The sequence below is a fragment of the Microtus pennsylvanicus genome, chromosome X, assembly GCF_037038515.1.
Source record: "Microtus pennsylvanicus isolate mMicPen1 chromosome X, mMicPen1.hap1, whole genome shotgun sequence".
Classification (NCBI taxonomy): Eukaryota; Metazoa; Chordata; class Mammalia; order Rodentia; family Cricetidae; genus Microtus; species Microtus pennsylvanicus.
The window spans coordinates 75,640,873-75,712,961 of NC_134601.1; the positions used below are offsets into that span (position 1 = coordinate 75,640,873).

Genomic DNA, 72,089 nt, shown 5'->3' on the forward strand with positions numbered 1-72,089 from the left:
TAGGCATCCTGTGGTGCTGTTATTATTGTCTTACATTATTAGCATTACAACCACATACGATATTTACAGTTCTACAGTTATTTGTCTCCTTGTATTGTTAAGGCTTCCCATAAATATTTACAATTTTGATACGTATATGTAAAAAAACCACAAATAGCCATATTTAAATACTCTTGTTAGTGAACTTTTCCTCAGATTTTTTTTAAAATATTTTAGTGAAGTATTATACTAAAGAAATCGCCTGGATTTTAGCTTTCATTAAATAAATGTCTTGGACATTAAGCTAGACCTATCAAAATAAATGACAAAACCTCTGAGATCATTTTTTTATTTGTCTTTCAAAGTATTCAAGAGGACTTGAAATTACTAGGAGGTATTGTCATTTGAGGATTACTTGATATTTTATTCAATGAAAAAGTCCACATCTGAAACACACTCCTCCAACTAGATTATTCCACATACAATTGATGGCCACATATGGGATAAACTAGCTAGCTACAATCTAGTTTTATCCAGTCTAAAAAATAATTATCACAAGTTTATTAATTACGTTCATTGTGAATTCATAATTTAGATATCCCATTTAGTATTTTGAATTGTCAAGTTTGTATATGTCTGTTTTGATGTTAAGTGTCTTAGTTTGTTTCTTCAATGGACAGCATTGTAAAGTATCATTTTTTATAACTGGTGTTCACCTATCTTTGAGAGCTCAGTGAGTGGAGAAGATACCATACGTCTGGAGGTTCTATCACTATTACCCATGTAAACACCAAAAGCACTGCTCCTGGGAACTCCAGCATTGCCTCTAAGAACTTGAAGATTATCTAAGGGCATTCCAACATTAACAATGGGGATAGTATTGACATCATTCTTGGGGATTCTAACATTGCCTCTGGAGCATGCAGAAGTATCCTCAGGAATTCCAATGTTTTCTCCAATTGCAGAATTTTCAAATCTCGGCTTGATGGGAAGATGTTCTTCAGAATGTGATGAAATTTCTCTTTGCCAGACTCCCTCCACGTTGTATATTTCCTTGATATTTTCTAAAACACAAAGCCAGAAATTTGTAACTGATTAACAGATTGGCTTCAGTTTTGAGAAAAAGCTATAAATAAGAATCAAAGATGTATTTCCAAATTTGATTTCAGTGCAATTACCTCAAAATGACATGGTGATTTTACCACAGTAAGTTTTATTTAGCAATTACACTTTTGGATGTAAAAGATGGACAAAGAAAAAAAGTGAGTAAATGATTCTAAACCAGAAGTTTAGGCTTATTAGAAAGTAGAGGTGGAGAAAGAGGATGAAGAATGGGGGTATGATAGGGAAGAGCTACAGGCTAAAGGACTTTTAGGAACAAAGGTGTAGGTATTTAGTATGAAATTTTATTCCGTTGGTAGTATGAACGCTTAATGTAATTAGGAATTTAGTGTGAACAAGAAATTAGATAAAAGATAACCATAAAAACTGGAAGTACCCAGGAAGGTTGTGTGTGCGTGCATGTGTTTGTGTGTGTAAGCATGCAGGCACTTGTGTGTGCTGTGCAAGTGCACATAGTGGCCATACAACAACCTAGGATGTTATTTACCAGGAGTTGCTCACTTATTTATTTAGGCAGACTTTCTACCCAATAAACTCCAGTTATGGGATAAAAACCACACAGTACTATGTCTCTTTGTTTTTCAACCCGAGTTTTTAAAATAAAACCCAATTCTGTTGCTTACTACGTGCACTCTTTAATGACTCAGCAATGTAGTGTTGCTAATTTGTAGCACTCTTCAGAAGGGTTTTCAATTTGAGAATAAAGTTGAACCAACTTTACATTTCAAAAGATAATATGATCTGAGCTGACTTTAGGTTAGAGTATAATTTCTTCCTTTGATAAATAACTTGTTAGAGGTCTAAATATGTATAGAAAAAGAAATATTACAGAATGGGCCAAGTTGCGATTTCCAGGTAAACTTTGGGTTAGACTTCAGATTTTTCATCAAAATCATCTTCAGGAGTTTGGGGATGCTATTTTTAAAACAATACTTCTAGTTTGCAGACCTTTTATGAAGTTGTAGAATTGGGTTCTAAGAGAAGTTAGACATGAAAATTCCTAATACCATTCAGTAAACACAGGAGAAATTTTGTATATGCTTACATAGATGTAATGATAAAACTAAAATGTTATTTTATAGCCAGTAGCAAATTTCAATCTAGGATTTAATATGTTATAGATATAAATTATGTGAATATTACTTTTAACCAAATATAGATTAAAATATTAATGGTTTATATGCCAATTCATACTTTCTTGTAAGTAGCTCCTCATATACAAGAGGAGATAAAGAAGTTATCTGTTGGGTTTTTAACCAGTTCATTATTAATGCCCATTATCACATCATTCCTTTTTTTATTATCTACTACGTAGTTATTAGACAAGGAGTGTGTTAGTGGACACGTTTTTCTATTCTATGGGTTAAAATTGAATGAGTGAGGACGTTTCATTTTCTCACACCTTTTAAAAGGTGAATTTTTGTTTCTAACTTGAAGTCTTAAGAAGTCTGTATATTCTAGAACACACTCCTGATGATTATTAATTGGTATGTGATTGAATTAACCCAACTTAGCATCAGGATGTAATTACCAAATATGAATATAAGACTTACATTTGCGGAAGAGAAACCAATTCCATCATAAAATGTTTTATGATATAGAAAGGGATAATCTAGGTGGCAAGCTTGAAGATAAACTTACTGGTGAAAATGTACTTATATGAAAAATTATATGTAACTTAAAAAAGTAGTGACAACAAGAAAAATCTTACCTTCTGTTATTAAATTATGGTCAAGTGGGAAGAAGTGAGTTTCTTCTTCATTTAATTTGAATTCAGGTTCATTTAAATACTGGCCTCTGGCTTCACTGTATCCTGGTAAGCTTTGACTGCGCTGCCGCTGGAGCTTAGGACGTTCTGGCAACAAGGGGAAAGGGCCTTGCAAAGGTTGGAAATGTTGATCCTTAGTATGGATGGTTACTTGATTCTCTTCTTCTGATGTTAGTTTGTTGCTACCCGTATTTCGGTTTTCTTCCTTGGGAATAGTTTGGAGAATATGGAGCCCCTCATTGTTTAGTGGTGCCTCTAAGAGCTCTGCCCAGGAACGCCGATAGATGAATCTTTCTCTAAAAGGATACATGCTTCTTGCTACTTCCATATCATCACTTCCTGGGGACTCTGAATTTTCTGGAGATTCCATCCACAGATTTCTTGGGGTTCCTGGGCGACTGTATTCTGAGGATGGTGAACATTTATTTAGTAAAACCTCCAGGTGTACAAACCCAGTGAAGTGCAAAGTTGGAATTTCTGTATCATCTAGCTCCTCCTTTCCAGGCACACCTGCAACAAGTATTGCGGTGCCTTTCCCCCTTTCCTTGGGACTGGCAATTCCTGTAACGTCTAAGCGATGAAATTCTAGGAACCTTGGAAAAATTGGTACTAACTCTATGCGAAGAAGACCTGAAGTTTTTGGTCTTACAAGGGCAATGCTTTCTAACTCCTCAGTTAGTGGTGGGGTGGTAGCTTTTACCACCTGACTTGTAAGCCCCAAGTCCCTCTGATGGATACCTTCACGATTGGGTTGCTGGGAGGCCAAAGTTGAAATCTGTTCATTTTGTTTTCTGGCCCTTTCCTGAATTTCCTCTTTAATAGGACGGAAATAAATGAATTCATCAGAAACATTTTGAGGACGTCTGTATTGGAAGTTTGGATTCACAGAAACAATCTGAAAGAAAATTGAAGTTCATTATGTCAACACTTTGAATAATACTCTTGATTCTGATACATCGTATCTTTTATTGTAAGGACAGGATAACACTATCTTAGACACAGTAGACATAAGTTGATTGCTCCAAATTGAGAAATATGAAGGATTCCCCAAAAGTAGTCTATTTATTTCAGAAACATCTTATTTTAGTCTAGTGTTTCCCAAGTTTATTTCCTAATAACCAATCAAAGACTGTGTTATCCTCTGAGAACATACATTATCTGTGGCCAATCGTTTGGAAGACAATTTATAATTCTTATAACTTCATACTCACTTAAAGGTTCCTAGAAATATATTTAAAATATTTGTTTCTATTTTTGTATGTCTGTCTATGTGCTTGCCATGTATGCATGTGGGCATGTGCATGTACATTATGTATGTGTGTATAAATGTAAGTACACCCATTCCATAGCAGTTGTGTGGACAGAGTAAAACTTTGTATAATCAGTTCTCTCCATCCGTCTTGTTTCTGAGGCACGGTGTCTCTTGTTATTTTGGCTGCTTGGATATGTGCCATAGAAGTGCTAGGGTTACAGATATAAGGTACCACATCTGATATTTTTAAAAATTGAGTTCTGGGGATCAAATTCAGATAATTAGGGCTGTGTGGCAAGAGATTTTACTTGATGAACCAAGTAAATCAAATCTTGAAGGGCCTGCTCCTCTAGGTTGCTAGCTCTGAGAGACAACAAACAAGTTGTCTTTGAGAACTCTGTTAAAATGAAAACTAACCAAGCTACAGTTTATACTTCCAAAAACCTCAGTCTATAAGCCACTATCACTTGGCCAGTCATTTTAGGGACAGGCAGAGATGGCTCACCGGTTAAGAGCACTGCCTGCTTTTTCAAAGGTCCTGACTTCAATTCCCAGCAACCACATGGTGGCTCACAAACATCTGAAATGAGATCTGGTGCCCTCTTGAAGAAGAAACCTGATCATCCATCCTCATCAACTTAGACCATGAAACCCAATATGGACAAGTTCAACAGAACCACCAAATATGGGCTGCCCATAGACAGGACATAAATTTCAAATTCATTTACTGGATAACTAAGAATAGCTTCTATACCTGAGAATCAAGAGTTATTCAAGCTAACCTGTTTGCTTTGCTGCATTATCACTGATTTTGGTGGTTCCCATATTTCCATTATCTTATGTCATAGTATGTCACTTCTCTTGGGATGTGTGAATATAGTGGACTATAGTTTCAATGACTGTCATTTACTGATATGTCTCTTAACTTCACAAAGTATGATGATATGTGAAGAACAAACATACAGAACATTCATATTTGCATATGATAACCACTCTTAAACTGTGTACTTTTATCCTACACCCAACACCAACATGTGATTCTTGAAGATTTTCAAAACCTCCAAAAGAAATCCCAGGACATCAGTAAAAGTAAGAATAAAAGTTCTTCCAATAAGTACAATAAAAAAAGCTGGAAGAAAATATCAAAATTAACTTCCAAAACTTTAGAAAATAGTCAAAAGCTTGGAGTAATTTCTACTCATTTGTTTAACGTGGATGGCTAAGCTTGTTGCATCTTCATTTTCCTTGTTCTATCATCACTGTCTACCTCCAATTTTAGATATGCTTTACAAACCAACAATTGAGAATCATGGTGAAAACCCAGGCTCTAGCAATCACTGAAGGAGATGAAATATAATTCAATCACCTTCACTTACTCATTCTCATGGACTTATTATGAATCGACTTGCTTGTCACATTGTAGTCTAATAAAAAATAAGGAAAAGAAAAACAAACATGCAGACATATACGTGCACACACCCAAGAAAGCTACGGTAAAATTCATCACACTCATTAAGTATTGGTAATGTTTGGTTTGGTCTTTATATCTTTCTCTAACTTTCAACCATACAATATTTGTATAATTTAAATCAAAGAGTGGCACTAAAGTAACTGTATTATATTAAAAACTTCAGACTAATATTTATCAGTTACATGCTGTGTTATTAACTTGAGTATGAGTTTCATTGTTTTCTAATTCTGTGGCATTTATTATTCTATTTTAGTAATTGATAATTATTTAGTATTTGATCATTTTCTTATTTGTTTTGGGAGTGATAATGTGAAGAGATCTTTGTGATGTGATTAGAACAGGCTTTCTCCCAGAATACTTTCATATGATAGTTCCAAAACAATATAAGTGGTTCTATAAAATTGTTACATATTAAACTATATATTGGACAAAAAACTAAAACACAATTTTAGAAGAATTCCATGGTTTACATTTTCATCAATAGTATATAAGAATTTCTCTTTATGCACACGTATCCTCACCAACATTTGTGGCTATTTTTGTTTCTTTATGATAGCCACTCTAATTTGGGTGAGATACAATTTCAACGTTCTTTTAATGTGGATTTTTACTATAGCTCAGAATGTTGAATATTTTAAAATATGTATTAGCTATTTGTGTTTCTTATTTTGGGACCTGCCTATTCAGTTCATTGGCTGATTTACTGATTGGCAGCTCATATATTCTCTTTATATATTAGTTCCTTGTCTGAAAGTGAAGACTTTCTCCCATTTCTATACCATGTCTCTCTACTCTGTTGATAATTTCTTTCACTGCGTAGAAGCTTTTGAAATTTATATAATTGTTAACAGGGGTTTTTGTCCCACCCAGTCCCACAGCCATTCAGTCCGAAAGAAATACACAGAGGTCTACATTAGTTATAAACTGGTTGGCCTAGTAGCTCAGACTTTTTATTAACTCATAACTTATATTAGCCCATAATTCTTGTTTATGTTAGTCACGTGACTTGGTACCTTTTTCATCAAGGCAGTCTCATCTTACTTCTTCTGTGGCTGGGTGACAACTGCACACTGAATATTTCCTCTTCCCAGAATTCTCCAGTTCTCATTGCCCCTCCTATATTTCCTGCCTGGTTGCCCTGCCTATACTTCCTGCCTGGCACTGGCCAATCAGTGTTTTATTAAAATACAATTGACAGGGTACAGACCATTGTCCAACAGCATGTAATCCTATCAATTCTTGGGTCTACTTACTGTACTATTGGGATTTTAGTTAGACAGTTGTTGCCTGTAACTATCGCTCAAGTGTTTTCCTTATGTTTCATATGAGTAGTTCAGTGTTTATGATTTTAAATTAGAATTTTCATCTACTTTGAATTTATGTTTTTTTTTTCCAGGAAGATTTAATCTAATTCTTTTGTAGCTACGTGTGTAGTTTTGTTGGCACCATTCAATAAATAAGCCATAAGTCATTTTTAAGTAATGTTTTGATACCTCTGTCAATAATTAAATGTACATAGCTGTGTGTTTTACTTTGGTGTTCCCTATTATGTTGCATCAGTCTACATAATCTGTTTTTGTGACATTATCACACCGTCTTTGTTACTGTAGTTCTGTAGTGTATTTTGAGTATAAGAAATATTATAATTCTGACTGTGCTTTTTATATTTAGAATTGCTTTGTCTGTGTATGGTGCTTTATGTTTCCATATGAATTCTAAGATTATTTTGTTTTTTTAGTTTTGTAGAGAATATCACTGGAATTTTGATTGGGATTGCATTATATTATTATATCAATTATAATATTAACTATAATATTAATTCTTTCAAACAGGGATGTGAAAAGTTTTTCTACCATATATCTTTCTCAAAAACATTTCAGCATCTTAAAATTTTCTTGTAGAGGTCTTTTCCTTATTCATTAGTTCAATTTTCATTTAGTTTTAGTTTTATTTAATGCCATTATGAAAGGGATGTTTCTCCTAATTTAATTCTCAATGCTTGATAGTGGCATGTATAAAATCTACTGAGTTTTGTATGTTGATTGTGTGTCCTGTAACACTATTAATAGTGTTTACCAAATCTAAAATATTATTTTGTAGAGTCTTTGTGTTTTTCAATGGTATTGTGTTTTCTGTAAATGACATCTTCTTTCTTGATATTATCCCCTTGATATCTTTGTGTTGTTTTAATTTCTGTAGCTAAGACTTTAAGCTCTATACTGAGTCAAAATGGAATGAGTAGGCACTTTGAGAGCATTTCAACCAAAATCCAGATTTTCATGTTATAGTATGAACATATTATATTAGCTATAGATTTCTTATATACAGATTTTATGTTGAAATATGTTTCATAGATTTCTAGTTTATTCAGCACTTTTATCATGAAGTCACATTGAACTTTCTCAAATGTCTCTTTTCTATCAAGATCTTATAATTTCTAAATTTTAATCCATTAATATGCTGCGTTACATCTGTTGACTTGTTTATTTTGCATTCTTGGGTAAAATTAACTTGGTAAAGATGTATGATCTTCTTAATTCGATTTTGAAACAAATTTATAGTATTTTCGAGAATTTCCATCAGATTATTTTGTAACAACTCCTTCTCATCTCTAAATTAATTAATTATTCTTGGTTTTTTGAGAAAGGGTTTCTCTGTGTATCAGTCCTAACTGTTCTGGAACTAGCTCTTTTACACCAGGCTGTCCTCAAACTCACAGAGATCTGCCGCCCTTTGCCTCCCAAGTGCTGGGATTAAAGGCGTGCACCACCATTTCCCGACTCACGTCTAATTTTATTAATTTGAGCTTTTCTTCATGTCTTTGGGTTTGTTTGCTAATCTTGTTGATCTTTCCAAAGAGCCAACTCTGTTTATGTCTGTATTAATTTCTGCCATGATCTTCATTATTCCTTGCCATTCTTTGCAATTGCTTAACTTTATTTTTCTAGAGCTCTCTTGAGTTGCATCACTATGTCATTTATTTGAGATCTTGAGCTCTCTTTAATTCCTTTTAAATATGAGCACCTATTCTAAAAATTCTTCTTAGGACTGTCTCGGTAGTGCCTGGCGTCATATTAGGCTGGGCTCTCATTTTCATTTTATTCAATAGTTTTAAACTCCCCTTTAATTTCTTCTGCAGTGTATTGTTTTGTTCCCTAGTATTTTGTAATTTCTGAGGTTAATCTTGTTATTTATTTGAATTTTGATTCTGTTATGGTTTCATGAGAGGGAAGGGACTATTTTATTCTTTTTTTTCATTTGTTATGGCTTTTTTGCCGCCTATAAGTTATATATTATATATATACACACACGTATACATATATATATATATATATATATATATATATATATATATACACACACACACATATATGGTTTTAGAAAAGTTTCTATGCACTGCTGATAAAATGCATATTTTCTTATGTTGGTGTTTTCTCTAATGACTTAATTCTAAACCCATAGATCAGTATATCAGTCTTCATCAGAGAAGCTTCTCCTTGCATGCAATGGAAATTAATACAAAGATTCTAAACTGGTCAATGTCCAGAGAATAACAGAGTGGCATGCTCAAGCATAAGTGGGTTTTGACCCTCCTTCCAAGGCTCAGTAATCTTTGAGAAAGAAGGAAAAGAAATATTGTAAGAGCCAGAAGTGGTGGATAACATCAAATTAACTGTGTTTCCCAGATAGTAATGAACAGTTTATATATATTCACTAAAATTGTGACAGCATGCACAAAATCTGCCCAAACTCCAGACAGGCATAGAGGGTATAAGGTAAGCAAGAAATCCCACCATTAACTGAGGAACTTTTGACATTTGATAGTTTCTGGGAAAGAAAGAGACTCCCTGGGCAAAACTGGACTCAATGGGGAAAAGAACAACATCAACTTAATTTTAATTTTTCTCTTTTTTACTCTACAGCTCCCGTGTGTGTGTGTGTGTGTGTGTGTGTGTGTGTCTGTCTGTCTGTCTGTCTGTCTGTCTGTCTATCTATCTATCTATCTATCTATCTATCTATCTATCTATCTATCTATCCATGCTATGCCTTTGATTGTGTTTGTATGGGATTCCTGAGTGTGTGAACAAGTGGGTCTCTGCCCCATATCTGTTTTTTTGTGTTTTTTTCTTATTTTATTTTATTATTATCACTTAGATACCTGTTTGTTTTGTAATGAGAGACAGAAAGAGGGTAGATCTGGAAGGGAGGCGAAGTGAGGAGGAACTGAGAGTAGAGAGAGGGGAGAAACATAACCAGGATATATTGAATAAAAATCTATTTCCATAGATATCAATGAGGTCCTATCCAAACCAATCTCTTCCTCAAATAACTTCATTTTATCAATCAAAATGATAAAATAAACCTGGAATTTTATATGTATGTGTGTATGTATGTATGTATGTATGTTTGCTGAAAAGTGGGATTGCGATTTTTGGTGAAGATTTAAAAAACGAGAAATCTTAATGTTGTGTACAAGTAGATAGTAGTGAGGGGAAGGTAGTCATAGGGGAAATTGGGAGGTTTAATATGATCAAAATATATCATATGAAAGCCTTTATGTATTTAATAAAATACTGTTAAAATACTTAGACATGAGTCTAATATAATGTTCCTAACAAAAACTTTAAAATAATTAGAGCTGTTTTTAAACTATAAGAGCTTTTAAAAATGAGTATGAATATTCATAAGGAAATATTTACATTTTTAGTGAATATCTTATAGGGATTATTACAGAAAAGAGGGAATCCTAAATTTGTGTGTGAGCACAGACTCATCTACATAAAACTTTTAAAGCAGATTAAATCTGAAGCAATAACTGATACAAATAAGGAATTACATACAACAAAATAAAACCTTTTATGAAAAAAGAATGTAGATAACTATCAAACCCAGTCCATCTATGTGGTATTTATCTCAAAAGATTTTTTGCCGATTTTTGGTTTGGAAGATCAATCTAGGTGTGATAGCTGGATTTGGAAATCCCTCACTAGTATTATTTCAGAACCTATATGGTGTTTATGTCTATTGATATTTTAATGAAATGGGGCCTCTGAGGCTCAGTGCATAAACATTTATGGTAATTATAACTTTTGTGTTTGAAGTCTATATTATCAGATATAAAATAGTTATTACATTTGTTTGTTAGACTGATTTCCAACCACAGATTTTTAGTTTTCCTCTTTCTGTGAAATTTTTTCGAGAGAACAGTTAGTCTAAACTTATTTTTTAATCCATTTAGTTGGTGAATTAAGGACATTTGAATTCAAAATTATTGTTGAGAAGAGTTTGCTATTATAAATGCTTTTTTGACTGTTCTAGTTGGTTGGGTTATTAGTAGTTTTTTTCCATCCTTTTCTGGTAGCATTGGCTGTTTGCTAATTTGCTGTTCTGTACATGATCAATTTCTTCCTGGTAATCTTTCATTCATCTATTGCTCTCATGAGCTGTATTAATTTCTTTGTTTGTGGATCATGAATTATCTTAACTTATGCCAGTATTTAAATGTTCTTATTTATCCATCAATTTTAATAACTTTGATAGTTGACAATTATTTATGTTAAGGGCTTGAAATTCATCATTTCATGTTTCTGCCTCATGAGTTGCTTCTTTTCACTTGTAGCTTTAAGTTTTGTGTTTACATTGCACTTTTGACATCTTGATTATGATATTTTGTAGGGAGTTTCTTCTCTGATAACAACTATTTGGGGGTTTAAGATGCTTAATGAACTTAGATATTTGTTTGTGATATTCTCAGATATAGTTCATGGTCTAGGTTGTCTAAAACTGTTGACTTCATATCAGATGCTTCTAGCCTATGGATTCTTAGGATTAGTCTTTAGAACATATGTCAGAATTTTTGGAAGTTTTGGTCACAGTCAATTGTTTTCTCTCCATATGTGTATATATTTATTATTGTCTTGATCTTATCTTCCATCATTAAAATTCATTATTCTCCTCTAATCTTATCTCTTGATGGTGGTTTTGCTGTTGTGATGGTTATTTTGATTGTTAATTTGACTATATCTGGGATTAACTAAAATCCAAGTGGCTGGGTACAACAGTGAAGGGTTTTTCCTAACTAAATCATTTGAAGTGGGTAATCCAACTTTAAGGCAGATCTTTTAAAGTGGGAAGACCCACCTTCAATCTGTGCTATACCTTCTGCTGGCAGCCTATAGAAAAGTCATGAAGGAAGAAAGCACTTACTCTTTGCTTGCTTGCCCTCACTCTTGCTGGCAAGTTCATTCCTTTTCTGGCATTAGAGTCTAATTCTTCTTGATTCCCATAAATATTGAAGACACCCAGCCATGTAGACTGAGCAAATACTAGATTCTTGGACTTTTCATTGGGAGACAGCCATGTTGGACTAGTTGGATCACAGCCTGTAAACTACTCTAATAAATCCCCTTTATACATAAATGCACACACATACATATGTACATATATACATACATACATACACATTCATCCTATTAGTTATGTTCCTCTAGACAAGCTTGTCTAGTACAGCTATGTTTTTTTTTAACAATTTGATTCATTCATTCATTCTTGTGAATTTATATTTGGTTCTTTTTCAGCATTTCAGTTTCTTCACTGAATCCTTCCCTCCCATATCTTATCTTTCTTCTCCAAGTAACTGATTCTTTTGTCTATCTACTGTTAACTTTCTTGTATGTCTTGAATTGATTTCATAAATTTTCCTGTCTAGATTTTGAATTAAGTTCATTATATGTTAATTTGAGTGCCCTGTTTGGTTCTTGTTTCGGTTATTATCAGTTGTACAATTGATAAAATCTAGAATCATCTGAAAAGTTAATCTCTGGGCATGGCTGTGGGTGACTATCTTCACTGGGTTAATTGAAGTGGGAAGACTATCAACTGTTGATGGCCCCATTTCCTAGGACAGGATTTTGGACTGTATAAAAGTGATGATGTGATCTGAGCATATGTATTCATCACTTTCTATTCCTTGATTATATAAACAATGACCAGTTATGTCAAGTTCCTGCTGATATGACTTCCCTTGCACAGTGGACAGTGACCTTTAACTGTGAGCCCAAACAAACCTTTCCTCTAATAAGATGCCTCTGTCAGGGTACTTTTATCACAACAACACCAAGACAGACTATAGGCACCAGGAATGGGGCCATTGCTAACATAGCTGTGGTCTGTAACCCTTTTTAACTAGTTTGTTAGAACAATGTAGAAGGGAACAAAACTTTGGGTTTGAAAAGCCCTTGGAATGATATTAAAAAAGCTTAATGTAAAGGGAGACAAGAATGCAGAGAGAAGTATGACTATTGGAGACCCTGCTCACAAGGGTTTAGAAGAGAATAAAGATTCTTCCAAAATTAGCATAAGACTCATTCACATGATAATTTAAGCAAGTATCTGGTTACTGTCTACTCTCATCCTAAGAAGTTCAGTGAAGATCAGTTTTAATATAATGAATAGATTTGTTTAGCAGAAGAAATTTTAAGCCATGAGACCTTCTGGCTGGCGCAGAAAGCAACTTTTACTGCTAAAGAGATAAGCACCATCAAATAGAAACCTTCTATGATAAACTGAGATGACAGAAAAGGTCCTGAAGACAAAATCCCAACCATCAGAGATTCAATATTATGAATATATAAATTCATTTAAACTGAAGGGGTTCCTTGCTCTTTAAGGGCAACTGCATAAGGAATGGTTTCCCAGGATCACCACATAGAACCTGTGAGCCAAGGGGGCTAGCTTACATGTCACATGGGCAGCAGAACATTGCAACAACATCTACACAGTTTTGATTTTTGCAGGAATTGGGAGACAAAAGATTGAAGGGAACTTGGAATCCTGCTCCACAGTTTCAGAGCACAAATAATGCTAGGCAATGTGTGACCGTGTTGAAATTCCTCCAAGCATTCTCTAAGAAGCCATTGTATGATGCTATGAAGGTGGATCCTAAGTTGCAATAGATACCCCAGAATACTGTAGTTTAAGGACCATGAGATGGATGTCTGCTGAGGAAATCTGGGGGATGGAATGAAACCATCCTAAAAGAGAGGCTTCTTTTGTGCAGGGAGCAGATCTAGATGGGTGGGATTACTTAATCTCTTTTTAATCAAGCCAATTTCATCATAAGCTCCAGATGCTTGCTGTGGCACGATGGGATTTGATGTTTGTCACAATGGGTTTTCTTGTTGTTTGTTTACTTTGTGTAATTGTATATTGGAGGATTGTAATATTCATTTTTATTTTATAGAAGCTTATAAGATTGCTTTGTATTTTAGATGAGATGAGATGTCAATTTTTGACTTTTAAGCCAAACTGAATTGTATTCTGTATTGTGAGATGAATACGGGGTGAACCCAAGAAGAACATGGAGATAAGGGGTATAAGGTTATGATTTAAAACTTATTCTAGATTCCTTTTATTTTATGTGCATGCATGTGTACATTTGCATGCCCATGCAGGCCAGAAGGGAGTATCAAAATCCCTGGAAATGGATTTACAAATAGTTGTGAACCACTAAGTTGCTGGGAACTGAAATGGCTCCTCTGCAAGAGTAACAAGTGTTGTTAACCACCGAGAAATCTCTGCAGTACAGTGAAGGAAGATTATATTCTTTTTTTTGGAACAAAAATAAGCCATTTTTTATTTGATGAAAGGAACTACAAAAACCGTACAGTTACTGGTTGCAATGTACTGGGCATGGCTAGACCTCATCTATTTTCTATATATTGTCCCCTCAGTGTTTTATTTATTTATAGTTTTATTGCTAATGAAACATATTTCTATGTATTTTATATACATTTTGTGTTCTGTCATTCTATTCTATTTAAAAAAACCCTACTTAGTTTCATATTCTTTCCTGTTATACCAGAAAACTGATCTCATCTAGGATGAATCTGTGTGTAGATTGCTGACTTCGTTGTTCTTAGTGTATAAAGTGCTAAAGATACATTAATTACTACAGTAGTGCTTGTTGTTCTTATTGTTCTTTTTTATTCAAGAGAGGGTTTCTCTATAGCTTTGGCGCCTGTCCTGGAACTAGCTCTTGTAGACCAGGCTGGCCTCAAACTCACAGAGAACCACCTGCCTCTGCCTCACAGAGTGCTGGGATTAAAGGCGTGTCCCATAACCACCCAGATGTTATTATTTTGTCTCCTCATAGTAATTATTTTATCCTAAGTTGATTTTACTCTGCTCAATTAATTGTGATTTTATCATTGCTTTTTTTCATAAGATTCATTCAAAAATTGAGATGGGCATGATGGCAGATATCTTTAGTCCCAGCACTCAGGGCAGAGGCAAGCAGATCTCTGAGTTCGAGTCCAGCCTGGACTACAGAGTGAGTTCCAGGACAGTCAGAACTACGCAGAGAAACCCTGCCTCAAAAAATTATAATCTGGCAGTTTCATACATTTTTCTAATGACTGTCTATCATTTTCACCCAATACTCCTGTCTCTTGTCCCCTTCCTTCTCCCTCTAAAGCCTTTCCTCTTCCAAGTCCCTACTCTTGTGCCTTCTTTGTGTGACACACTCATTTTAGAGTGTCTTGCCACTAAGAGTGGGGGATTATTTCCTGAAGCAAGAACACCTTACCAGAGGCTACACCACTGAGGAAAACAGCACCCTTCCCAGGGCATCCATTAAATGCCATTTGAGGTTTAGTTTAAGATAATTTCTGTTCTGACTGTTTGTTTGTTTCATGCTTCTGCTCATTGCAATTTACTTATTCCATCTGGTTGTCAAGTCCAGAATTGAGTTTACAATGTACTTGAGTATTTGCTCCTAGTTGTGACCAATGGGCTTATGAAGCACGAAGGCTTTCGATTGCAAGGGTGGTTTGTCTCAGTTACTCCCAAGTCCTCTTGCCTCTGACTTGTTCTCATCTTCCTGAGGGCCCCAGGCAGGTAGTCATCTGGTATATGATAATGAGTATTAAACACAGATGCTGGAGGTCTTTCCAGATCAAGTCTCCAAGTCTCTGTCCCAGGTTAAGACAGTGGGGTGCAAAGCAGAAAGCTGGAGGCTCCTGGTGGACTGCTCACTGGAGATTAGGATTAAATAACTTTGGAACCCAAATCAGAAAAAGCATTAATGGTTTGTAATATTTTTGCTACATACTGTAGAAGATTATAAATTTGTAAAGTTTTTTTAGAAGGAAGAGAATAAGTGAACAATATGTATGCAGCCTATATAGTTAGAGTTAGAAGTATGTGAAAGCACTGTTCATCCAAATAGATAAGGCTAAGAGCTATTAAGACACGATGCTATTGTGTAAGTTAGGAACATAGCACTAGAGACAGAACAATGAAAAATCACCACTGTAGTTCACACAAGGCAGGCATTTTGTGTCACAGAAAACTAGATGTGTGCAGCTCAGGGTTTCTAAAGTGGTAGGTTTGGGTGTCAGACTGCCTGGAGATAGAACTGTGTGTGATATCTAATATCAGTTTTCAACTTGATGAAATTTATAATCAGCTATCAGGCAGATCTCTGGACTGACCTGTGCGTGAGATGATCTTTACTAGGTTAATTGAAGTGGGAAGGCCCAGTCACTGTGAGTGGCACAAATTCCTGGGTAAGGAGCCTGGGCAGTATAAAAGGAGAGAGTGAGATGGCATAAACATTTATTACTCTCTTCTTGACTGTGAATGCAATTTGTCCAGATGCCTCCAGCCCCTGCTTCTTCGATTTCCCAAATTTGGTGAGTTTTACCTTCAAACTGTGAGCCAGAATAACCATTTTCTCCTTTATATTGCTTTTGCCTGGGTATTTTTTTTAATCACAGCAACAGGAAAAACCATCAAGACAGTTATTGGTCCTTTTGTAAAAAAATGATTTAAATATTGATCCTAGCATTCAGTTATCATATCAGTTAGGTAGGGGTATTGAGAATGCTCGACTTCAGATTCCTTTCCAATACTTCTGCTGTTACCTCCTCAGTCTGGTGTAGCTTGGGGTGTATTGTTCATATCTTTGTGCTGTGCCATTTTCCACATTTTGCCATGGCTTTCCCAAAATTTCATGTATTCTTTGCTAGGTAAGGCCATATTATAGCTGGAGGGAAAGAACATTGCAGATTTCTCAATTGTAGGGTCCCTTACTCCTCATGGTGGACTGGGTTTAGCCGCTGTAGAGCTCTTGCCACTTCCACATAGTATCATGGCCAGTCTGATTCTCAGGGTAATGACAGGGAAGGAAGATTATGGGTGTTAGAAATATTTCAATTTCAGATCCCTCTACCCGTTTTCTGGAAGGTGTCATACATTTGTTGTTCCTCTGGAGTTGAGCCTATTTGGGATGCTAGCAGTATGATGCTGCTTTGCATGGGCCATATTTTTATAACTCAATTACTCCTTTCTTTTTTCTTTCTGTTTTATTTCCTCCCATTTTCCTTCTTTCCTTTATCTCTCCTTCATTTCTTTTTCTCTTTCTGTTTCTTATTGTTGTGAAGAGATACCATGACCATGGCAACTTTTGTAAGAAAAAAATTTAATTGTGGCTGGTTTACAATTTCAGAGCTTTAGTTCAGTGTCATCTTTGTGGGGCAGGGCAGTGTGTGAGCAGACATGGTGCTGAAGAAGGAACTGAGAGTTCTACATCTTGATCTTCAGACACCAGACGTATAGACTTCTGGGAATGATTTACGCATACATGAAAGCTCAAAGCCCGCCTCCATAGTGACACGCTTTCTCCAACAAGATCACACCTACTCCAACAAGTCTACACCTCCTAATAGTGCCATTCTCTATGGGCTAAGTATCCAAACATGAGTCTTTGTGTGTGGGGGCATACCTATTGAAACCACCACACTTTCCTTCCCTTTTTCTTCTCTTTTCCTCTTCTTTTTTCAATCTCTTTCTTTCTTTCCTTGTCCCTTCCCTCCTATCCTTCTGTCTTGTTCCCTCCCTCCCTTTCCCTTCTCCTTCTCTCTCCCTCTTGTTTCAATGTTATCTTCACTAACCTAGAACTCACCATATAGCATAGGCTGGACTTGTGGCAATCCTCCTGCCTCCAACTTCCAAATGCTGAGATTATGGACATGAGCTACTTTATCTAGTTTACTACAGTTATCTTCTAAAGTCTGTGTTATATAGCATCTAAAAATGTGAAGAAAGGGTTCCAGAGACGGTTCAGTGGATAATGGTGCATCCTGCCAACCCTGCTGTCTTAATTTCAGTTCTGGGACTCACAGAGTAGAAATGTTCTCTGACGTTTACACAAGCACTGTGGGGTACACACACACACACACACACACACACACACACACCCTAAATGAAAAACATAGTCATCAAGGAAATAAAAAGAAAGCTACCTGAAGCTATAGACTATTGAGATTCTTTTGTAAACTAATTAAAATAACATTTTTAATAAGAATTTTATTATCTGAAAATTTATTTATTATGCTCAACTTAGTTTGACACCACCCTTACAACAGTCAAAATAAAAACCAGTATGTTCAATGTCCACCCATCAAACCACTGTTAATTACATTAACTAGGACATCAAAGTGAAAGGGGAAACTATCCTAATTTTGTTACTATTCCTCTATGGATTTTTCTATTATTTAGAGGAATTAATATCCCATATTAAGAATTTTATATATAATCTTTGAATTATGACATGAATATACTTTTTTACACTGTTGACTATACTTTTAAGTAATAGAAAGTCTGAGTTTTCCAAATTTAACTGCCATTAATCAATATTGAAACAGCAATATTACTTACTGTAGTTTCTTCTTGGCAGTAGTTACACCAGATCACAGGGAAGTTTCTCTTCAAGGACATAAGACACTTTTCATAAATCATAGCACTCACACGTCTGTATTCTGTAAAAAAATATAGGGTTATGAATATGAAGACTCTATTAACACCAAACTTGGTGATTGGCAAATTTTGTGATATCATTACCTATACATTAGAGTTTGAATAGATGTAATAATACACATCTTAAAATAAACATTTTTTATTTTCTTGTCTTCTATAAATAGCCTATTTAGTGTAGACCTCAGACCACTGTCTTTAACTCATTTTGATATTTTGGTTATATAGCTATTGATTTTGCTGCATCTAGGATTTGTACTATATGCCAATATTGTTTTCTGGGGCTATTTTAAAAAACTGAGCTCAAGTATGCAAATAGTAATGAGTAGTGAGCATAGTATGAAGATCTTGTCCTGTCCCACTCTTCATTATTGAGTACGTGTTGCTTCTGTGTATTGGCAGAATAGTCCCCCCAAAATTAACTACCTTGAATAGCTCTTTAAGCAATTTTATTTTTTATTTACTCCTATTAATGGACTCTGCTTTAAGCATGTAATGCTCAAATTCTTCAACAAAATTTTAATGTAATTAATTATCAGCAAACATTACAATTTAGTAAATCACTTCTAATTGCATTTTGAGAAATATACAAAGAAGTAAAAATATGTATTTTTCCCCTTTAGCCTTTCCCATTTTATTCTTTTTGTTTACTTTCAGATCATATTTCCTGAGGTATTTTTAAAAATTATTGGAACAGTACATGTGACAATATTTTTCAAAGTGATTTTTGTTTCCTTGGTTTCAAGAAAATTATTAATTATTTCACTATGGCTGTAAGTGATCATATTATATTTATTCATTTTGGAGGGAACCAAGAATCTCTAGGTACTGCTTCCCATTCTCAAATTATTTATATAGAAAGAACACAATTATATTTAGTATTACATGAGAGCATAGACATGATTATCTACTATATTCATAATTATGAAATCATTAGTGAACATGTCAGGCATTTTCAATTATGTGCCATTCAGCAAAGAAAGTAATAACGTTGAAAAAGGAAGTTGTACCTATAAAATTCTAATGGATGATATAATATTTACTTTGGTTTTATATGTTACTTTCAGCCAAGTTTTATAATAAAAATATTTTGATACTATTAAATGTTTTTTTAATAAATATTTGAATAGTAATTGTCTTGTATTTGGTGAATACATTATGGTAAAACTTCTGTTAATTTTCAGGCAATATCATGTATGGAAAGCTGTGATAATGATAAATTTATATTTAAACACATTTCTGATTTTTTGGTGGTGTGTATGTAAGGATTCAAGACAGGGTTTCTCTGTGTATCTTTGACTGTCCTGGAACTCAGACCAGGCTGGTCTTGCACTCACAGAGATCCACCTGCCTCTTCCTCCCAAGTTCTGGGATTAAAGGTGTGTGCTACCACCACCTGGCTTATTCATGTATATTAATGGAGTAAGTATTTGGAACTTTGAAATCATTACCTGCATTAGCAGCAGCATCTCCAAATGAAGAACCGAAGGCTAACTCTAACATCTGACAAACCCAACTGAAAAAAAATAAGGGGAGAGGGGAGAAGGCATCAGCTAATGGAACAGTCAATATTATATATGATATGATATTTACAAAAGGTAAGAATTGCTGTTATTTTCATTGAAACATTTTAAAATTCAAAAGGATAAAGCTTTCACATCAAAAGACAATGGTGTCTATAAATATTACCCATTAGGAAGAAGTTTTTTTTAAAAAATATAGTTCCAACTAGAATTAAAACAAAGATCATAATTTGAGGCAAGCATAAAAATCGCAGAAGAAGCATCTCTCATTATGACATAAAAGAAAACTGTATCACTGAAGTTTCAAACCTTCTAAATTATATCAATAAGAAAATAAATTGCTCATGCGAATAATAATATTTATGGCCAAATTTTCTAGATGAATTAGAAGTGGCATGATGTTGTATGAAAATATGAAACTAAGTCACAATTTCTTATTCTAATATACATGACTCATAGTATTAAAGTCATGATAAATACTAGTAACCTAAAAGTATGTAATGACTTGTTAGACAGTATCTGAGCAATTTTTACCAAGCAAAAGTTTTGTCTCTGGATGTCTAAAATAAGATTACTCTTTCTACTAATTTAAATATCATTTTAACTTTTTCTAATTGATTTCATTTAAATTCAGGAATTTGTATGTGAGCACCAAGAGATAAAGAAGTAACCAATTTGGCCTTGGCCAACAATTGGCCCTGATCCAGTACCAGGAGATCCATCTGGAGGGGTAATTGTGTGCCCGACTGGCCAGCTGGACACCCTGGAAACCAAGATCAGGCACCCCCCCAATCCCCTAAACTTTCTGACCACTCAGCAGGGCTTCTACACGGCTACTGGCTTTCTCTACTTATGCCATCTCAGCTCCCCGCCAAGCACTCCTTTCCATCTGTGGGGTCATTAGATCCACCACCACAGCCTACTTCAGGGAGGAGAGGATCTGAGAGCCAACTCTAGTGCTGAGGGGACCTAAGAGAGGGCAGAACAAGAAAAAAACCCCAAGTACACAGTTAGCCACAGCAAAGATAAGACCAAGCAGTCGAGACTTTCCTGACCGCATTTGAAGGAAGAGATAGGCAGGTGCCAATGCAAAAATTCCTCCAACAACCTGAAAAACATGATAACACCAGAATCCAGCGATCTTGCAACAGGAAGGCTTGAAAACCACAATCCAGAAGAAGAAAAAGAAATCAACTTTAAACGTAACATTATGAAAGTGATAGAGAACATTAAACAAGACATGAAAGACTCCTTTAAAGAAATGGATAGAAGACTAACAAGAAGTTAGAAGAAATGAATAAATCCCTCAAAGATACCCAAGAAAATCAAGAAAAAGCAATCAAACAGGTAATGGAAACAGTTCAAGAATTGAAAACTGAAATGGAGGCAATGAAGAAAACACAAACCGAGAGATGGCAGGATATGGAAAATCTGGGTAAACAAACAGAAACTACAGAGACAAGCATAACCAACAGAATACAAGAGACAGAAGAAAGAATTTCAGATGCTGAAGATACTATAGAGGAAATAAACACACTGATCAAAGAAAACAGCAGATCCAGCAAATTCTTAACACAAAACATCCAGGAAATCTGGGACACCATGAAAAGTCCAAACCTAAGAATAATAGGGGTTAAAGAAGGAGAAGAATTAAAGCTCAAAGGCACAGAAAATATATTCAACAAAATTATAGAAGAAAACTTTCCAAACCTAAAGAAGGATATTCCTATGAAGGTACAAGAAGCATAAAGGGCACCGAATAGACTGGATCAAAAAAAAAATCATCCCCTCGCCATATAATAATCAAAACACAAAACATACAGAATAAAGAACGAATATTAGATGCTGCTAAGGAAAAAAGTCAAGTAACATATAAAGGTAAACCTATCAAATTACACCTGACTTCTCTATGGAACCATGAAAGCCAGAAAACCTTGGATAGATGTGCTGCAGACACTAATAGACCATGAATGTAAGCCCAGACTACTATAACCAGCCAAGCTTTCCTTCACCATAGATGGAGAAAACAAAGTATTTCAGGATAAAAAGAAAATTAAACAATACGTAGCCACAAACCAAGCCTTACAGAAAGTACTAGAAGGAAAGCCACAATTAAAGGAAGCCAACAACACCCATAATAATAACATAGACATCTAACAACACTCCACCAGCAAAACTCAATGAAGGGAAACACACAACCTCTACCACCAAAAAAAAAAAAAAACCAAACAAAAAACAAAAAACAAAAAAACAAACCTGGAGTTAACAACCACTAGTCATTAATATCACTTAATATCAATGGACTCAATTCACCTATAAAAAGGTACAGGTTAACAGAATGGATATGAAAACAGGATCCAACATTCTTCTGTTTACAAGAAACACACCTCAACCACAAAGACAGACATTATCTCAGAGTAAAGGGTTGGGAAAATGTCTTTAAATCAAAAGGACCCAAGGAACAAGCGGGCGTGGCTATACTAATATCTAACAAAATTGACTTCAAACTAAAATCAATCAGAAAAGATGGAGATGGACACTTTATACTCATTAACAGGAACAATTCGTCAGGATGAAGTCTCAATCCTTAATATGCCCCTAATATAAAAGCACCCACATATGTAAAAAAAAATTACTAGAACTCAAAGCATACATCAAACCCACCACACTAATAGTAGGAGACTTCAACAATCTTCTCTCACCAATGGACAGGTCAACCAGACAGAAACCTAACAGAGAAATAAGAGAACTAATGGAGGTAATGAATCAAATGGACTTAACAGACATCTATAAAACATTCCACCCAAATAGAAAAGAATATACTTTCTTCTCAGCATCTCATGGAATCCTCACTAAAATTGATCACATACTCGGTAAAAAGGCAAACATCCACAGATACGAGAAAAATTTAGTAACCACCTGTGTCTTACCGGATCGCCATGGAATAAAGTTAGAATTTAAGAACAATTCTACCCCCAGAAAGCCTACAAACTCATGTAAACTGAACAGTCAACTACTGAAACACCCCTGGGTCAGGGAAGAAATAAAGAAAGAAATTAAAGTCTTCCTTGAAATCAATGAAAATAAAGACACAACATACCCAAACCTATGGGAAACTATGAAAGCAGTGCTAATATGAAAGTTCATAGCACTAAGTGCCCACATTAAAAAAAAAACACAGAAAGCTCACATTAGAGACTTAACAGCATGGCTGAATGCTCTAAAAAAAAAAAAAGAAGAAGAAGCAGTCTCACCCAGGAGGACTAGAAGACTGGAAATAATCAAACTGAGGCATGAAATCAAAATAGAAACACAGAAAACAATCCAAAGAATCAATGAAACAAAGAGCTGGTTATTTGACAAGATTGACAGACCCCTATCCAAACTAATCAAAAGGCAGAGAGAGAACATGCAAATTAACAAGATCAGAAATGAAAAGGGGGACATAACCACAGACACAGAGGAAATTCAGAGAATCATTAGCTCTTACTACAAATGCCTGTATGCCACAAAGTTGGAAAATGTAAAATGAAATGGACATTTTTTTTAGATAAGTACCATATGCCAAAATTAAATCAAGACCAGGTGAACAATTTAAATAGACCTATAAGCCGTGAGGATATAGAAGCTGTCATAAAAAAAAAAACTCCCAACAAAAAAAAAATCCCAGGACCAGATTGTTTTAATGCAGAACTCTACCAGAACTTCCAAGAAGAGCTGATACCTATACTCCTTAAGGTGTTTCACATAATAGAAACAGTAGAGTCATTGCCAAACTCTTTTTATGAAGCTACAGTTACCCTGATACCAAAACCACACAAAGACTCAACCAAGAAAGAGAAATACAGACCAATCTAACTCATGAACATCAATGTAAAAATTCTCAACAAAATACTGGCAAAGTGAATCCAAGAACACATCAAAAAAAAAATCATCCATTATGATCAAGTAGGCTTCATCCCAGAGATGCAGGGCTGGTTCAACATATGAAAATCTATCAATGTAATCCATCATATAAATAAACTGAAAGAAAAAAAACCATATGATCATTTCATTAGAGGCTGAAAAAGCATTTGACAAAATTCAACATCCCTTTATGATAAAGGTCTTGGAGAGATTAGGGATTTAAGGATCCTATCTAAATATAATAAAAGCAATATATAGCAAGCCAATAGCTAACATCAAATTAAATGGAGAGAAATTCAAAGCCATCCCAATAAAATCAGGAACAAGACAAGGCTGTCCACTCTTCCCATATCTCTTCAACATAGTGCTTCAAGTTCTAGCAATAGCAATAAGACAACATAAGGAGATCAAGTGGATTCAAATTGGAAACGAAGAAGTCAATCTTTCATTATTTGCAGATGATATGATAGTGTATATCAGTGACCCCAAAAACTCTACCAAAAAACTTCTACAGCTGATAGATACCTTTAGTGATATGGCAGGATACAAGATCAATCCAAAAAAATCAGTAGCCCTCCTATACACAAAGGATAAAGAAGCAGAGAGGAAAAACAGAGAAACTTCACCTTTTACGATAGCCACAAATAGCATAAAGTATCTTGGGGTAACACTAACCATGGAAGTGAAAGATCTATTCGACAAGAACTTTAAGGCTTTGAAGAAAGAAATTGAAGAGGACACCAGAGAATGGAAGGATCTCCCACGTTCTTGGATGGGTAGGATCGATATAGTAAAAATGGCAATTCTACCAAAGGCAATATATAATTTCAATGCAATCCCCATCAAAATCCCAACAAAATTCTTCACAGACCTTGAGAAAACAATAATTTACTTTATACGGAAAAACATAAAACCTAGGATAGCCAAAACAATCCTATACAATAAAGGAACTTCTGGAGGCATTACCATTCCTGACTTCAAACTGTATTACAGAGCTACAGCAATGAAAACAGCTTGATATTGGAATATAAACGGACATGTTGAACAATGGAATCGAATTAAAGACCTGGATATTAATCCACAAACCTGTGAACACCCGATTGTCGACAAAGGAGCTAAAATTACACAATGGAAGAAAGAAAACATCTTCAACAAATGGTGCTGGCATAACTAGATCTCAACCTGTAGAAGAATGAAAATAGATCCATATCTATCAACACGCACAAAACTCAAGTCCAAATGGATTAAAGACATCAATATAAATCAGACTACACTGAACCTGATAGAGGAGAAAGTGAGAAGTAGACGGCAACACATGGGCACAGGAGACTACTTCCTATGTATAACCCCAGTAGCAGAGACAATGAGAGCAACAATGAAACTGAGAAGCTTCTGTAAAGCAACAGACACTGTCATTAAGACAAAAATACATCCTACTTAATGGGAGATCTTCACCAACTCCACATCAGAAAAAGGTCTGATCTCCAAAATATATAAAGAACTTAAGGAACTAGACATTAGAATTCTAAATAACCCAATTAAAAATGGGATACTGAACTGAAAAGATAATTCTCAACAGAAGACATTCAAATGGCCAAAAGACACTTAAGGTCATGTTCAATCTCCTTAGTGATCTGGGAAATGCAAATCAAAACAACTTTGAGATACCATCTTACACCTGTCAGAATGGCTAAAATCAAAAACACCAATGATAGCCTATGCTGGAGAGGATGTGGAATAAGGGGAACACTCTTTCATTGCTGGCGGGAATGCAAACTTGTGCAACTACTTTGGAAATCAGTGTGGTGGTTTCTCAGGAAATTGGGAATCAACATACCTCAGGATCCAGGAATACCACTCTTGGGAATATACTCAAGAGATGGCCAATCATACTACAAAAGCATTTGTTCAACTATGTTCATAGCAGCATTATGTAATTGCCCGAACCTGGAAACAACCTAGATGCCCCTCAATGGATTAATGGATAAAGGAAGTGTTTAATATATAAGCAATGGAGTACTATTCAGTTGGAAAAAGAATGACATCTTGAATTTTGCATGCAAATGGATAGAAATAGAAAACACTATCCTGAGTGAGATAACCCAATGATGGAGGAGGGTCATTTGTTACTTTAATTGGTTAATAGAGAAACTGCCTTGGCCCTTTGATAGGGCAGAAAATTGGGTAGGCGGAGTAAACAGAACTGAATGCTGGAAGGAAGAAGGCAGTGAGGCAATTGCCATAGCTCTCCTCTCTGAGATGGATGCAGGTTAATATCCTTCCTGGTAAGCCAGCAGCTCATGGTGCTACACATATTATTAGAAATGGGTTAAGCAAGATATGAGAGTTAGCCAAGAAGAGGCTAGATATAATGGGCCAGGCAGTGTTTAAAAGAATACAATTTGTGTGTTGTTATTTCAGGTATAAAGCTAGCTGGGCGGGAACGCAGACGTCGCTCCTTCTACAGAGTAGTGCTCCAATGCAGTAATGAACTCCACGTAAAACTTGTGAGAGTTTAATTTTAAACACAGAAAAAAAAACAGAGTTTAACACAGCTTTTGCTATTTACTACGATGTGCCACAGAGAGAATATCCTGACTGAGCAGCTGCAAGGGGAAAAAAGCTGCGGTTTTAAAACTCTGCTCCTGGGCTGTGCCACCATTGCAATCTCTGTCTGGCTCCTAGAGAAGACAGAGCTTTTGAATAGAGCATTTGTAGTAAAGTGCTACAGCTTGCTTGATGGCAATGTGGACTGCTGTGTGCCTGGAACTGTGCGTGGCTCAGGGGCACCAAATGACTCTGAGGCAGGAGCGGCTCAGCTCCGCCATGCTGAACTTTGCTGGTCTCAGGCAGGAACTATTGTAATTACCATAATAACAGTGCAGTTAAGGTTTAGACTGGGCAGGACACAGAAGGTACCTTATTACCTCTACATGGTGCAACTTAAGTTTTTAAGAAGTGCTTAGCATTTTAAGAAGTGCTCCTGGATAGTAAAAAAATTACAAATTCACAATAGAACAGATTCAGACATAAAAGACCCGTAAATGGGTCACAGTGTTGGATAAATGTATGTAGGCTTGGGAGAGAGAAGAAAAAAATATAGAGAATAAAGTTAATGTTTTAAAAAATGTAAAGTCTTTAAAGAGACAGAGTACAGATAGTTATAGATTAAAAGAAATAAAGGAAAATAAGCCACGTAAAAATGGAAAATTCTAAGAGTCTGGATTCTTTGTATTATTGTGTTTTCTTTGAATCTTTTCACTGTAAAGGAGCTAAGTACAGAGAGACATTTCATTATATGGGCTGCCAAGTGGAACCAGAATGGATATCATAAGGTATTATGATTTCAGAATTTGAGTCTAAGGATATGATGCTTTGGAGAGGGTCTTCTTTTGTTTTCACAGATGATGAGACCCCGTGGATTGCTTCTATCCCAATATGGTATGATAGACCACGCCCTCCTGAAAGGTTGCAGCAGTGAACACCTTCAGAAAATCACTTCACTCAACTACTGACTGAGATGAAGCTGGCACACAGGGTATACAACGAAAGACTGGATTAATAGTGCCCCCATTCAGCACGAAGCAGTTTGGAGAGAAATAACTACATCCATATTCGCAAATATTGTTTATAAATAAATGTTCTTTTACATTTAAAGGGGGATATGATATAGATATGAATAATTTACATTGGTATAAATTTTGCCTTGTTGACATAAATTTAAGGTCAATTTTGTTATATGTATATGTATTTCTGATATTGATTAAGGTATTGCGATTGTGCAGTTCATTTAAAAATGTAATGTATAATAGGAAATATATGTTGTTAATGGATAATCATCGATAATAGTCAAGCTTGTAGTCATGTTAGTTAGATTTTCTAGATGTGCACAGATATATTTCAGATAGGCATTCTTCATATCTTTCAAAGACTACAGAATATGGCATTTTAAATGTTTTAATAATTTAGGGCTTTTCATGACAATGAGACACATCTGCTCCTGGCAGCACCAATCTACTTCAAGAACAAGATGGGCATTGAAGAGGCTCCTTATGGAGTTTGATAACCATTTGGGCAAGAAACTGCTCTTGCCTGGACTGATGCATAAACTGGACACAAAGAACCCGCAAAGAGAGGACTGCTGAACTTGCCTAAAGGTGAGATGGTCTTTCGGGGTTCCTGATTCATGAAAGAGTCTGCGAGACATTCTACAGGACACAGCAGAAAGTGACTGAACTCTCTTTGAAATTTCCTGCTTCATGGAAATGTCTGCTGGAAACTATGGGCCTGAAGGACGAAGATGGATGCCCCAATGTTACAAAAGAACTTTGGGTGACTGTCCAGGCAGCGAGGTGTCTCTGCCATTTCTAGAGTTTTGGAAGTTGCTTATTTCTTGTTTACTTAGGTAATATTATATCCTTATGGAGTCTTTGATTGAGTTGAAGAATAAATAGATAGTTATAGTTTTCCTTAGTTATGATAAAAGACAAAATATAAATACTGTAACTGTAATTCTTACTTGATAACTGTTTTGTTATATGTAATTTTACTATGTTAAAGTCAAAGCCTTCCTTTTTTTTAAACAGAAAAAGGGGAAATGATGTAGGTGGGTCTTTTTTTGTGTTAATTTCATTGGTTAATAAAGAAACTGCCTTGGCTTTCTGATAGGGCATAACTTAGATAAGCAGAGTAGACAGAACAGAATTCCGGGAAGAAGAGAAGTGAGGTAGACGATATAGCTCTCCTCTCCAAGATGGAAGCAGGTTACGATTCTTCCTGGTAAGCCACCACTTTGTGGTGTTACACAGATTATTAGAAACGGGTTAATCAAGATGTGAGAATTAGACAATAAGAGGCTGGAACTAATGGACCAGGCAGTGTTTAAAAGAATACAATTTGTGTATTGTTATTCCTGGGCTAAGCTGGCCGTGCGTGAGCCTGGTAGCAAAATGCAGCCTGCTGCTCCTCACTACAACCCAGACCCCAAAAGATGAATATGGTGTATACTCATTCATTTGTGGACTCTTGCCATAAACAAAGGACATTATGCCTATAGCTCACAAGCCTAGAGAAGCCAAATAACAAGGTGAACCCAAAGAAAAACATATATAGATCCTCCTGGAAATTGGAAGCAGACAAGATCGCTGGGCAAAAGTTGGGAGCATGGGGGTGGGATAGGATTGGAGGAAGGGGAGAGGGGGAGAGAGAAGGGAGAAGAGAAAGACTGGGAAGAGCTTGGGGGAGTGGGAGGGTGGAGATGGAGGAATGGCATATAAAGGATCAGGGAAGAAGATATCTACATTAAGGGAGCCATTTTAGGGTTGGCAAGAGACTTGGCTCTAGAGGGGAACCCAGGTTTCCATGGGGATGTCTCCAGCTAGGTCCTTGGGCAGCACAGTAGAGTGTGCCTGAACTGGCCTTGCCCCATAATCACACTGATGATTATCTCAAATATCACCATAGAATCTTTGTCCGGCGATGGATATAGATAGAGGCAGAGACCCACATCAGAGCACTGGACTTAGCTCCCAAGGTCCAGTTGAGGAGCAGAAGGAGGGAGAAAAAGAGCAAGGAAGTCAGGAATGCAAGGGGGTGCACCCACACACTGAGACAGTGTGCCTGATCTAATGGGAGCTCACCAAATCCAGCTGGACTGGGATTGGACGAGCATGTGATCAAACCAGACTCTTTGAATGTGTCTGACAATGGGGGCTGACTGAGAAGCCATTGATAAAGGCATTGGGACTTGTTTCTACTGCATGTACTGGCTTTTTGGGACCCTAGTCTATTTAGATGTACAGCTTCCTAGGCCTGGATGGAGGGGGGAGGGCCTTGAACATCCCACAGGGCAGAGTACCTTTCCCTCTGTTAAGGCTGGAGGGGGAGGGAGGAGGTAGAGTGGGGGAGTGGGTGGGGAATGGGAGGGGGGGAGTGGAAATTTTTGAATGGAAAAATTTTAAAAAGTAACCAATTTGAATTGTAAAGACTATTAAACGCTTTCATAAGAAACACTATTGCCTTTCTGGCATGTTAAATATGACTATCTCAAACTCTCTATTTAGTTTCCTTTGTTTAGCCCCAAGAATTTACTATCGTGTGGACTTGTATAAAAATACAGAATTTAAGCAAAATAATAAAGACAAATTAATTATGAACTATAAATTGGACTTCAACTGTAAAAATTATAATACTGTAAAATTATTGTCTTAAAAGTTCTTATTATTGATGAGTTATGTATATAAAACAGATTTCTGTTTCTTGATGATAAAAAATTTTTAAATTTCTGGCTAGAATAATTTCATAGCTGGTTGTATTTAACTCCTTGCAAATATAATACACATTCTTTACAGGGTTGTCTATTAAATCAATTATGTATAGTAATGAGGATAGAAATTGTATTCATATTTTACAGTCACATATCCTAATATCAAAATTTTATTAAAATTTTCAAGTTGCGCAAAAAATAAAATAGAATTTTTTTGAAACCATCCAAACAGAAAACTAGATAAAATTTGAGCTCTTGTTTTCTTTCTTAATTTCTAGTATTTGACAGTGTGACTATTGGCCACTTACGGGTAAACACTGACTTGCTGAAGTGAGTTTCTGGAGAATGCCTTTCTTTGATTTGTGATAAACATTCCTCTTCTGTTCTGACTCCTAACTATGAATGCAACATGGCCAGATATTACATGTTCCTATTGCCATGCCTCTCAACTATTATGGACTTTTAAACTATTCCCAAAATAAAGCATTCCTCTTTTCAGTTGCTTCTAGTCATATATTTGGTTTTAGCAATGAGAAAAACAACTAATCAAGAAATTTGATATTGAGGAATGGGGATGTTGCTATGCTAAACTTGACCATGTGGTTTGTAGGCCTTTGGATGGGTCTGTTTGAGGAATGTGGAAGAACTTGGAGTTGCATGACAGAGATGCCCTACAGTGCTATAAACAGAATTTCATGGGGCATTCTGCTGGGAGTTCAGAATACCAGGAGAAACATAGATAACAGAGGTGCAGCTCATGAGAAGGAATAAGGACTCTCTCAGGAACTGTGAGAGAGGACATTCATGTTACAATTTAGTCAAGTATCTGACTCCATTCTGCCTGTACCCTGTGGATTAATTTGTTTGGTGGAGGAAATTTCAAGATTGGATAGTATTCAGGGTATGGCATGACTACCATTTGTTCAGGCCTACTGTGAGAAAATGCAATACAATAAGCAAGGTACAAAAATGAGAAGTGTATATGTGAAGTTTAGTGAATAAAGGTATATGAACAAGTTTAAAGTTTCTGAAAAGGCAGGAGAGAAATAAATTTTAATTGCTACACTGATTAGCACAATAAAGATAAACCTAGCTAGAATTTGCTGGTGCAATTTAATCCCAGCAGCACTCAAGAACCAAATACAGGTAGATGGATCTCTGTGAGTTCTAGGCCAACTTGGTCTACAGTGTGAGTTCCAGATCAGCCAGAGCTACATAATAAAACCCCATTTCACTACTTACATAATGGGGTGGGGGTGTGAGACATAGAAGACGGGTCGTGCTCTGTACTGAAATAAGAAAGAGGGTAAGATCTCACCTCTTGAAGCTGCTAACTTATAAAATTAAAGGAGTGAGCATGAATTGAAAATACTACTGAAGGAGTATTTTGCTCAAAAATAACTGCTTAGGGAAGTATTGTTTTGTTTTCAGGGTCCAACAATATCACCTAGCACAAGGGGCAGACTACAGCTTGAGCAGACAGGAGAATCTGGCAGCATATTCTATAGGTACCTGTTCTGCAGACATAAAATACATGAATGAGTGAGTCATCAAGGCTTTTACTAAGGATATGGAAAGCCATGATGCCAGGAGGTGTGTGATATGCTCATACTCCCTGCAAGGAGGACACTGGGTGAAGTGGTAAATGTGAAGCCTAAGTTCCAACAGACCCCATGACGCTAAAGATACCAGGATCATGAGATATATGCCAAAGAAAGCTGCAGGTATGCTGAAAGAAACATGCAGGAGTAGAGCTGGTTTTACCTAGGTGACAGAGATGGATAGACATGGCTACTGGAATGCATTTGAGCACAGATGCTTCTTTCTTTTCTTCACTTTTTCTTTGCTATATCTCCATTCTTCCCTTTTGGAATAGGGCTGTTTAATTCATGCCTTTATAAGATGAAATATGTAACTTATTTTTGTAACTTTACAAGAGATCACAGTTAAGAGACTTCCTTAAGTCTCAGAAGATTCTTTGGGATTTTAAACAGTGTTGTAGTTGTTAAAAGCACAGTTAAAGTCCCTACAGGGACTTCTAAAGTTGGAAAAAATTTGTTTTGTATTATAAGATGGCATCAGCTCATAGGGATTAGAGGCAGAAGGCTGTGATTTGAATGTGAGATGTCTAACATACTTGAACTAATATATTTGAACATTTGGTATCCAACTGGTGGTGCAATTTTAGAAAATTTTAGAACTTTTAGGAGGTAGAGATCTCTTGAAAGAACTTATTTATGAGGGATATACCTTAAGGTTTGATAGCCCAGATCCACTTCTGTCTGCTCTCTGCTTCTTGACTATAAATTGACGGTAAATACAACATAACCAGCCATTTTCATTTCTGTCACCACACTTACTCGTCTGTGATGGATTATAACCCTTCATATATAATAAGTCAAAATAAATATCTCCTCCCATAAGTTGTTTCTTATCAGGTATTTTGTCACAGAAAAGTAATACACTACTGTATCAGACAGTGTACAGAATATCTTCATTACTGTATTTAATTACACAGCAGTGCTTAGGATTAGATTTAATGTTTAGGAAAATAAATTTTGTGTTTTATAGTTTGGCATATGACAAAATTAAAATATTCCATATTTCATTTGATTTAGATTTTTATTGGTATTTAAATAACTTTACAAATCTATCATCCCTCCATTGCCCATTTAAAAGCATAATTATAAATAAGGTGCTAAAATTTACATTTTACAAAGAATTCTTTAATATGTAAACATTAAAATATGTTGAAGAAAAATACTAGTATATGAGGATGCATGAAAAAAGAAAAATGTCTAGTATAAATTCATTTTTCTATGTAGTTTCCTTTTTTCTGGCTCAGAAAAAAATCTGACATTTATCAAAAATATCTTAATAACATTTTCTGCATCCAAATAAATCATCTCAAATCTTTATGAAAACAGTAAGAGATTAAGAATATGTTTTCCTGCAGTTATATTTAGGAAGCAGTCTCCTGTTCCAATGTGTTCAAGTGTACTTCCCACTTTTTCTTTTATGAGGTTTAGTGTGGTTGGCATTATCTTGATGTCTTTGATCCATTTGGACTTGAATTTTGTGCATGGCAATAGATATGGATTTATTTTTATTCTTCTATATGTTGATATCCAGTTATCCCAGCACCATTTGCTGAATATGCTTTCTTTTTTCCATTTTATATTTTTTGCTTCTTTTTCAAAAATCACGTGTTAATTGGTATGTAAATTGATATCTGGGTCTTTGATAAGGTTCTTTTGATCCTCCTGTCTGTTTTTATGCCAATACCAGATTGTTTTCAGTACTGTAGCTCTACAGTAAAGTTTAAAGTCCGGGATTGTGATGCCTCCAGAAATTCCTTTATTATACAGGATTATTTTGGCTATCCTGTTTTTTTTTTCCCAAATGATGGTCAATAAGATAAAATGGCATACTACAGAATGGGAAAATATCTTCACAAACCCCACATCAGAAAAAGTACTAATCTCCAAAATATACAAAGAACTCATGAAACTTGACATCAAAAGAACAAATAATCCAATAAAAAATGGGATACAGACCTAAACAGAGAGATCTAAACAGATAAATCTAAAATGACTTAAAGACACTTAAGGAAATGCTCAACACCCTTACCCATCAGAGAAATGCAAATCAAAATAACTCTGAGATTCCACCTTACACCTGTCAGAATGGCCAAGATTAAAAGTGCTGATGACAGCTTATGCTGGAAAAGATGTGAGGTAATGCACTCACACTGCTGGTGTGAGTATAAACTTATATAGTTGCTTTGGAAATCTGTATAGCAATTTTTCAGAAAATTAGAAATCAGTCTACTCCAAGACCCAGCAATACCACTTTTGGGTATATATCCAAAGGATATATATCACAAGGACATGTACTCAAGTATGTTCATAGCAGCATTATTTGTAATAGCCAGAACCTGGAAAGAACCTAGATGCCCCTCAACTGAAGAATGGATAAGGAAAATGTAGTACAAAAGTTTTTTTTCCTGCTTGAACTTTGCAAATCTGTTAGAAAGTAAAAATTTTAAATTTTACTATACCTAACTACTAAAATTAATATATTAAATTATCAAATGTCATTATGGTAGAAATATGTTTATTATACTGAGGGTTAATCCATAGGTGTACAAATTCTAATGGAATTAGGATTTTTCCAAAACACTAACATTTTAATGAAAAATTTTGTTCTGTTGCCAAGTAGATTCAAACAGATACCATCAGACTGTAATTCTCCATAGGATCTTTGTGTATTTTCTGATAGCATTTTCTTGAACTATTGATTTTTAAAATTTAAACTGTAAATTTTCTTACAGACATTTTAGTGTTCTTTAATAATCTGATTTTATTGTATAACATTGTTAAAAGTAAACAAAAACTGAAAATAATTGTAAAATGTGTGTTGGGTTTACAAAGTGGAATTCTCAAAAGTTCTGAGTTATATTGACTTGCATTAAAATATGATTTTGCCTACTTTCGGGACCCTCTTCTTTTTACTAGGTTGCCATATCCAAGCCTGTGCCTAGTCATATTCTAACTTATTATGCCATGTTTGCTTGATATCCCTGGGAGGCCTGCCCGTTTTTGAAGGGGAGCAAAGAGGGGTGGATCTGGGAGAGAGCAGAGGTGGAGGGTTGGGAGAAGAGAAGGGAGGGGAAACTGCAGTTGGAATGTAATGTGTGAGAGAAGAATAAACAATTAAATGTAAAAAATGTTTTGGAGGATAGTGGTTTCTCCTGTATAGAGAACAGGTTTTTGCCTAGTTAGGCTAATAGAAAGTATACCACTGGATCAAAGTTTGGGCAAGTCTAACAGCACCCCTAAAAATTCTAGTGGCTTCTCAACTGCAACACCAAAACAGTATGTGCAGTACTCACCTGGTCTATTCTCCTGGATTTGGGGATGGTGAGGTGCTGTGAAACAATGGTTTTGTAACCTGTAAAGATTTGTCACTTGGGTTGGTTTAATAAAACCCTGATTGGCCAGTAGCCAGGCAAAAAGTATAGGTGGGGCAACCAGACAGGAAGTAGAGGCAGGGTGACAAGAATATGAGAGTTATGGGAAGAGGAAAGGCTCAGTTTGCAGTTGTTACCCAGATGCAGAGGAAATAAGATGAGAATGCCACACTGATAAAAGGTACCAAGCCATAGGTTAACACAGATAAGAATTATGGGTTAATTTATGATGTAAGAGTGAATAAGAAGTCCAAGATAATAGGTCAACCAGTTTATAGTTAATGTAGACCTCTGTGTGTTTCTTTGGGACTGAACAGCTGCCGAACCCAGCGGGACAGAAACCTCTGTCAACATAATGGTACCAATGTGGATAACTACATCCACATAAAACCTGAGAGAGCTTGGGAAGTAATTCTAGACACAAAAGAACAGAAACCTATGTCAACAGTGAGGGGAACTGACATTAGAGGATCTCATGCTACCTGTTGGGTCATGACTAATGAAGATCTTTATCGCTCATCCAGGAGCACCCATCACTCTGCTCATCTCTACCAAAACTGTACAGACTCATTTTCAGGTATCTATCCACTGGTTAGAGATATAAATCTCACACTGAAAAGGTAACTGTGCATACACCATCTAGATTCAGTAGTGCTGGAAGATGTGCCGTAGGTTGCTAAGGGAGAAAAGACATTAATGACTTTACCTTTAATGGACACTGGAGGCTACAATCTGTCAGGAAAGACATATCCACTGATGCAACAGTAGCATGGTGGTTGTAGCAGTAACCAATCACTTTCTGACTGTCTCAGAAGAGATATTCTCATAAACCTTGTCAAAAACCTATGACTGGGGAGGTCATAGGCCCTAAGGAGGAATAAACCTACTATTGTTGTACTAAATGGTCAGGTTGTCAAACTGTCTTTTAAATATTTGTTTATACCCATATACTTGTGCTACTCTCAACTTTTGCCAGAGAACTTTCTTCTTATTTTTTTGAGTGTGTATTGGTTTATGTAAATATTTATAATAAAAATTATGAGAATATAAGAGAATATATCAATAGTCTCCCCCCCCCCCAAACCCTCAGGGAATCGCTCAGAAAAAGAGGTGGAATATAAAAATTTGGTAATGGGGATTACAGTCCCCTTTGCCCTTCTTCCACCACCCACCACCTCTTCTATATGGCATTGTCTCTCCCCTTTCCACTTTGGCCTGCTTGAAAGACATGTGATATGTGCTCAAAGGAATGAGCAAAGTTTCATTCTATAGAAAATAAACAAAAGACAACCAATTAACTGAACCACCAGCGTTGCTTTTATTACTATGGCCATGGGATTACATGTTGAAATCACATAGCAAATTTCTCAGTCCACTCTCTAGCCAGTCTATCATACTTTGTCTTGTCCATGTGGTAGACTTTCGCGATTTCAGGAACCAATGGATCATCTAGGTTCGGATCACACAAGAGGGCATATACAGACAGGAGAACTTGAGAAATTATCAGTGCTGGTGACCACTCAGATCCCAGTATGTCAAGACAGATGCTTCCCTTTCTGTTGATATTCGGATGGTAAATTCGTGTGGTGAATGTGATCTTGGGTGGTTTGAATGGTAATCTGATGGGAAATGAATGACCAGCAAAAAGGCCCCTCCTTGGTAGGGTCTGTCTTCAGGCCCCTTATGGTTGCCTGCCAGTGAAACAGATCTTCTCTGATAGGGCCTGCAGAGCAGTGGGCTGGAGGGTCACGAACCAGGTCCAAGAGCTCTTTTTGGATATGCTTAAAAGCCATGGTCTCCACGATGTGATGGACAGTCTTTTATACTGGGCTTGACAAGTAGTTGATGGCTTTGGTGATACTAGGGCCCAAACAGCTATGGAAGTCCAGGGTGGGCATATGGTTGAGGCCAGAGCTGGGTTACAATGAGAGCTCGATTGGATTCAGGAAGGTTAATAGAGTAGAGAGATAGCTAAGGTCTAGGGACATCAGCTTTTCACCTGTACCTGAAAAGCTGCACAATTCCTGCTTCTTGGGGTCTTGGTTGATGTTCTGTACCGAGCTAGAGAATCCGCCCTCGTTGTGGAGGAGGCTGTGGTGCCCGGAGGCTGCACAACTGCTGGAAATCACTGCTGCCTGGAGACGCCAGAGTTCCTGCTCCGGGCAGACTGCTAATGGCTCTGACCCCAGTTGTTCCCCTCCAGTGCCTGAGCAACTTACAAAGGTCCATTATGAGGTCACAAGAACATAATGGTGTGGATGATACCTGGTGCAGTGTGTATCATAGAGGTGAGGGGAACATGGGTGCAGGCAATGAATACACTAAAACAGTGGAAAATGGCAGAAAGCACTCTTTTCTGTAGGCCTCATTCAGTGCTTATTCTTTGACCTGATAAACAAGGACACAATACATCCCTTCATCCAGTTACTAGAATAAATAAGATCAATTCAATGAGTTCTTTCTCCATTATAATGACTTTATCATAATCTTTCTCCATACTATATGTTTAAATTACACAATCCCTTACCTCCACATATATTCCTAAGGACATTATCTAATTAAAATAATATAGCAAGTTTAATATTTATATATTTTGGTAATGTTTTGGTAGTTATTATCCTGAAGGTTTCAAAATCAAGTTTGTAACAAACCATCTTAATTTTCTAAGACTGTCCCACAGAACAGGATGATGAAAGTATAAGAAAGAAGAAAAATAGCTAAACTCCATTTTCATACTACATTTATGGGTGTTAGTTGTTCTTACAGAAACAATTTTGTGTTTTGGAATAATTTTTCCAATAACGAAAATAACTGCACAACAAAATATTTCCTTGAGGGTTTCCAATATAGCTATTGATTATATGAGTAAAAACGTAAGTCCAAATAATTACCACAAAATATGTTGTTGTGTTAGGTATATCAATTCATTTTGATGAACTGAGTGCAGCAATTTTATAAAATAATTTGTAATTTTTGTTAAGTTATAGTACACATATTGGGTCACAGTTCCACTTATACTGGATATTCTTTAGTTATGAAAATCTTGATGTTTTGCAAAACTATTCATCTAACATCTACCTATCCAGTCAATTTAGGAGAGCACAACTTTGACAATATATACAAAGGATAGGATATGGATGTCACAATAGGTCTTCTACTATTAAGATAAAAATATCTAAATCATTGAAAGGATTTTTCCAAATTTCTTGTTATATGGTCTGTGAACACAGTTTCTGTGTTTCTGAATGAACTGTTCATATTATTGTCGTACATATTAAATTTTAAAGGAGCATATACAACATTGCAAATTTTGGAAGTTAGCTTCCAGAGTTTTCTTTTTTTCTGATGAGGACAAGATTGAAAATTTTATCAAAAGATTGGAAGACATCAGCAATTCTAATCTTTTTTATTGTGCAGGATACTAAGAGCCTCAATTTTATTTGAGTTTTCCAAAGGAGAAAATGTGGTCATGTTTAAAGAATCATAGCTTTCTTTAATTTCTGTTTGGGTTGAAGTCCTGTGTTAACTCACTGTATATGTGGTTAAGTAAAGTATATGAGGTGCATTTGAATATAAGGGAACAATTGTATTTATAGTGGTTGTTAGGTAAAAATAATTATATGAGCTTTAAAACCTTAAAGATTCTAATTAAAAAATATCTATAAATATAACAGAAGAGATTAAAAAATTAAAAAAAGTTAAAATAAAAATGGACTTCTAAAATAGCCACAGAGGAGAACATAGCCTTATGTTGATGGGTCTCCACATGCAACATACAGCAATTTCCTGCTACTGTCTCCTTCCTTCCAGTCTGCCTGTCTCATGCCTAATCTGTTACTGTCTATTTCATTTGGTATTCAACATTGTATGAAGAGTATTTATAACACACTCTGATCTTCCTTTACCCATCATGTTTCATTTTCAAAATTAGTGTCTTAACAGGGACATAATGTTAAGGTCCTGGAGAAGTCCCAAAAAAGACTACCATCCACATAAGCAATCAGCAAGAGCATTTTTATTATTCCAATATACTGGGGTGTCATCACACACAGAAACAAGATGGTGAAAGGTAAGGAGATGAGGGCTTCTTTTAAATCTTTCTAAGGAAGTTAGGTCATTTTAACTACAATTGGCTTAAACAAGTGGTAATCATGTATGTTAGGATGTTCTAACTGGCTAGGGTTAGTTAGGGGGCTGGTCTAGGCTATAGGTCTCTATTTTGGGCAGTACTGGACAAGTCCCAGATTTTGACCTTATTTGGTCATTAACTTGAGATACTATGGGGTTGGCCTGAGTCTAGTATGTGCAGTTTCCCTGGTAACCCACCTATCAAGGTTGCTGAAGGCAAATTTTCCTTTGTTCTTTGCTTTTACTGGGACTGTTTGCCTGAAGGCTAGAATTAGGCCTAGTGAGGCCTAGTCTGGCCCTCTCATTCCCCTCCTTGAGTGTTGTATCATCTCAAATCCTGGAGATGATCATCAGGTACAGGCTGGTATTGTTTTAAAATCATTAGTTGTACTGTGGAGATTCGTTCCTTAATGAATCTTAAAAGTGTATTAAGAATGTGGGGGCCACAGGTCAAAATAAGCAATAACAAAATTACAGGTATGGCTATTGCAGATAGAAGCGTAGTGAGTCAGGGGAATCAATAATGATTCAAACTAGTTTTGACTCTGTTATATGGCCAATTTATGCTCCTGTATCCTTTTCTTAACCAGTGACAGAGGTTCATTAGTAACTCCAGAGTAGTTAGTATAAAAATGGCATTGTTCTCCAAGGGCTGAACACAGTTCTCCTTGGTGGAGAAACAATACATCTAAACCATGGCGGATCTGTAGGGCAACCTCAGTTAGAGAAGAAAGGAAAACTTCTAAGTGGGCAATGAATTTTCCCAGTTCTAAGAGGTCATTTGTCAATGCCCCCCCCTTTAGAGCATTATAGTTTTTATCTTGTAATATGAGGGCTGGCGTCTCTAGTATTGCTGATCCAGCTACCCCCAGTCATAGTAGAGTTGAGACTAGAACAGCGAGTATTCCCACAGCCCATATATATCTGGACCAAAGGGGAGGAAGACTGCTGCCTCTATATTTCTTCATTGGTATAGTAGAGAACCCGAGGTGTGAGCTGAACAAAGAAACAGAATTCCCCCATTTGGTGCAGTATCTAAGAGTGAACACAGGTGAAACCTGATGAACAGGCCTATCAGGCATCATCAGTGGATACCAGATAACCTGAGTTTTCATCAGGGATGACTAGGGTCTCATTACAAAAGTGTACGTGGGTTCTAGGAATTTGTTTTCTTTGACCAACAATGAATGTGCCCACGACAAGTGCTACCTCCAAGGTGACACCTAGGGTGTGTCCTTGAGCCCAGCTGCAAGAGGACTCCATTGGAGCCTGATATAGTCAGCCAATATAGCTATGCCCTCATAATAAGGGGGCCGTGTGTCCAAATAAAGCCAGCAGTCAGCTGTCCATCCTGGCTGAGAGATGTTTAGTACCATATATGTGGCTTTCAGGAGGTCCCAGGGACTTGATACAGTCACGGAAGTGAACACAGGGATGTTCGACCACCTAAGAGGTGTCTGAGGGACCATTTTCCCAAGAATTTGTGGCCTCTGACAGGGAACCCTTGCCTGGGATGCCAAAGGCAGGATGGGGTTGGGCCCCATCCAGACTCTGTTTGATTTGGACACTGTGCTGTATGTTAAATGACCATCCTGGATCAGCACCTGTTTTGACTGCAGCTTTAGGCTCCAGGTGTTTCCCCCTTCCCATTCCAGAGTATCTTTTCCTTTTTGAGTGAATTGGATTACAGGACATGAAAAGGCAAGGAACTCTCTCCTAAGATTCTGGTGACCATGATAAGGTCATCTTTCATGGGCAAGTTCCATGGAACAGTCCCAGAGGACTCAGTCCTGCCATGCAGAGTAATGATCATATAAACCACCATACTTATCAGCTTGGGTTTTGGGACTGCACATTCCCAGGGTAAACATAAAATGGATATCTACTCAGGCACGTATGGTCATCCTCTTGACTATATCCACAGGTCCTTCAAATCTATCTTCAATACTATAATACAGAACGATACCCTTTAATCATAAATCAATCACTACTAGACTTGATGCTTAAAAGTTTTCAGTAGCTTTCCATCATTTTCAGGGTAAATTCTGAACTGCAGTGCTGGCTCATTTAAGTCCTCTCCCAGGAGAACTGATCTTCTTTCCATAGCTCCATTGCATCATATATTAGACTGCCTTGCTAATTTTTTTAAAAAAATATTCATCCTCTTAACCTATTTCATAGATTTTTGACGAGAGCACTACCCTCACTATATACTAGGCACTCAACATTTTCTGGATGGTGCATTCATTTGTTAAAAATTAAGTAATATAATTTATACAAAGACAAATTCTAGCCTTTGAGACGAGATTAGATAGAGATTAGAGAAAGAATAGAATTCTAACTAGTTTACTTCACTTTCAACTCAGAAACATTTCAGGGCCACTAAAATAGCATACCACAATAAAAATAAAAAAAACTAATAGAGTGTGTGTACATGGTTTATTTTCTGATAATTTTTCAACAATTGTTCAAAGCCTCTTTAGCATTCATCTGACACAATTCCTCTCTGAGCTTATAGTTATAAGGGCATATTTCTTGCTTCACATAGTCACTATACTACTTTCATTGTGCATAATGCATTGTCAAAATTTTAGGAACAAAAAATCATGCAAGTATTCTTTAAATGTGGTATCCTATTGAAACACATATTTAGTGTCATAAAGATAGCCTTATTTCATTACCTATGGCATATTATGTCAAGGTAAAGCTGGGTTTCACAGGACCATACTCATTAGACTTGTTTTACAAGCCTTTTTGTAGCCATATAATTTTATTTCTTTGGGACAAATGCATGAGCTGGAATGGCTTGATCATGCATGTGTAGAAATATGTCTAACTTCTGCTTTCTAAAATAATTTGCAGTATTTCCATTTCTAGCAGCAATGTGTGGATATTCCAGTCACTCTGTAGTTAATAGCACTCTGTATTATCAGGTTTATTTTATTTTGACAGTTTTTAGTAAGTGATACAATAACTGAAAGATATTGGAAATTAGTTTTTGTGATCATTTATTCTCTGACTGTCTTTGACAATCAAGTATCAGGTCAAATCTTTTGCTTATTTGTATTTTTCTATTTATTCATTGAAGTTTGAGAATTCTTTGTATATTTTGGATATAAGCATATTCAAACACATCATTTGTAAACACCTTTTCTTCTGTCACCTGTATTTTAATTTTCTTAATTATTAGCACTCAAAAATGAGATATTTTTATGTCAATGGTCCAATTTGTCAGTATATTTGTGGATGTGATTCTATTATCTTACTTATAAAATATCTGTTCTGCCCACTATCACAAAAATTACCTTCTTCTTTTTCTTCCTCTTCCTCTCATTTTTTGGTGTGCATACACATGCATGCGTGTGCATGTGTAGGGTCTCATGTATCTCAAGCTGTCCTCAAACTTGGTCTGTAGAGCATGACCCCGACTTCTGATCTTTCTGCCTCTGCTTCCAAGTGCTGGTATTACAGGCAAGAGCCACCGTACCTGGCTTATATAGGTCTGGGAATCAATCTGGGTGCTTTATGTATAGTAAGCACATACTCAACCAACTCAGCTATATCCACAGGATTAACAGCACACTGCCTTATTAGTTTTATATAAAGTTTTGAAATCAGGTTGTGGTAGATATCAAACTTTATACTGTAAAAATATGTTTGGCTATTACAAATATTTTGCAAGTCCATATGATTTTTAGACTCAGTTTGCCAATTGCTACTTTAAAGGAAATATTTTTTTCTTGAATTTCAATGACAACTATAAATGACTTTAGAAGCAATACTGTCTTAATACTAAGGTAATGGCATGTTTTTCCTCTAAGTGTACATTAAAATTCTTAAGCAATATTCCTCATTTTCTGATATATACTTTTTACACATATGTTCATGGTAATCTTTAAAGAGTTAAAATATTTTAAAAATTATTACATTTTAATTACTTTGAGTGTGTATATGTATGTGAGCATAAGTGTCAAAGCATATACAACTGTCAGGAGTTGGTTCTGTCTCTCCAACATGTGGGTCTAGATGATCAAACTCAGGTCATCAGGCTTGTCAGTAAGCACCTTTATCTACTAAGTGTTCTTTCTGGGCCATTTAAGCATTTAATATATTTGGATACTATTTTAAATAGCATTTTAGAATTTTAGTTTATGATTGTGAGATTGAAAAAGAAATAAAAATGATTTCTGTTCATTAATTTTAAAACTTGCAACCTTGTTCAGTTTTCTTTTTTTACTGTATGAAATTTAATTTTTATTTTTAAATTTTAATTTATTTTTTAATAATGATCTTTTATCATTTTACATATCTATCCCAGTTCCTACTCCCTCCCCTCCTGATGCTCTCCCACTTCCCCACCCCATTCCCATCTACTCCTCAGAGAGGGTAAGGCTTCCCACGGGGAGTCAACAAAGTCTGACACATCACTTTGAGGCAGAATCGAGCCCCTCCCCACTATACCTAGGCTGAGCAAGGTATCCCTCCAAAAAGAATGGTCTCCAAAATGCCAGCTCAAGCACTACAGATAAATCCTGGTCCAACTGCCTGTGACCCCACAGACTGCACAAGCAACATAACTGTCCTCCCACATTCAGAGGGCCTAGTTTGGTCCGATGCAGGTTTCCCCACTGTCAGTTCAGAGTCACTGAGCTTCCACTAGCTCAGGTCAGCTATTTCTGTGGGTGTCCCCATCATGATCTTGACGCCTTTGCTCATATTATTGCTCAGTTCTGTTATTACACACAGCTTTCAAAATCATTTAGATCAATTTCATATAAAGATAACCAGATCATCTGTGAATAAAAATTTTGCCACATATTCACCTTTTTTGTTTGACAGCACAGAATAAAATATCAAGTATAATATTGAATATGTAATAAGAGTAGATATCACAGCTTTCTTTCTGAATTTAGAGTGAAAAAGTTATTCCAAGATTAATTATGGTGTTAAATATATTTTATTTATGACTTTTTAAAAAATAAAATCAAGAAAATTTCTTTCCATTCCTCGTGCGCTGTGAGTCATTATCAGTAATGGATATTGTCATATGCTATATTGGTGTCTATTGAACTATTAATATTGTTTAAAAATTGTTTACTTGGCAAATTATATGGGGTATTTTAAAGCTACTGTAGTAAAAAAACATCACAACAAAATATATCATTTTAACTATTTTCCTACACAGTTCATTAGTGATAAATACTGTTAAATAACCATCACAAGTTTCAAATCATACAGAATTGAAATGCATCTCCACCAAACATCCCATTTACTGTGTTTCCATGGCTCAATTTATATTTGTGAATTTATCAATTTACAGTATTAGGACTTTTAGGACTGGGGTTTTGAGCTGCCCGATGTGGATACTGGTCACAGAACTCATTAACATCAGTTCTAATAATGATCCTGTCCTTTCTTCTATATTTAGGATTAACTTGTTTCAATGTTCTTACAAGAGTAAATTTCGGTTCTTAGTTTGTGATTGTACTTTGTACTTCTTTTTTGTGTATGTGATTATTTGGTTTAGTTTTCCTTCTATTTATCAACCTGGCATAAATGAGAGACACTGGGAAAAATGGAATCTTAATTCAGAAAGAACTTCAATAGGATTAATCTATAGGCATATCTGTAGGACATAACCTTGATAAATGCGCAATATAGGAGGTCTCACCCAGGCAGATGTTTCTGGAGTATAAATAAAAGCAGGCTGAGCTGACTTCTTTGGTTTATCGGTTGTTTAATAGTACTTAATGTTGAATTTGACTATACTTACTGGAGAATAAGAGAAAAAGAGTTCTCAGTATATGAAACCTATAATATGTGATCAAAAATTTTTGCCAGTCTTTTATACATGTGTACTCTGGAGAAATTTTCTATATAAAATTCTAGCCCTGTCTTTTTTCTTGTCTAATAAGTCTCTTAATTTCCTTAGGTATAATGGTGACACCTATTATAAAAGGAATAAGTGCTTATTAACTCATAACAAAATTACATACTGCAGTCTATTTTTTGCTGTATTAGGGATTTATATGTTCAATAACATTTAAGAATTATGTAGTTATATTACAGGTATGTTTACTAGAATCATCTGTAATATTCTGCTTGATAAAATGATATATTTTATGTACTTCATCAGATAATAAACACCATTTGAAGTTTTCAGTTTATAATTCCATTTCTGGCTTTTGAAATACTGCTTTTGAATATTAAATGAACTTACTACTGTTCCTTAAACTTTTTGTCTCAGGTTCTATGCTTATTCTCTATTAAGATGAAAATAGTAAGTTAACATTCAATTAGTTTATGGATGGTGAAGTTTAAAACAAAATTGACTTCAAATTTGAATAAATTTAGTAAAATTTTAACAAATTCTATTGTTCCTTTGATTGAAAAGACATTCACATATTTTTATAATAAAATCAATGTGTTCAGAGTCTTTTTTGATATCAAATGAATTAAGGGTTCTGAATTATTTGCAAAGATCGCTGTTTTTTTCCCTTTATAAGGAAAGATACTTCTAAATCTTTTAAAAATACAGCTGAGCAGTCAGAACCGTAAGGGGTGCATCACCCATTGAGATGGTGTGACTGATCTAATGGGAGCTCACCAAGGCCGGCTGGACTGGGACTGAAAGAGCATGTGATCAAACCAGACGCTCTGAATGTGGCTGACAATGGGGCCTGACTGAGAAGCCAATGATAATGGCACTGGAATTTGATTCTACTGCATGCACTGGCTTTTTGGGAGCCTAGTCTGTTTGGATGCATACCTTCCTAGACCTGGATGGAGGGAGGAGGGCCTTGGACTTCCCACAGGGCAGGCTACCCTCTCTTCTCTTAGGACTGGAGGGGGAGAGGAAAGGGGAGGTGAAGGGATTGGGAGGGAAATGGGAGAAAGGGAGGAGGTGGAAATTTTTGATAAATAAATAAAAAAATAAAAATACACCTGAGTCTTATTTTGTGGCAAACTGAATGGTCCATTTTTGATGTGGTATTCCTCTCTGTAAGCTGTGATTACAATTAATGAATAAAGAAACTGCTTTGAACCTATAGCAGGGCAGAACTTAGCTAGGCAGGGAAAACTAAACTGAATGCTGGGAGGAAGAAGGCTGAGTCAAAGAGAAGCCATGTAGCCCCACTGGAGACAGACACCAGAACTTTACCCGGTAAGTAATAGCCTCATGATGATACACAGATTAATAGAAATGGGTTAAATTAATATGTAAGAGCTAGACAATAAGAATCTAGAGTTAATGGGCCAAGCAGTGATTTAATTAATAGAGTTTCTGTGTGGTTATTTTGGGAGTCCGGGTAGCCAGGAAACAAAGAAGTGACCTCTCATACAACACATTTTAGATAACTTTCCATGATTATTTAATGTGTGTTTCTGTTTATTTTTTATGTATTTGCATTTGTTTGCATGTGAATGCATTCATGCCTGTGTGAGCATGCACAAACAATGGCACATGTACTATAGCATGCATGTGGTCTTTAGAGGAAAACTTGCACATGTGGGGGTCAGCATGATCTTTTCACCACATAGATCCCCAAGGGTGTAGTTTAGATCATCAACCTTGACAACAAGTGTCTTCACCTTGACCTTCTGCTTTTAAAGCAATATTTTTATTTCAATTCTATTTTTTTCTGATACAAATTTGGATATCTGTGCTTTCAATTAGTTTCCATTTCCAAGGGAAACTTTTTTATCTTTCCATTTTCTACCCATGAATATCATTCTAAGTTCACTGACATAATATGGTTCAAATATGTTATCTTTAAAAATAAATTCAGGAAAGCTGTCCTTTGACTATAGAATTTATTCCATTTAAATGTAACTACTGCTGTTGAAGTAATTAATATTGACATTTGTTAGTTTTTCACCATGTACTGTGGGATTTATCCCTCTCTTCCTGCTTTTCTTTGAATTCCATTCACTTTGTTATTGTGACATTGAGTGACATTTCTTTCTTCCTTTTGTATATGTTCTATAGATGTTTTTCTTCTGTTTATTATTATAATTGTATAACATATATTAAAGTTAAAACCTTATATGTTCAACGGATAATGATTTCCATTACATTAGAAAACTCTAGTAATGGATCTTCACCTCTGCATTTTTGCTACTACAACAAATATGTATATTCATTTTATATACTATCAATAATGATTATCAATTTTTAAAATAATTATTTTTACACAAGGATATCATTTTGTAGCTGAGGCTGTCCTTGAGCTCCTTCTGCCTCAGCAGTAGTGTTGGGATTATAGGCTTGTGCTAACACATCGGTCAAAATATTTTTGCAAGTAGTGATAATGAGAGATAACCCCATTACTTATCTGTCATGTGGCATCACGGGTTGAGGAGAGAAGCCTCCCCTCCATCAAGCAGGTGAGAGAGCTGGCTCTGGGGTCATAAGAGCTGGAGAGCTGTCACTGCCCCTTATTAGTCGCAGCACTTAGGAGAGTGGCCCCTACATCTCAGCTAGGAAACACAGTAGAGATGACCCCAAAGGTGTGGGTATGAGAGAACCAACCCAAGGACTTGAAAGCAGAACTGGCCCTGCCCCTTGGTCATCACTGGAAGGGGTGAGCTAGCCAGGGCAATGCAGGAGAGCTCACCCTGGTGGTGAGGACAAGAGTTGGGCTGACCAATCCTGCAAATATCCTGCAGCTTGCCAGGCCCAGAACCAGCGCTATAAGCTGGCTTACCACAACATCCACCCCATCTGCAATTTGCTGGAGCATGTGAAGGGACAAGTCTTGCAGACCCACAGCTTCAGGATCTTGATGACACAGGACAACAACAGGATAACCAAGAAGAGTTCCAGTTAGGGTCCAGCATCGATAATATAGCAGAAACTAGAGACTTCAAACCAGACCAATGGCTGTTTGCGATTATCTCACAAAAGTAGTGATATATGGATAAAAAGTTTACTACATGACTCACTGTGTCACACTACAGCTTCCGTGATGAGATTGATTTTTTTTCTCTTAAGTTTTATTTTTTTGGGGGGAAAGTTGCAAAGGCAGAGGGCAGATACAAAGGGACAGGGAAATGAATCGGATTGAGATGCATGATTTGAAAGTCACAAAGAATGAATAAAAGAAACAAAATATTTGCTTTTTAAATTATATATAAAATTAGAAGTTAGTTGGCAGAGAAAATTACATTAATTAGGTTACTCTTTTTGTCTATGTGCCTACTATTATCCAAAATATGATTTAATATTAATGTAAATTCAAATTTACATGAGACACTTTTATGTTAGATATTGCATCATTACTTGGATCAGAGAAACTATATTAATTTAGATAACATTTTAGTTGTGATCTCTTGAACTCAGTGTATTTTTGATAAGTAGTTATTTCTGTTTTCAAACTATGTCATATCTTTCACTAAGAAAAAGGAAAAGAGGAGGGTTGAACGGGGAGGGAAGAGGCAGAGAGGGGAGCAGAGAAAAAGTAGAGCTCAATAAGTATCAATTAAAAAAAGAAAAAGTAAAAGAAAACTTGTGACATAAATCACTGTTTTTCAATATTTCCTATCCAGGTACTATCCAGTCCCCACTCTTCTTCGCTTCAGATATAAGATGAGACAGGATAAGTTAAGGGTAGTACAGTCGTTCATGGCTCCAATGTTTAAATTTTCATTTTCCATGTGTATGCTTGAAATCAACTATGTTTTAATATAGACAAATAATTATCTTAATTGAAACAATCATATGCTTCCCTTCTTTCACTTCTTAAATATAATCACAATCTATGATTTTTATGGGAAAATAATGATAAATAATGGTAATTACAATAATAATAAACTGACTATAGCTACTTCTTTCTCAATAAATGACACTTATTAAAATTTTACATCATATAAAATTCCTGAAAAAATGTTATGAAGATTTCTGGGTTCTTGTTGCACATTATGACATAGTAATTTAAATACTTTAAATTTAACCATCAACGATTTATCACAGAATACTTTTTGCATTTCTTTGACCAGAAAAAAGTAATTGTTATGGAGAGAATGCCACAGAATACATTCACTTAGGCTGCTCTTCAACATTAGAAGGTAAGGAAAATGAGTTACATGTTAATTGTCAGGGTTAAAACACTTTTGCTTTGAAACAGTTGAATTGTTTTGATGTTATTTAGTGCAGCCAAATGTCTCAGGCTTGTTTCTGTTAGTCATTTTGTATTTAATGACACATTTTAATTCTTTTGTGTGTCATTTAACAAATATCTAATGGATTTAACTCTTTTGGAGCACCACATCTTCTTCATGAAGACAAGAGGGCAACAGGCATGATTATACTTAACCACCACCTTTATTCCCCACTTTCTCTCAAATGCCAATCTTCTTTTACTTTCTGTCTTGACAGCATAAAATGCATTTTTCATTTCAGTATTTTTTGGTGCCTTACCAGAAGGCTTCTAGCTATACTAATTAGAATGCTTGCTTTTTTTTCCTGAGAAAAATCACATAGCCTCTCTAATAATTGTCAGAACTTTATTTTCTTCCTATAACAAGTTATTAGTTAAGTGCTGTCAAGAAGGAGGTTATTTTTTCTCCAGACAATAAGAATGTTGGGCTTGGGTCTTTGAGGCATAAATTATATACAGTAGCAATGTACTAGTATTAAATTCAACATAATTAAAATTGAGAGTGGAATATAATAAAGTCACCAAGGGAAGAACAACTCTTCCTTCTGGCATGTTGAATACAAATGTAAGCAATATTCTCCATGAAATTAAGGGTAATTTGATTTAATTTTAATTAATTATGAATATAAGAGTCTACTATAGAGAAAGGTTCATTGTTAATGTGAGTCAACTCACTTTAAATTTGTAGAATGTAGTTTGAAATATCAAAAAAGCTTTTTTAAGTTGCAATTAATGTATGGCAGAGCATATACTATTCTCATGGAGCATTTTTTGTTACAAAGGAAAAACTTCATCCATCTACTTCTATAGATATGGTGTTTTATATATGAAGAGATTGAAGATGATATACTTGAAAGAATAATAAACTCAACTAAATTGTGGAACAGAGCTATAGTCAGTTTATGGACAGCAGAATAATGAAGATAAAAAATGATTTATCAGTTGTATTGTGCATTCTTTCAAAATTCTAGCAAATTAATGTAAAACTAATCAAATAACACATATATCTTCATTATACGAAACAATGTCAGCCTGGAAGATACAGCTGAACTTTCACTTCAATAAAGGCAGTTAGTGCCAACCATTTTCCAAAGATTTTCAACAGCACAAAATAATAATACACAGACTATTTTATTTGCTCTGTAACCCAGTAAGAACACTGTGATTATTCGTGAACACTGAATGACTATATTGTATAAGGCATCTAAAACTACTTTGGCTTTTAGTTTTATATTGAGAAAATACAGTAAGATAGAATTAGACAGTTTTGATTAAAATCCTTTAGTCTTTAAATTTAGGCACATTTTAAGATAATTTTAAGATGCAGGAAATGAGTACTTATGCTTATATCTACAAGTATTTACATATAACTTCTGGGGCCAACATCATAAATACAGATAAATTGTAGTCATAAAAAGCCCTAAGATAGAAAGAAGCATAACATTTTTTCCTCCTTAGGGCCACAGTACTGTTTCTGCTACAGATTCTCAGGAGTACATACAATAATTGTGTTTAGAATCATTGTGATTATGGATGTAGTTCTGAAATTTACATTTTCTGGTTATATTCAGCAATTTAATGTTTAAATGTTTAAGTATCCTTTCTCACTCTTATCAGTCAGTCTATTGTCCCCTTTTAGGCCAGCGTTTCTCACAGCCCTGGAATCATGAATCCTTTAGGATCACCCAGAGCCTTGTTAAATGAGTGATTGTATGAATCATATACGGGCCCCAGAAACCTGTATTTTAGTAAGAGCCACAGTTTATCTTTACCTTGAGAATCACTTTCCATATTGTTCTCATCTATGCCTATGATTTCAAATATCATATCAATATAGATGACTTACAAATTATATCTCCAGTTGAATCTTTTACTCTGAACTCTACTCATAGGAGCTGTCTACTTTAAACACCACAGGATATATGAAGGTACCCTGAACTCTACATGATCCCAGACAAAGCTCACACTCTTGTTTCATAAACACAATACTCCTCCATTATCCACCATCTTACTGAAAATCATAGTGAGATTCATCTTGGTTTATACAACAGAAAAAGAGTAGCCATCCTTGACAATTTCAACACCTTCACTTCCCATAGAAAGTTGAGTTTCTTTTTACTCTTAAAGGTGTCTTGAATATATCTATTAGTTTTCAATCTCACTATTACCATTATAGTCCAAGTAAGTCTTTTTACTTACCTTTTTCATAAACCCCTTTACTCTTTTTTTTTTCAAATTTCTTCTCTGTAGGATCCTACCTATTTCTGAAAAGCTTCTAACTGCTTTCTTCTCCTCTTGAAACAAAGTTATTTACTTGATGGTTCATAAACACTTCAAAGTATTAATGTACCTTCTCTTATTCTGTCTCATATTTACATTTAATCCCACATGCTGGAACCCTTATTTCTAATACACTAAATCACATTAGAATGAAAGTGAAATTATTTATTTATTTATTTTATTGGTTTTTTGAGACAGGATTCCTCTGTAGCTTTGGAGCCTTGTAGACCAGGCTGGCCTTGAACTCACAGAGATCCATGTGCCTCTGCCTCCCAAGTGCTAGAATGAAAGGTGTGCACCACCACCACCTAGCACATTAGGATGAAAATGAAATAATTCTTATTTTTAAATGCCATTATTTTCTACAATTGAAGGACATACCTTTAACATCAGTAAACATTAAGTGAACGAATGAATGTAAACTACTTACTAATTCATCTCATCAGAGCATGTGCCAGCAAAGTAGAAATCCTTGATTCTTGCATGGGTGGCTTGGAAAGCACTATGAGAAAAGGAAAAAAAAGCAGAGAATTCATTTTTCTTTCTAACAGATATTAGGACATTTAATACTGTAACCATCTTAAAGTATTGAAGCAACCATCTTGTAAGATCTCTAACACATATCCAACTGAAATGAAGCCTTAAGGAATTAAATAACTTGTCAAAGGTAATATGTTAGTAGTAGAAACTTAAGGAAAATGCTGACTTTTTATCAGACATTCAGAGGATATTCTGATTCTTAAAAACTGGGGAGGAGAGACTTGTAGGTGGGGAGGGAGGGGATGTGGTCAAGATGTATTGTATGAGAAAAGAATAAAGGAAAAGAAGGATTTGGAGCACTACTGTTTTTAAACAAACTGGTGAACTAGGGTGGATTTAAATAACTGAGTTATTAAAAAGACTTTACACTTCTTCAGAGTAATGAAGTGTCTCTAAAATAGTTCTTCTAAGTTTCATTAATTTTCTATCGATATTGAAATAGATACACATGGCTCTCTTCTTTCCCCTTATCTATGTCTTTTAAGATATAATTTATATCTATTCACCTACTATTTGTCTATCATATATCTAACTATTTACCTACCTTCCTTTTATCTAGTTGTCTGAAATGAAAGACAGCACTTAAAGACTAGTGTCAATTTGGCATAATATAAACAATGACTTAATAGAAAAAATAGAATTTTGCTGAGGATCTTACTTTGTTTAACTTACTCATTATAATAATATCATTAGCAATAATACACGAATATAATTCCAATTCCTCCCTTTTCTTTCATGTTGTTTTCATGAATTTAATTGTTATTAGAATTAGCAGAAATTTTCTATGTACCTCTAATTCATTAATTCATGTATTTTATCATTTAAATTTCCATGCATAAAATATGTACTTCTAATTGGGAAATTATGAAAATAAAGAGAAAAATGAAGATTTTTATTGTTTTGTAAAGTCAGAATTACAAGAGCATCACTTTGAATGTAATTAATGTAATACAGGGCACTCTGTAATATTATGAGATATTTATAACACTGAGTTTCTTTTGATGAAAACCAAACTCTTGCATGGTTCCTATCACAGTATATTCTAGTAAATGTAATATAATTTGATCATATACCTAGTAACAGAAATTTTTTATTACTTTCTTGTAGAGTTTATAGGTTAGTTTGCAAGGCTGAAAGTTTTCTGATATCCACTACCATACAAAAATGCTTTTCTTCTACAACCACCCTGATTCTGCAATTTCACTCTACTCTAACAATAAAGGATCATCCTAATACTGTTTCATTTATTAAAATATTACTTGAAAATGATATGAATTTATATTTAGTTCAATTATTTGACATTCAAGATATGTGTAAAATGGTATTTTCATGAACTGGTAGAAAACATCTAATCGTACTCATCTGTAAAATTTGACCTTGATCAAGAAAACCTCTTTCGGAAGTTTTTAAAACAATAAATATACATGTACACTCAAATCTTTAAATCCAAATTCCTTTAAGTCTTATTAAACTTTCTAGTAGCATGATAATGAATCAAGAGTTCGAACTTGGACCTGGGGTTGTAGCTCAGCAGTAGAATAGTTTCATAGTACATCCAAAGCCACTGTTTCTAGGCCCTGCTTCACAAAATTTGTTAAAGCTTCGTTAAATCTAGCAGACTGCTAGTCGCTAAATGAAAAACTTGGCCAAATACATTTAAACTCTCAGTCATCTCACCTGTAGAAGGAGGCCAATACTCTCCTGGAAATGTATTATATTATATAAAATAGGAAAATTGCTCAACACACAGCACCTGGTGGAGAGTGTGTACTGAAAAGACAGGAATCAGGGGATTCATAGGATCAGACTTTATCAACAAAATTTCCAGGCTTGCAACAACAACATTGTCCAGATGTTTCAAACACCTTTTCATAGTAACTGAGAGTTGAGACTAGATTAAAAATTTGGGTTTCTAAGTTTTATTGTAGCAAAAACAATAGATGAAGTATGTTCTCTGATACTGCTTTTAATGCATAAAATGTGCAGTGGACATTTAACTTTCTTTTACTAGTTCAGACTGTAACTTACTAATTCAATCATGTTGGGTCTATAAATGCATTTTAGTTTATAATTATTTGAGATGTTAATTTCAGTAATTGGCATATATTCAAATTTAGAGATGAAATTCCAATTCAAGATTGGAAATAAACCAAGGAAACATCAAATTTACAACTGTCATTTACCTATGTATATATTTTGTTATCGCTGCCTTCTTAATTTTGGAAGCTCTCTTAGTAACCTAGCAACAAGGGTATTATATAGTTGCCTACTTCCTGCTATTTACTTCCTGGGCTAAGTTATACATCTCTGGTGTAGAAGGTTCTTCTATATTTGTGTTGTTTTCATTGGTTGAATAAAGTAACTGCCTTGGCCTTTTGATAGGGCAGCAGCTTAGGTAGGTAGAGTAGACAGAACTGGATGCTGGGAAGAAGGGCAGGCAGAGAGCCGCCATATAGCCAGTTGCCAGGTCAGTCATGCTGAATCTTTCCCGGTAAGCCACAACCTCGTGGTGACATACAGATTTTAGAAATGGGTTGCATCAAGATGTGAGAGTTATACAATAAGAGGCTTGAGATAATTTAATTAATACAGTTTTCTATGTGGTTATTTCGGGGGTTAAGCTAACTGGGCGGCGGGACATGGCCTGCTCCTCTACAACACATCTTGATGACTGCTACTATTTTTTCAATCAGGTGTTTAGTTATAGCTTATGTTTCTATGATGAATATATTAGAATATCTTAGCTTGTTGCTTCTATTAAAGGAGAAAGAGACTTTGAAATAACCTCTCCCAGCCTTTTAAAAAGAGGTTACTGGAGGGTTTTGTTAATATAATTTTGTTCTTAACTTTCTGGATAAGCAAAAGCAGTGTTTTAGGGTTCCATAAATCAATTTATGCAAAATTACTTTAAGATTATTTACTTACAGTTCTTCATGATTAGTGATGGTTTAAAGAACATATTTTTATAAGTTCTTAGTTTGTCCAAGTCAAAGCAGAGGGAAGGTGGTTAATCATTTCCAGAAAGATCACTTTCAATAATTTGGCAAAGAAAGCACCTGTCAGACTGCTGGTGGCAATATGCACCAGTCATTGAGTTAGCCTCTTTCTTTTCTTTTTCTTTCTTTATTTTTTTTCAAGACAGGGTTTCTCTGTAGCTTTCAAGCTTGTCCTGGAATCTAGCCTCTTTCTAATACCTTTGAAGAACAGCACTTCTGTTGTGGACTAATTCCAGAAAAGATAAAAAATACAAGGTACACACACACACACACACACACACACACACACACACACACACAGAGAGAGAGAGAGAGAGAGAGAGAGAGAGAGAGAGAGAGAGAGAGAGAGAGAGAGAAATAAACAATGTCATTCTAAAAATACTCCTACAGTTTGTGTTTGTATACAAAACTATTGTAAGTGTAAATTCACAAACATCATTCTCAAGAACTGGCTCTTAACATGAACATATGCTGATGATATCAGGCATGTTCAGAGCATTATGACTGTAGACCATATGATAATAGTCTGCCATAATTTACCTAGTTCTTGAAATCTTAAAGAACAAAACTAAAATGCATTTGCTGCATCAAGAACAGATGACCTTTACAAAACAATTTTCTCCCTGTGTATCCTGTGTGATTAGGTCAAACATTTGATGAACAATTTTCTTGGTACAAAGCGTTCAAATTTGCTACTATTAAGCATAAAACATCCAGTGACTCACATAAGGACATATTATTTTTGTTATTCAAAAATTTTTAAAAATCAAATGTAGCAAATGTTCTTTGCATAGCAATGCTAGAAGATTTATGTTTCAGTGTTCCTTTACCCCGAGTTTTAATGCACTTTAGTTTAGTGTCTTTGTTTCTCATAAATATAAATATGCTGTGGCTGACAAAAAGTTTATGAAGCTACTGAATGGAGTTTTTTCCATGATATTTATTGAACTCTATATTTTTCTCTGCTCCCCTCCCTGCCCCTCTCCCTCTTCAATCCTCCTCCAAGGTCCCCATGCTCCCAATTTACTCAGGAGATCTTGTCTTTTTATACTTTCTACTTCCCATGTAGATTATATCTATGTAAGTCTCTCTTAGTGTCCGTATTGTTGTCTAAGTTCTCTGGGATTGTGGTTTGTAGGCTGGCTTTATTTGCTATATGGTTAAAAACCATCTATGAGTGAGTACATGTGAATAGACCCATATCTATCACCATGCACAAAACTCAAGTCCAAATGGATCAAAGACCTCAACATAAAGTCAGCCACACTGAACCTTATAGAAGAGGAAGTGGTGAGTACACTTGAACACATTGGCACAAGGAACCTCTTCCTAAATATAACCCCCATCAGCATAGACACTGAGAGAAACTATTAATAAATGGGACCTCCTGAAACTGAAAAGATTCTGTGAAGCAAAGGACAAGACAAAGGACAACCTACAGAATGGGAAAAGATCTTCACTAACCCCATATCAGACAGAGGTCTGATCTCCAAAATATACAAAGAACTCTGAATATTAACCTTCATCAGGCGATGAAAGGAGACATAGACAGAGACCCACATTGGCGCACCGGACAGAAATCTCAAGGTCCAAATCAGGAGCAGAAGGAGACGAAGCACGAGCAAAAAACTCAGGACCGCGAGGGGTGCACCTACACACTGAAACAATGGGGATGTTCTATCGGGAACTCACCAAGGCCAGCTAGCCTGGGTCTGAAAAAGCATGGGATAAATTTGGACTAGCTGAACATAGTGGACAATGAGGAAGAATGGGAACTCAAGAACAATCGCAGTGGGTTTTTGATCCTACTGCACGTACTGGCTTTGGGGGAGCCTAGGCAGTTTGGATGCTCACCTTATGAGACCTGGATAGAGGTGGGCAGTCCTTGGGCTTCCCACAGGTCAGGGAACCCTGATTGCTCTTTGAGCAGATGAGGGAGGGTGACTTGATCGGGGGAGGGGGAGGGAAATGGGAGGTGGTGGCGGGGAGGAGGCAGAAATCCTTAATAAATAAATAAATTAAAAAAAATAAAAAAAATAAAATTAAAAAAAAGAAATTGGGCACCAAAAGATCACATAATTCAATAAAAAAAAATGAAGTACAGACCTAAACAGAGAACTCTCAACATAGGAATCTAAAATGGCTGAAAGACACTTAAGAAAATGTTCAACATCCTTAGTCATCAGAGAAATGCAAATCAAAACAACTCTGAGATTGCATCTAACACCTGTAAGAATGACCAAGATCAAAAACACTGATGACAACTTATGCTGGAGAGGTTGTGGGGAAAAGGGAACACCTCTGCATTGCTGGTGGGAATGCAAGCTGTGTTCAACTATGTTCATAGCAGCTTTGTCATAGCTAGAACCTGGAAACAACCTAAATGCCCCTTGATCAAAGAATGGATAAAAAAAGTGGTACATTTACATAATGGAATACTACACAGCAGAAAAAAATAACGACACCTTGAATTTTGCAAGAAAATGGATGGAACTAGAAAACATTATTTTGAGTGAGGTAACCCAGACAGAAAGACAATTATCACTGAATGTAGTTAAACTGAAAAATTTCAGCAACTGAGTCCACCAATGGATCTTTAATATTTCTCTTATATCATAAAGCACTCAAACATTTCTGAAAGTCAAAACAAATTGTGATAGTTTAAATTAGATATTTTAGCATACTTTATGTTGAGAATATGGCTTATCTAAAAAAGAGAACTGGAGAAAAATAAAATAACAATCACAGCCTATGGGAGTTTGACCTAGGTCCCCTGCATATACATTATAGCCTAGTAGCTTGTTGAACTTGGGTGATTCCTAACAGTGGGAGTGGGGGTGGTGACTGACTCTCTTGCCTACTTGACGGGACCCTTTTCCTCCTACTGTGTTGCCTCATCCAGCCTTGATATGATAGTATGTGCCTGGTCTTATCGTAATTTGTTACGTCATGTTTGGTTGATGCCCCTGGGAGGCCTGCCCTTTTCTGAGGGGAGAGAGAGGTGGCATGGATCAGGGGAAGAGGAGAGATGGAGGGCCTGGAGGGAAGGGAGTGAAAACTGCAGGCGGGATGTAACATATGAGATAATAATAAAAGAAAAACAGTCACAGTGGAAAATGGGATAACCCCTACTGTTTATATAAGTCATCAATTTAAAGTATAACATTCTTCCCACAATAAATAAATTTTCAAAAGTTCGGTGTTATTCCTCTTCATTTCTAAGTCACATATTGTCAATGAAAAGTACATTACTTTACAAATTCTTCATCTAAAAACAATTTTACTGCTTTTTAAAAAGCTCAGGCATTTTTCTGTAGTAAGGATTATTTCGTAATATGAATTTTGTATTCATAATTAATCTCTTTAAAATAGAAATTTTCAATTAAGTATCATACATATAAAACCTTAAAATCTGGATTAAAAGCTCTTCCTCTAGAGTTGCATAATATTGATAGTATAGAATCAGTATTGCCGTCTTTCTATTAGCAGAATTGTTTGCTTTAGGGGAAGCTGACTTAATAATTAAATGTCAAAAAAAAACTTAGTTCATATAATTAGACTTATCAGTAGAGAAAAATCACTGGAAAATGTTAGAATTTACTTATTTTCTGCAATGTTATGGATATAAAATTTTTATTTAGGTAAGTATATATGACCAAATTTCTAGTAGTATATTCTCTCCAATTCCATAGCCCTAAGTGCCTCACTTTGGGCTTCCTCAAACCATCAGGTTGGTCTACTCTTTTATAAACACACCCAGGAGGTCACAGGGAATAAATAATCATGTCAGAAGAATTAAATAAAAGTCTTAAAAACATTATAAAACAACAAAATGATGGGAATTATTTCTCATAAATAATATAACTTTTACTTTAGAAGTAAGAATGTCTCACTGTAGGAAAAAAACATTTTCTTGAAGTTTGTCTCATGTATCAGCAGTCTATATTTTCTTCCTTAAGTGGTTTTCAGTTTATAAGTTCTTTGATTTTATAATACCTTAAACTCTAATTAAACCCGATTTAGAATTTTGAGTTTCCTTAAATAATTATCCAAGGAATTTAGGTCTTTCTAGCTATGGAAGATTTATAATTTCTGGTACTTGAAGTATATATGTCTACCAACTAGTTTACTGTGTTTATAGCTATATTACCACTTACCTATGTAAATAACATAATGAAAAGAATGGATCAAAGTTAGAGGATGCAAATAGTTAAGAATTCACTTCCATTTTTTTGTGGGGGGGGGTCACTTGATGGACATGGGAATATTTAAGGAGTGCAGTCAAGACATGGTCTACATATATATTATATTATATTCATTTTATTATATATGCACTTCATTTTTCCTTTTATGTACTTAAATATAGTCAAGTAAGGCAAAATATCCCTTAAGGTTTATGAAGAGTCTGACTCCATTTGGATTTTGACTGCTGATAGTTTTTATTTTCTACTCTCCTGTCTCTTCTTATTTGGCTGGACCTTTAAACTCTAAAGCCACTGGTGACCACAATAAAAAATAAATCTAACTAATCTCCCTTTGCAAGCTATTTTTACATAGCTTGGAATGCCTGCCAGTTATAGTCTCCTCAAAAAGATTCCTTCTGTAAATGAACATTTTATTCATAGTTTCTTGCTGTGTGGATTATTAATATTTGCACCTAATTCAGGAGTAGTAGGGTGGAGTATTTGTTCTCCTCCTGCAGGAAATCTTATCAAAGTAAGAAGCACTGATTTTAAAAAAAAAACTGGTATTGCCAATGTTTTGTCATTATATTCACTGATTTCTGTATTCCAAATTGATAAAACGCAGACAGATAATATAAATAACATAGTAAAAATTAGAATAATAAAATAAAAAATCCTCAAGTTTAAGAGATATATGGTAATAACATATACAGTTGAAAGCATATTATAAGAGATTGGATCCACATAGTTTTATATTTATATGTTTCTTCTCTTTATAATTTAATCATTTACTCTAATGTTTAAGTGACTCAGGCCTTGAGCAGCTTAACTCTCTTTTAAATTTAAATTAAGTCTGGTTTTATGACTTCAACTTTCTCAATGTTAGATAAGTCACATGTGTACATCATAGGCCAGCTTTGGACAAACAATGCAAATTGCAATACTAAACACTCTTTATTATTAAATTGCACACGCAAATACTCTTTAACAATATTTGCAAGACCATACTAGCAGAAACACAGTATTTGTAGTTGGAAAGCTACATACTAGAACATTTTTCTGCTTACTTCCATAATGAATATTTAGACTATAGCAGACAATTTAAGATATAAAGAGATGGAAACGATATCACCTCCTTTAATAGCATTTTATTTAATCTTATTGATAAATTAAGTACTTCTTCACTTGATATTTTCCAATTTCTTTCAAAGTTTTCCTGTCTTTTAATATAATTAAGAAATAGTAAATGAAGTAATAAAATCACTTTCCCTACCACTAATGTATCACATTTACTTTAACTTTCCACCATGTAATTTATTTTGTATCTTATTAATATCTTTTTAATTGTTTTTATTTCTCTTTCTTAAACTTTCTGAAGTCTGTTTATCTCTTCTGAAGTCTGGTAAGTCAAGATAATCTATTATAGGAATCTGACTAAAATAATAAAAATTATGCCATCCAGTTATTTCTAGTTATCTGGTCAATGTTCCCTAATTATATTTTGATATCCCTCTAACATGTTAATATTACAACACTTATATAATACCCAGAGTGAACAGCTTTGACTTGTAAAATTACATTTATGGCAAATGTAGAAAGACTTGTGAAAAATTTAGTAAATTATGATTATTACATAAAACATTCATATTTTAATATAGTTTATAGTTAAATAAAGGTAATTAATGAATCTGAGTGCTATCATAATTTGAAAATATTTTAGCTTGTATACTCTATTAACTATATTTCTATTCACAGTATAATACTTGACTAGTTACTTGTCTGAAAAATCAGGAGCTGAATTATAAGAAGAATTTAAAATTATGAGCTGGACTCCTGTTATAGCACTTGTTTAGAGTATTAATTTTCACTTTGAATTTAAAAGTCTATTATTACTTACTGGTCTCTTCTGCAGTGTGGAGCTAAGTCAATTCGGAATTCTGGTAGGTAAATGAAACCATCAGCCTTGGTGTCCTAGGAAAAAATGAGAAAAGTGGAAGATTTAAGAGAGAGGGTTACAAATTGAAATAGAAAACCAAGAGCTAGGTCACCAGTGTTGTAGCAAACATTTTTCTAGACGGCTTATTACAGAATGCAGTTTGCTTAGCATGCACTTGAAATAGCTTTCTGCAAAGCAAATGAACCATGCATTTTTTTAAAAGCCAGCAATGGCAACAACAGATTTTGCATTAATGATTATAAACGATTATTTCAAAATAAGCAAACAGCTCTCACCATCATCAAGGCAGACAAAAATATATCAATGAAAGCCAGCAAAGAGAAGAGCTGTAGCAGCATTTAGAATGCTACTAAACCTTCAATTGTCTCACACAGAATGATGATCATACGTATCAAACATTTTCCACTTCAAAGCTTCTAAAACATCTAATAGTGAAACATCTAAGGATGACATTATTTAGCATACGAGCATCACAGAGCAGAGTTTGAAATTTAATTTTTTGTTTCTTGTGTCCTTAATATCATATAAGTAACTCATCAAATTTGTAAGACATTGTCATAAATTGAAACAAAGTTGTGGCTCAGTGGTTAAGAGCACTGCCTGCTCTTCCAGAGGTCCTGAGTTCAATTCCCAGCAACCGCATGGTGGCTTACAGCCACCTGCAATGAGATTTGGTGCTCTCTTGAGGAAGAAACCTGGTCAGTCACCTTCATCAATTTAGACGATGAAACCCAATATAAAACAAGTTCAACAGAACTGCCGTATACAGACTGCCCATGCGTGCTTCAGTATTGCCAGAGGATAAATTTCAATTCCAAATTTCATGAACACCTTCCAACATGTTTATAGAATTGACCCATGTTTACCAGGTCGCTTTTTTTCAAGGATAAAAAAGGGGATTGTATTATTGTTAGTTTGTAATATTTGTAACTTACAAGAGAAAAAAAAGCATGAAAGTTATGAGATAGTATAAGCCTAGTAATTTTGAAATTAAAGATAAATCAAAACCTATACATTTAGTAACAACCTGATAAATGATCATTATAAAAATACTCATAAAAGTGTAATTGTTAAAAAAGGTGTCAGAACATTGATTAATCTTATATTAAGGAAATCAATCGTAAGAACATTCTTTAAATAAAAAAACAAGACCCACCATGGTGGACAGAATTTACTTTTGTTTTTCTGTGTCATTTAAACAGGGGTAACATACATGACACTCATCATGTCTGGTCAGAATATAAAATGATTTTGTATTTCACATTTGCTTTTGAAAACTTTTAAATATGAAGAAGAAATAATTCCACATTGAGAAAAAGGGAATAGGGAAGTATGATGGGAAATAATATTCATTAAAGTTTTATGTGACAGACATTATACAAAGGCTATTTTCATATGCTAACTCCATTATCATAAACAATCATTGATTCAACTATTAGTTTTGAATATATATATCCATATATGGTATATATATATATGGTATATAAATTTCTGACTTGGTTAGGTGATACCAGATGAGACAAATATAGTACTTTTGAAAGCTTATGATCCAAGAGGAGACAGTTTTAATAAAAGTAAAATTATAAGGGTTAAAATCTTGTGATCAAACTTACATAGTGCTGAGAGCTAATGAGAATTGAAATGGTGGAGTAGGATCAAGAAAGACTATGCTAAAGAAGTGATGTATTTCTGAAGTAAGATCTGAAGGTAGATTAAGTTTTTAATGAAGTTAACAACTAGGGATCATGTAATATTACAAGAAAAAGGAAGACCCATGTAAAGATTTCATAAATGGATGGAACACAGTACAGGAGAAAATAGAAGTGGCTAGTGTAGCTGGAATGTAAAATCCACAGGGTGGATAGTACAAGATGTAACAGAAGAGGTGCAGGATTAATGTAAGGTCTGATAGTCCATGTTAAGGACATTTTAATGTAAGAGTTATGGAAAGTTAGTAATAGCTTTCAATAGACAAATGAGAAAATGGGGTGAAACGAGGTAGTAGGAATATGGCAAATTTATATTTCAGAGATCCCCTAATTACAGTGATAAACTAGAGGGAGACAAAAGTGAATATAACAGACAGAGTATAGGCTGTTGAAATTATTTCAAAGCTAACAATGGCTTGGAATAGACAGTGGAAATGTAGGGAAAATGATGAATTTGATAGATACTTAGAGGATAATTTTGGTGAGCATAGTTATGGATATCCAGTAAGAAGTTAAAGAGTAGGATCTGCAGAAAACTACATGGAAGAGATCATTTGAGGATGGTGGTGTAATGAATTTTTCTTTGTACATGTTGATTAGGGGAAAGCTTGATAGCCCAATAGAGAGATTATTGAACTCATGAATCCTAAATATATGAAGAGAAATTTACCATATAGAAGTAAATCTATCTGACCTCTGCACAATATAGTAATTGAGGCTGTATACATTGGAAAATAATTATTGACAGATGTGTATAACAATAAGAAAACCTTGAGCTGGTTCCTGAAGAATGGAAACTTAAGTGTCTTAGAAAATATAACAATTTTGGGGGAAAAGGTGTTAAGGAGGAGTGACATGATGAAAATAAGGAAAGGTCAAATAAAATGAAGTCTAAAAGTGTCTTCTGGATTATCAACATAACAGCTTCATTTTCATCTGCTGAAAATTGTTCCAAGAGAGTTGGGGGTAGGGAGAGTTTAGAGAACAGTTGAAGTGGGTAAATAAAAACAGAAAGCATTAAGAACACTATCTAGAAGCTTGGCTGTACATGACAGCCTGTTAAGGTAAACGCTGAAGCTTTAATCAAAGCTCTTTACTCCTCTCCCCACTGGGATAATTTTCAGACCATCTTATAATCAGTATATCCAAAAGAAAACTTATGACTTTGCCAGTTCCATCCTGTAAAATGATATTTGTTTGACTTTATAACCAGCAAAAGACGCCTCTTTCATTTCAATCTTTATCTAAATGAAAGGATTCTAGTACTTTTAAAAAAGTTTCTGAGATGGATCTGGTTGAGAGGAAGAGGATCAATACAAAGGAGAAAGAGAGATGAAAATTTTGGCAAGTATTACAACTTGTTTGACCTCTTGAAGTTAATAAGTGAAAGGGCTTGGAGTAAAACCAGGTATTTTTTTGTTTCAAAACCATTATGTCATTGATTAAAATGCCTTCACTAGACATACTAGACAACCTAGACAGTGTTTTAAAAAGCAAGAAGTAGCATCAAAAGCTTATTCCTGACATTTAATATTATGAACATCTTTTCATTTGTCTGAAGTGTATCCACTTAACTAATACCAAAAGGAGTATTTTCAGCAACAGACTTTCATTGCTTCCTGGTGTACTTACATTCAGATGTGAGAACCAGTAGAGAGTTGAGTGCTTCAAAATAAACCAGTATTTTTTCCAACTGAAAAAGGAGATTCCTCTAGACGGTCTCTTATGCCAAAGCCATCCTTCACATTTCCCGTGACCCAGTTCTGTACAGGCTATTGCACAAAATTGAGCTTTAGACCAAGAACGACGGTCTTCCTCAGAGAAAAATGTGGGCAAGAGCTTTCTAAACCAAGACACTGCAAAAAATGAATAGGAATAGGATGTTAGCTTGGATATCACAACAATGTAGATTAAATTATCATAACATTTTCCTCAAGTTTACAACGATCTAACAACTTGTTCTCACTACAAATGGCAATATTTTTATTTTTCTTTACCTATAGTCATTTGCATTTCTTATTTTGTCAATAGTCATTTAAGCATTTATTTTGCTTTTCTTCCTAATGTTCTACTATTTTTTAAGTTGATTGATATATTAAGGATATTATCCTTCTGTCTGTCATATATATTCAAAATTTCTCCCCAATATATCTGCCTTTTACTTTTGTTTATGGCACTGTGTATGTATACAGATTTTAACTATTTCGTCATAGATAGGAAAATTATATGATTTTTTTCCTTAAAAGTTTTACTAATTTTTGCATGCAAATCATTAATACCTCTTGCTTTCTGTATATCTTATAAAATAGGAATCTTGGAATATTTGTGTTTCCAAATGTTCTGACAGTTGCTCTAAACCATCTACTGAATATTATTTTCTTTATTGATTTTAATTATCATCATTATTTTACTCTGAATTATTTTGTCTATTTTTATATTTCTAATTTGACTCTTTTTAAAAATAACTTTAAAGTATTTCATAATAAACATGGAAATTTGGCCTTGAAATACTTAAATGTATTGAGCTTCTCAACTCTTGCTTTGTAAAAGGTCAAGACAAGCTTATTCTTACTATTAGACATTAAAACTGTTCATATTATATTCATTATAAGTGCTATTATGTCACTTCAAGTTTATAGTCGCACTTTTAAAAACTTATCAGTCTGGATTCCAGCCTGTAACAATTACTCTAATTACTAATTTGATGTTCTCTCAGGGTCATACTGATATAAGCAAAATTTCCAGCAGGTTCAAGTTGAATAGCTGCTCATATTAGGTTACTTAAAAAGCATATATATATATATATATATATATATATATATATATATATATATATATATATATATATATAATAGATCTCTTTGCAAAGCTATTCAAAGTTGCATAGTTTTTGTATGGTCATCTATTTATTAGGAGTACATTCCTGCAGAGAACAATTTAACAAACAATTATAAAGCCATATCATTGCTTATACAGTAGTTCACTTTGTTGTGTTAGTTCATACATGTATAAATATGTGGAAAAAATGAATACTAGGATTATAATAACTTTTCAATATTGATACTTCAAATCTTGGCCTCTACTTTCCACTTCTACTGTGGAAGGTAGAGTGATAAAGATAAACTCTTCTTCAAGACCTTACAACAAATATTTTAAAAGGCTACAAATGAGTTTGAGATCTTTGGTCCATTGAGAGAGCATCAAGACCAACAAACTTCAAGTGATATTTGCAATATTGTTGCTAGTTGTAACAGATCTTGATCCAGTATCTAAGTCTTCAATTATACCTGTTTCCTATATTTGTCCATAATTCTTATTGAAATTTTTTAAGGATCCATTTACTTTAAAGTCTTTTAGTGAATCCATATTAAGGGTGGGTATTTGATAGTTTGCTAAAATATTGTTAAAGTAAATGTGTGCACTGAGGGAAGGTTTAGTAAAATTATGTCAGCAATAATGTTTTGTCTAAACATTTGGAGTAATCATGTGGCAGGTTTCTTCTAACACGGGCTCCACTACAAAATACAGTAAACCTATCTGTCTGAAAAGACATCCCTTTTTAACAAAGAGAAAAGAGTATTTTATCTATTCTATGAATTTTGTGTAAGACAAGAAGTAAAATAAATCATGAAAAGAAAACCCTCTGTGCTCTTCACTTCCTGATCTGCCAGCGACTAGACTCCTTTCCTGGTTGCATAGAGGGCTGTTGCCTGGGACAGTGATCTTTGCTGAGGAATCCCATCAGGACGGGTGAGTGTGTGCTATCCAGGGGCAGACCGTCCCGGAAGAGAGCACAAACCCCCTCCCCCAGCTCCTTCTGCAGGGCTGTCTTTCTTTCGCACGACCCAGCACCCCAGCACCCCTCCCCAACCCTGCCCTGCTGTATGCTAGGACCAGTGCTCAAGAACAGTTTTAAGCTCCTACACTAAGGCTTCCCACCAAGAGCAGTGAGTGCCTGCCTACCGGGCAGGCCTCAGGGTCCCCTGTAAGGGTGCCCGGGCACCTTCAGCTCGTGCATGCGCCAGGCTCTCCTATGCTCTTCTGGATACCCCCCCCCCCCGCTCCGTTCATGCTTTTGCCCCCGGATCATTGGGCTACCAAGTGGCCCTGTTTAGTTGCTGAGGAATCCCATCTGGACAGGAACAGTTCCTGCTTCTACACTGAAGAGATACACCCAGAGAGTCAATCACAGCAAAGACTGGACCAAGACACCAGGCCTCTCCTGGCTCCATTTGAAGGAAGAGATGGGAAGGCGCCAATGCAAGAATTCCTCCTACAACCTGAAAGGCAACATGACACCACCAGAATCCAGGGATCCTGAAATAAGAAGAAGTGTACACCCTACTCCAGAAGAAAAAGAAGAAATCAACCCAAAAGTGAACTATATGAAAATAATAGAAGACCTTAAACAGGAGGTGAAAAACTGCCATAAACAATTGGAGATTACAAACAAAAAGGTAGAGGAAATGAATAAATCACTCAAAGACACGCAAGAAAACCAAGAGAAACAAGAAAAAGCAATCAATCAGGTAAGGGAAGCGGTGCAAGACTTGAAGAATGAAATGGAAGCAATGAAGAAAACACAAACTGAGGGAAGAATGGAGATGGAAAATCTGGGTAAACGAACAGGAACTACAGAGACAAGTACTAACAAAAGATTACAAGAGATAGAAGAAAGAATGTCAGACACTGAAGACACCATAAGGAAAATAAACACACTGATCAAAGAAAACAGCAAAACAAACAAATTCTCATGACAAAACATTCGGGAAATCTGGGACACAATAAAAAGACCAAACCTAAGAATAATAGGGATAGAAGATGGAGAAGAAGTACAGCTCAACGGTCCAGAAAATATATTTAATAAAATTATAGAAGAAAACATTCCCAACCTAAAGAAAGATATTCCTTTGAAGGTTCAAGAAGCATACAGAACACTGAATAGACTGGACCAAAAAAAAAAAAAAACATCTCCTTGCCATATAATAATCAAAACACAAAACATACAGAATTAAGAAAGAATATTAAGAGCTGCAAAGGAAAAGGGTCAAGTTACTTATAAGGGTAAACCTATCAGACTTACACCTGACTTCTCTATGGAAACCATGAAAGCCAGAAGGTCCTGGATAGATGTACTTCAGAAACTAAGAGACCATGGATGCAAGCCCAGACCCAGCCAAGCTTTCGTTCACTATAAATGGAGAAAACAAAATTTTCCAGGATAAAAACAAATTTAAACAATATGTAGCCAAAAATCCAGCCTTACAGAAAGTAATAGAAGGAAAATCACAAACCAAGGAGTCCAACAATGACCACAATAACTCAAACATCTAGAGACCCTTCACCAGCACAACTCAAAGAAGGGAAACACACAAACTCTACTACTAAAAAAGTGACCGGAGTTAACAACCACTGGTCATTAATATCACTTAATGTCAATGGATTCAACTCACCTATAAAAAGGCACAGGCTAAAAGATTGGATACGAAAACAGGATCCAACATTCTGCTGTTTACAAGAAACACACCTCAACCACAAAGATAGGCACCTACTCAGAGTAAAGGGCTGGGAAAAGGCTTATCAAGCAAATGGACCCAAGAAACAAGCAGGTGTGGCCATGCTAATTTCTAACAAAGTTGACTTCAAACTTAAATAAATCAGAAAAGATAGAGAGGGACATTTTATACTCATAACAGGAACAATTCATCAGGATGAAGTCTCAATCCTGAATATCTATGCCCCTAATATAAAAGCACCCACGTATGTAAAAGAAACATTACTAAAACTCAAGGCTGCCATCAAACGGCACACACTAATAGTAGGAGACTTCAACACTCCTCTCTCACCAATGGACAGGTCAATCAGACAGAAACCTAACAGAGAAATAAGAGAATTAATGGAGGTAATGAAGCAAATGGACTTAACAGACATCTATAGAACATTCCACCCAAAGAGGAAAGAATATACCTTCTTCTCTGCAGCTCATGGAACCTTCTCGAAAATTGACCACATACTCGGTAATAAAGCAAACTTCCACAGTTACTAAAAAAAATATTCGTAACCTCCTGTGTCTTATCAGACCACCATGGATTAAAGTTAGAATTCAACAATAATGCTACCCCCAGAAAGCCTACAAACTCATGGAAACTGAACAGTCAACTTCTGAACGACACCTGGATCAAGGAAGAAATAAAGAAGGAAATCAAAGTCTTCCTTGAATTCAATGAAAATAAAGAAACAACCTATTCAAACTTATGGGACACTATGAAAGCAGTCCTGAGAGGAAAGTTCATAGCACTAAGTGCCCACTTAAAGAAAACAGAGAAAGCACACATTGGAGACTTCACAGCCCACCTGAAAGCTCTAGAAAAAAAAGAAGCAGACTCACCTAGGAGGAGTAGAAGACTTGAAATAATCAAACTGAGGACTGAAATCAACAAAATAGAAACACAGAAAAACAATCCAAAGAATCAATGAAACAAAAAGCTGGTTCCTAGAGAAAATCAACAAAATTGATAAACCCCTATCCAAACTAATCAAACAGCAGAGAGAGAATATGCAAATTAATAAGATCAGAAATGAATAGGGGGACATAACCACAGACACAGAGGAAATTCAGAGAATCACTAGATCTTACTACAAAAGCCTGTATGCCACAAAACTGGAAAATGTGAAAGAAATGGACACGTTTTTAGATAAATACCATATACCAAAGCTAAACGAGGACCAGCTGAACAGTCTAAATAGACCTATTAGTTGCGAAGAATTAGAAGCTGTCATCAAAAACCTCCCTACCAAAAAAAGCCCAGGACCAGATGGTTTCAATGCGGAATTCTACCAGAACTTCCAAGAAGAGCTTAAACCTATACTCCTTTATGTATTTCACAATATAGAAACAGAAGAATCATTGCCAAATTCTTTTTATGAAGCTACAGTCACTCTGATACCAAAACCACACAAAGACTCAACCAAGAAAGAGAATTACAGGCCAATCTCACTCATGAACATTGACGCAAAAATCCTCAACAAAATACTGGCAAACCGTATCCAAGAACACATTAGAAAAATTATCCATTATGATCAAGTAGGCTTCATCCCAGAGATGCAGGGCTGGTTCAACATATGAAAATCTATCAATGTAATCCATCATATAAATAAACTGAAAGAAAAAAATCATATGATCATTTCATTAGATGCTGAAAAAGCTTTTGACAAAATTCAACATCCCTTTATGATAAAAGTCTTGGAGAGATTAGCGATACAAGGGTCATACTTAAATATAATAAAAGCTATTTACAGCAAACCGACAGCTAACATCAAACTAAATGGAGAGAAACTCAAAGTCATCCCACTAAAATCAGGAACACGGCAAGGCTGTCCACTCTCTCCATACGTCTTCAATATAGTGCTTGAAGTTTTAGCAATAGCAATAAGACAACATAAGGGGATCAAGGGGATTCGAATTGGGAAGGAAGAGGTTAAACTTTCATTATTTGCAGATGATATGATAGTGTACATAAGCGACCCCAAAAACTCCACCAAAGAACTCCTAAAGCTAATAAACAGCTTTAGTAATGTGGCAGGATACAAGATCAACTCCAAAAAATCAGTCGCTCTCCTATACACAAAGGATATGGAAGCAGAGAGGGAAATAAGAAAGCATCACCTTTCACGATAGCCACAAATAGCATAAAATATCTTGGGGTAACTCTAACCAAGGAAGTGAAAGATCTATTTCCAAGAACTTTAAGGAATTGAAGAAAGAAATTGAAGAGGATACCAGAAAGTGGAAAGATCTCCCTTGCTCTTGGATTGGGAGGATCAACATAGTAAAAATGGCAATTCTACCAAAGGCAATTTATAGATTCAATGCAATCCCCATCTAGGTCCCATCAAAATTCTTCACAGATCTTGAGAGGACAATAATAAACTTTATATGGAAAAACAAAAAACCCAGGATAGCCAAAACAGTCTTATATAATAAAGGAACTTCTGGAGGCATTAACATCCCTGACTTCAAACTTTACTACAGAGCTACAGTATTGAAAACAGCTTGGTATTAGTATAAAAACAGAGAAGTCGACCAACGGAATTGTATAGAAGACCCAGATTTTGACCCACAAACCTATGAACACCTCATTTTCGATAAAGGAGCTAAAAGTATAAAATGGAAGAAAGAAAGCATCTTCAACAAATGGTGCTGGCACAACTGGATGTCAACCTGTAGAAGAATGAAAATTGACCCATATCTATCTCCATGCATAAAACTCAAGTCCAAATGGATCAAAGACCTCAATATCAGTACAAGCACACTGAACCTGATAGAAGAGAAATTGGGAGGTACCCTACAACATATGGGCACAGGCGATTGCTTCCTAGGTATAACCCCAGCAGCACAGACATTAAGGGCAACATTGAATAAATGGGACCTACTGAAACTGAGAAGCTTCTGTAAAGCAAAGGACACTGTCACTAAGACAAAAAGGCAACCCACTGACTGGGAGAAGATCTTCACCAACCCCGCAACTGACAAAGGTCTGATCTCCAAAATATATAAAGAACTCAAGAAACTAGACTTTAAAATGCTAATTAACCCTATTAAAAAATGGGACACTGATCTGAACAGAGAATTCTCAACAGAAGAAGTTCAAATGGCCAAAAGACAATTAAGGTCATGCTCAACCTCCTTAGCGATCAGGGAAATGCAAATCAAAACAACTTTGAGATATCATCTTACACCTGTCAGATTGGCTAAAATCAAAAACACCAATGATAGCCTCTGCTGGAGAGGTTGTGGAGTAAGGGGTTCCCTCATCCATTGCTGGTGGGAATGGAAACTTGTGCAACCACTTTGGAAATCAGTGTTTCAGTTTCTCAGGAAATTCGGGATCAACCCAGCAATACCACTCTTGGGAATATACCCAAGAGATGCCCGATCATATGAGAAGGGCATTTGTTCAACTATGTTCATAGCAGCATTATTTGTAACAGCCAGAACCTGGAAACATCCTAGATGTCCTTCAATGGAAGAATGGATGAAGAAAGTGTGGAATATATACAC

At 35.4% G+C, this 72,089-nt stretch overlaps 1 protein-coding gene and 1 pseudogene across 1 annotated transcript; both read right to left on the bottom strand.

Annotated features, from left to right (window-relative positions):
• Positions 1 to 608: 608 nt before the first annotated feature.
• Positions 609 to 22,872, bottom strand: LOC142841584 (uncharacterized). The gene is made up of 5 exons (XM_075958512.1): positions 22,862 to 22,872; positions 19,860 to 19,924; positions 18,313 to 18,413; positions 2,813 to 3,764; positions 609 to 1,043 (listed from the first exon to the last, which is right to left on the bottom strand). The coding sequence occupies exons 1-5, from the start codon at positions 22,870 to 22,872 to the stop codon at positions 679 to 681; spliced, it is 1,494 nt and encodes a 497-aa protein (XP_075814627.1). The 3' UTR covers positions 609 to 678.
• A 13,553-nt stretch (positions 22,873 to 36,425) lies between these two features.
• Positions 36,426 to 36,867, bottom strand: LOC142840980 (ubiquitin-conjugating enzyme E2 D4-like; annotated as a pseudogene).
• Between the last annotated feature and the right edge of the window lie 35,222 nt (positions 36,868 to 72,089).

Coding starts and splice junctions, on each gene's coding strand:
- LOC142841584 (XM_075958512.1), bottom strand. Junction 3,765..18,312: donor ACTGCCAAGAAGAAACTACA/GTAAGTAATATT, acceptor ATTTTCTTTCAG/ATTGTTTCTGTGAATCCAAA. Junction 1,044..2,812: donor CCATAATTTAATAACAGAAG/GTAAGATTTTTC, acceptor TTTGTGTTTTAG/AAAATATCAAGGAAATATAC.